The 72,089-nt window shown below is 41.4% G+C and overlaps 1 protein-coding gene across 1 annotated transcript; it reads left to right on the top strand.

Annotated features, from left to right (window-relative positions):
- Window positions 1-44,043: 44,043 nt before the first annotated feature.
- On the top strand, window positions 44,044-52,687 carry PPP1R17 (protein phosphatase 1 regulatory subunit 17). Its single transcript, XM_058819433.1, has 4 exons — window positions 44,044-44,125; window positions 47,536-47,688; window positions 49,085-49,246; window positions 52,608-52,687. The coding sequence occupies exons 1-4, from the start codon at window positions 44,044-44,046 to the stop codon at window positions 52,685-52,687; spliced, it is 477 nt and encodes a 158-aa protein (XP_058675416.1).
- The last annotated feature ends 19,402 nt before the right edge of the window (window positions 52,688-72,089 follow it).

Raw genomic sequence — 72,089 nt, 5'->3', positions numbered from 1 at the left:
TAACTACTGCTCTTTTTTTTTTTTTTCTGAACTGGGGAGGTCATAATGCTGAAGGTAGGCTTCTCTGCCCTGGGCAACATGTCCATCCCAAAAAAACTTTAATCCACAGTCTCATTTCCCTGGTCCTGAGATTCCAGGGCCTTGTATAAGGGCACATAGGGAGGTGAGCTAGGTCTGGAGGGGATTCACCTGCCACCCCAAGCAGAAACCCTTTTCCACTCCCCTCCATCTCCAAGGTCGCTTTCTTCTACCTGTGGTAAGAGGGTAGGGGATCCATTGCTCCTTTTGAAGTGAATGGTGGGTGCATTTTTCTACTTCGTCTCTGTAGCTCAGAACTGTGGTTTCATACTGACCGTATGGGAAGTTCAAGTCTTTACTCTGGGACTCTGGCACATTATTTCAGTGCACGTCTAATAAGTGTGCAGGTGCAAATTAGATGTCTAACTCAGATGAAGGTGACTACTTGATCTGAGTACAGGAAATCACAGTAACAAGCAGACAGGAACTGTGCTTAACATGGTTCTCCTACTACACGTTTCTTTTTTATAAGTTTCTATTATCTTACCATAAAAATTATAGAATCTGGACTTATGCTCAGAAGGGTTATTTGGTCCTGTAGTATTATCATTTAAAAATACATATACAGATGGGTTTTCAGAGTTCATTCAGCCTTTACCTACCTACCTGGTATGTTTTCTCAATGAAAGCCATTATAGCAGAGCACACATCACAGCTCCTTCCAGGGCAAAACCAGAGAGATACATGGAAGTCTTTCTGATGCCAAATATGACTACAGACATGGCCTGCAGACATTTCATCCACTGTTTTATGTCTCAGCTTGTACCTACAGTTCAGCCCAGATTACACTGTTACATGTTTTTTGTAGTTCTCTACCTAATGCATGAATGCAAACTGTATGGAAAATAATTGGCTGTTGTTGGAACAGATGCTTCACATTTACCTTAACAAAGGTGAAATTTGCCTGCATCCACCTGTTTTTTTTTTTCCAGGTCCACATATTAATTCTAACTTCACTTATGCTTGTATTAGAAGTTAGAGGGGCTTTCCCTATAGTTCATTCTTAATAACATTTGTTGACAGCTGCTTTGGTATCCTGCATGTCTCAGGAGAAAAACTGGCACCTTAGAACACTATGTAATGTGGTCTTTTAACTCTGAAAACTTTAAAGCCTGAAGGTCAGTTGTTATGATTGTCGGATGAAGTTGAGTATTTGAGAACTACAGCAGCAGAAACCTTTCAGCTTTTTGAAATTTTCCCTAGGCCTTTTCTTCTTCATTTTCATATATGGAAAGCTATAGACCAGACTGACACACTGGAAGAAACATCTGGCAATAGTGCAAAGGGTAATTGAAATACCTTTTAAAAAGGTTTAGAGAATCTGTCAAGCAATCTCCATAAGCTGAACCATGATGCTATTTGTGCATCATGGGAAACTGCAAGGGTGAGTTTTGAGACCACCTAGAAGACAGGCAATTCTCAACAATATCAACTTATAGTTGCTATCTACAAATAGATTGTGTGATTTTCCCTGATTGAAGTCCAAAATACATTTTAAAAACCTGTTAATGTATTGCCTTAATTTTGGTTGGGGGAGAGTTAATTTTCTCACATTTGAGAAAATTAACCCCATGAGAGGGGTGAAGCCTAGACAGTGTGGGCATGTCTAGGTTGTTTATTCCACACCACTCACATAATCTCTGGGAGGCATGGCTTCATGTGGAAGAAAAGGCCAACACACAGCAAAAGCATGGCTATTTATTTGCTTCCTTTTTATCCTGAAGCAAATAAAAGGTTGTAGTGTGGTCAGTGCAGTCCAGATGTAGTCCGGATAGTCCAGGCGAAGTAGAGCAGTCAGTGTGGCACAGAGGGTCCAGCCTGGGGGCTTGTTCATCATTATTTTTTGTTGTCTTGGGCTCAGGGGAAAGGAGGGAGTGGCTGCAGTAGTGTCTGCCATTTTCTCCTCTATCTCGGAAGGCTGCATATCGCCATTGGGCTGTGGCAATGTCCACCATTTTCTCCCTTATCTCGGGAAAATCTGCATAACCATTGAGCTACAGGTAACATTCTCTATTTTCTCCTTTGTCTCAGGAAATGCTGCATGACCATCAGGACTGCAGTACCATCTACCACTTTCTCCTTTGTGTCAGCAGATGGTAGCAGAACCAAGTAACTGGGGTCTCTGTTCCTCTGTTCTGGGATGTGGGCATTGGCAGCAAGTTTGGGGAGAGGACAGAAACTCTCAGTCCTTGGAGGTGACTCCTGTCAGGCATGAAGGAAAGGTATTCTCTTAAGGATGAGCTAACAGTGTGTCCAAGCAGGTGGAAGACCATGGAGAAAAGTATCCAGTACCTGAGAGAATTGGCTGTTGTGGAGGAAATCTGTAGGGAATCAAATAATGAGCAGTCCATTGTAGATCCAGATCAGGTCCAGCCTACACAATCCATGTGTCTGAAGATTGTATAGAGTGCACCATTGTCATATACTAAGCCATTGACATTGATGTCAATGAAAGAAGGAGAAGAAATATTGCTTCAGGTGATTACCTAATTTGGACAATATGAAAATCATCTCTCTTGCTCCCTATCAACCTGCATCTTGGCATTGAAAAGCCTGTACAAGAATGCAGACAGATTTGAAAGGCTCTAACAAGCTAGAGAGAAAATGTCCCATGCCCCTGTGAGTATAGACCAGAGTTTCTGCTGTCGGGAGCATGCAGCCCCTTGCTTGAGAGAGGGGTACACACCACAAGGTAACCTGCAGTTTTATCTGCATGGCCACAGAGAAGCCATAAGGAAGTGGGATGGAACACTCACCTCTGCCCTAGCAGCACAGGTATGTGAGCTGAGAGAAAGGGTAACCACCACAGGAAATTCTTCAAGGATAAATGCCACTCTATTTTCCAGTGGGCAAGTCCTTAGAATGGAAGGACTGAATGTTATTTCTGGTCCTCTTGAAGGGATCTCCAGCTCATATTTAGAAAAAATGAGCAATGAGTTCTCTGACAAGAACTACACGGGCCCTGTCTTCAGCCAGCTAGGAGAAAGGGACAATTAGATCTATTGGACTGTGTGCATCCAATGGCCTGGCACATCAGACCCACAAGAGTATAAGACTTTACTTGACACTGGCACATAATGTACCCTGGTGCCATCAAGATCTGCAGGGACACAATCTATTTCTGGGGTGATAGGGGGATCCTAACATCTAAGAGTACTGGAAGCTGTAGTGAGCCTGATCGGGAATGAATGCCAAAATCACCCCATTCTGATTAGCCCAGAGACCCCATGCATCTTGGCATAGATTACCTCAGGAGACAGTACTTCATGGACGCAAGTGGGTATCATTGCGATTTTGGGATAGCCGCTGTGGAGGCAGAGGAAATTAGACAACTGAATACCTTACCTGTTCTCTCAAAGGACCCTTCTGCTGTGGGAATGATGAAGGTTAAAGAACAGTAGGTACCAGTTACTACTACAGCAGTGCATCATCAGCAATACTGCCCCAGCCGGGACTCTGTGACCCTCATCCATGAGATGATTCATGAACTGGAGAGCCAGGGAGTGGTCAGCAAGACTCACTCACCCTTTAACAGCCCCATATGGCCAGTGTGTAAGTCCAGTGGAGACTGACAGTGGACTATCGGGGCCTGGCTGAAGTCACACCACCACTGGGTGCTGCTGTGAAAGACAGGCTGGAACTTCAGTATGAACTGGAGTAGAAGGCAGCAAAGAGGGGACACCATGAACATTGCTAATACATTTTTCTCCATTCCTTTAGCAGCAGAATGCAGGCCACAGTTTGCTTTCACAATGAAAAGGCATCTTGAACTGTCTCAGGGGTGGAAACACAGCCCCACTATCTGGGGTGGACTGATCTGTACTGTACTGGAAAAGGGTGGAGCTCTAGAACGCTTGCAACACATTGATAAGGTCATCACATGGGGCACTTTTTGCTGAAGAAGTTTTTGAAAAACAGGAGAAGATAATCCAAATCTTTCTGAAGACTGATTTTGCCATAAAGCAAAGTAAGGTCAAGGAACTTGCCCGGGAAATACTGCTTTTACCAATAAAATGGAAGATGGACATTGTTAGATTATGTTGCACACGGTCAGCAAAATAACAGATTTATCCCCCACCAACTTTCTAAGAAGGAAACATAAACTTTCCTTGGCACTTTCCCTTCTGTAGATTTTTGAAGGATGCATATCCAAATTACAGTCTGATTGTAAACCATTTCTATTAAGTGACCTGGAAGAGGAATGTCAAGCACAGTCCTGAAAAACAACAAAGTTTTTAACAAATTAAACAGGAAATTGTTCATGCAATTGCCCTTGGGCCAGTCAGGACAGAACAAAATGTGGAAAATGTGCTCTACACTGTAGTTGGGGAGAATGGTTCTTCCTGCAGTCTCTGGCAAAAAGGTATCCTAGGGGACTTGAGGATGAGCCCTGGGGAATACAAAGGCTCCAAAGCTTGCAACAACCCAATTGAAAAAGAGATACTGGTGGCTCATGAGGGAGTTTGAACTGCCTCATAAGGGATCAGCGCTGAAGCACAGCTTCTTCTGGCACCCCAACTGCCAGTGCTGGGCTGTAGATTCAAAGGGTAAGTCCCTTCCACATGTCATGCCAAGAGATGCTACATAGAACTAACTGAACCATGCTGATCAGCAGCCTTGCACAGGAAACTCCAGTTGTCCAGGGATATTGGAATTCATCATGAACTCGGCCAAAGGTGAAAATGTCAGACTATCATAATCATTGGAGGAGGGTCGGGTGACATATGCTGAGGCCTCACCATATAATCAGCAACCAGAAAGTGAAAAGCAACATGCACTCTTTATTGATGCCATATTGTAGAGATACATCAAAAATAGAAAGATGCAGTATGGAGTCCTATACAACAAGGCACAGAAGATATTGAGAACAAGATGATCAAGTAGGATGGCAGATCTGAAAGCCATACAGCTGGCTTTAGGTATCACTGAACGACAAAAATGGCCAGCTCTACCTCTACACTGGCTTGTGAATGCTCCTTGGATATGGCTAAACCAACAGAAAAAAGACCAACTGCCAGCAAAAAGGTAAACCCACCTGGGCTGCTGAATTGTGGCAAGACATCACTGCCTGGGTAGAAATGCTGATTGCCAAAGTATGTCATGTAGATGCACACATTTGCAAGTGCTGGGCTACCAAAGACCACAACAGCAGACGTGGATCAAGCTGCTAAGGTTAAAGTATCTCAGGTAGATCTGGACTGGCAACATAAGGGTGAATTATTTCTGACTGGGTGAACTCATGACACCCCTGGTCATTAGGGAAGAAATGCAATATTCAAATGGACTTGTGATTAAGAGATGGACTTCACCATGAATCCTATCTCTCAGGTTATCCATAATTGTGAAGTATGTGCTTCATTCAAGCAGGCCAAGTGGTGGTATGGTAGATGATGGCTGATATTTAAATATGGGTGTCTCAATGTCTCAGTTTGGAAAGACAAGTGTCAGGGAAGGAAGGCAAGAGCTTCCCTAAAATGGAAAATGTAAGCTCCCTCCCTCAGAATTGTTATAAATTTGAAATTAAGGGCGGGGGGCTCTCAGTCAAAGATAAGGGAGCAGGAATAACAGTTCTTTATTAGGGAAGAAAATAAAAATAAAATAAACAATGCAGTATATCAAAACAACACTGACAGAGTCAGAATACAACCTGATGCCCTGTGGGTCAGGGTGTTGGTAGCAGTCTAGTTGGAATTGTGGCTGCAGTCCTCCTGGAGTAGCAGGTATGGTTCTGTTGAAGCAGTGATCCTGTAGAAGGATGTAGTTTTCTTCTGAAGATCCAGTGGAAGAGGCAGCTGCTCCTCTCAGAATCCAGTGGAAAGGCTGCTCTGCTGTCCCAGAATCTCAGATGATATCCAGGTAGGAATGCTTGGCTCCTCCCTCTGGGTGGAGCATCTCACAATGGGATGCTGTAATTTTATCAGTTATGCAGTGACATTCAATGGCCCATTAACAGATGATATCTCCCCGGATGGAGGATGGGTTGTGGAAGAGACAAGGAAAATTGCCTACTTAACACAAGATAACTGTTACACCTCTAACAGATAGCAAATAGAATACACATTGCTTGGCAATCTAGGATGATGGGGAGGCCTGGCAGACTGCATGACACTCCTGCAAACTCACCAAGAAAGTGCTATATCCTCTGAATTATGGAAGCAATAAATGGGTGGCTGGAGATATACTCTCTGCCTCATGCCACTGCCCAGACCACCATCTCTGGCATAATCTTGCGCCCATGAGTCTTCCTCATATATGTGGACAGTTGACACACTTTTGAGCTGCCCTTTCCTTTCCTCTCTCCCAGTGCTTGCTTCTTTAGTGATACATATCTTTGGAAAATAACCAAGAAAATGGCTAGGGAAAGAAACATTCCCTTCTGGAAAAAAAAAACAGCAAACATATCTGTGTGTCTTAGGCTGCAAATTCAAGATGTAGCTGGGGGTGTGTATTCTGTTGCCATCTGTTACAGGTGGAGCAATTATCTTCTGTTAATTGGGCCACCTGTTAAAACCAGATGGGGCAGTTTCCTTTACCTCTTCCATGACCCATCCTTCCTTTGGGGAAATATCTTCTGTTAATGGACCGTTACATCTCACTGCATGACTGATAAAATTACATCATCCCATTGTGAGATGCTCTGCGCAGGGGAAGGAGCCAAGCATTCCTGTATGGATATAATCTGAGATTTGGAACACCACAGGCAGCCTTTTCCTACTGGATTCCCAGAGGAGCAGCTTTCTTTTCCACTGGATTCCCAGAGGAAGACCAGACCCATCTACACCACCACTGGATCTTCAGAGGAAAACTGCACACTTCTGCAGGATCACTGCTTCAACAAAACCACATTTCACATTTGTCACTCCAGGAGGGCTGCAGCCACCATTTAATTAGACTGCTACCAACACCCTGACTAACAGGGTGTCAGGCCATATTCTGATCCTATCAGTATTATTTTGTATTACTGCATTTTTATTTTTATTTTTCCTAATAAATAATTGTTATTCCTACTCCCATATCTTTGCCTGAGAGACTCTTAATTTCAAAATTATAATAAATCAGAGGGAGGGGTTTTCCGTGGAAATTTTCAATTTCAAGAGAAGCTCCTGCCTTCTTTAGCAGACATGTGTCTCTTCAAACCAGGACACTGCGTACCTTCAGTTTTGTTAGGCTGCTTCTTTTAGTATCTTATATACATGAGTTCAATCAGTTAATTTAGTAACTTATATACATCAGTTCAATGTTAAAATGGTTAACTGTCAACGGGGAGGTAAAGTATGCACTCAAATGAAGAGCTGAGACATGAGAATGAGTTTCAGTGAATCGGCTGAGTTAATAAGTAACTTACTGGTTTGCAGAAAATGTGAGGTTACATGATTTAGTGTAATCCTTCGAATAAAATAAAACTCATTTAGGTTATATTACTTATTGCTTATTCAAGACTGTGAACATTCAGATACATACCATAAGACAAAGTGCTGTAAATCAAAATGAATTGTGACTTCTCAGAACTTCAAGCTATTCTACTATGGTACAATAAGAAGCTTGCATAAAGTCCCAGTAAGATGAATTATTCCAATAAAAATGCCAATAGTAAAAAGTCATCACATATTTAATTTCTTTGTTCAGAAATGCTGAATATTCTCCAAAGTTCTGAAAGACTCAGGGTGTGATAGGGAAGAAAGCAAGGAAGGGAATCAGGAGTGACTTTTTATCCTGAAAAGAGTGGAAGGAGCAGCATCATCACCTGCTAGTTTTCAGGCACTTCCATTTTTCCTCTTCAATTTTCTCTTCACAAGAAAATGAAACTAAGCTGTTGTAGAAATTGGGGAAGAAAATTATTAAAGTTCTAGAAAGTGAAACTGGTGAATTTTAAGCTACTATCTCATTGAATATATAAATCTGTAATGTCTTTTATTTGAACAGTATATTAGAAAATATGCTCTTTGTTGATTATCTTGCAGTTTCCAGAAGATAGCGGAGTCAGTGCTTAAGCAGGACTGTGAAGCCCTTTCTCATTTATTCATACTATTTTATCACCCTTCTAATGGGGGATAATGGGATATTTCTTTTCTAGTCTGTGGACAGGAAACGTGTGAGGAACAGATTTGCTCTGTACTACTATCCAAAATCTGTTCTTCACACCCAAGTCACTGTGCAATAAATGAATGAATTTACAGAATATTAGTCATTATACAGAGATTACACCCATGTCTACTTTGTATTGCAGGTGATGTAGTATCTATAACTTTTACTGGGAGAAATTTTTCAGGTTACATCTGATGTCTTAAGGAGCTAGAACAGAGGCTAGATAGAGTTAAGGGGAATAAAGAGGGTATGTATTGAAGAGCCTTCATAGGCCACACCCTGGCAGTACTGGAGCCACGCTTGTGGCTCTGCCTGTATGACTCCAAGATGGAAGAAAAAGAGGGCTTGGTCACAAGATCTCACATTTTATAAGTTTTGGTTCATTAGCATATTGGAGCTAATTGTCCAGTTACAGCCTCAGCCCATGAAGTCCCATCCTTCTTGCTTTTCTGTCTTCAGTCCACTGTTGTTTATACTCTTGGGCCTGAGATCTGGATTGGCTGTCCTTGGGTCCCTGGCTAGAGAAGGAATTGTTGTGTCTACCTATTCTGTGAAGAGAGCTTACTATCTCCTTATATGAAACCCCAACCCATACACCAAAGCAGCACAGAATTGAAAAAAAAAAATTATGTTAAATGTAGAAAAGCAAGGACAACTAGAACAACGGTCTGTGTATTAAACACTTGTCTAGAATAACTCCCTAAGCTACAGAAAAGTTTATCTAGCAAGATATTAGGAAGTTTTAAGCTTAATAATGGAGCTCTGTGCATTGTGTTTTGAGGCTTACAAGCAGGTATTATATTTGAAATAAGCAAGCACTGTTTTAACCAAAGGTATGTGTGCTTATAGTGGTTGGATAGAACTACTGTCCATATGCTTTTGCTTTGTGTGATTGGTCAAAAAACTTTTAATGTAAGTTGTAACATTAAGTTCTTGGTCTGCTGCCTGGGATGTGAGCTGGTAGCATCTTCCCATTGTCATAACCATGTAATGAGACTGATGCTGAAAAATGCAGCAGCTCAAGGCACGTTCCTAGCAGTCCCGTCCTGTTCATGATTTGTACATACACCCCCTGTTAGGATGGAAACAAGGCTGTTCCCATGCTAACAGTCTTGCTTTCTTCCTTGTTATGTATAAACCCATATTTTATCAATTTCTTCTTCTGTTGGCTCAGTCATTTGTCCTGCAGACCAGCTGCTAAGCCCATCCATACTTCCCAAACCTGCCTACACAGTGCCATTTGCATGGTACTTTCCAGACTTATGTTAGCCTTGAGGAACTACACAAAAACTTGTCTGTGGCCCATTGACTTATTTCTGGTGACCTGAAGGACAGAAGCTCTTCAAGTTCATTTGGGCACATTTTTTTTGATGGTTGTATTTTGATGCTCAGTTTTAGCAATAGGTAGAAATAATTTTACTGGGTGAGCACTGCTTACTTGCAGCCAATATACTCCCATCTAAGAGCAAGAAAACTTTCTGAGGATCAAGATTAAAAATTTGTTGTGGGTGACAAATGGGCAGTTAGTCTGAGTGTTGGCTCACCATCCCTGACGATATTTAAAAGTTGTGTAGATGTGTCACTTAGGGACATTGTTTTGCAGTGGAATTTTCAGTGCTAGGTTAATGGTCGGACCTGATGTTCTTCAAGGCCTTTTGCAAACTGAATAATTCTACAATTCTGTGATTAAGAGCACCAGTTGTGCTGCACATGGAAAGCACTCTTAGGAGACCTCACGTCCACTGCAGTGTAGAACACCCTATCAGATTATTGCTGGTCTCTAATTAGCCTTTTGTGGTGCAAACTCATTACTGTTTATCCCAGGATCATACACATCAAGATTGTGCCAGGGATAGCAGTTGCATTGAAATGGAGATTGAAAATGAGAATTTTAAATGCATGGGTAGCATCTTTTGCCCTCTAGCTGAAACCGATATCCTAGTAGGGTGGATTTCATCATCTTTCAGGCCTTGTTCGGTCTGAGGGATACATTCAAAAACACAAACATTAAGAGATCATCAAAGGACATGATGGCAGGAATCCAAAGAGAATGGGAATTTCTGTGCTTTGCAAACATGTCCATTTTTTTCTATCAGTTAGAATGGCCAGCAGTGAAATGTAGGTTTCTGTATGTGTTTCCATGGCTTACAAGAGGCCAAAAAGTGCTACGACGGGAACATGTTGAACACCATCTTGCACTCCGAGCAGTTTCAGCTTGATAGGGAAACATGCTTTCAGAAAGAAGATGGTACTGTCTCCAGAATAACTTGTGTGATACTGTTTGCATTACTACCCTGAACAAGGTATGAAAAGCCTTTAGAAAAAAAGTCTTCGATGTTTCTAGGAGCTCAGACACTGCTGGACACCAGTTAAAGGAATTATTTAAATGTCACTAGAGGGCTACCATTTTATTAGTCCTGTGCTATAAAGTCATAAATAGAAAGTCTGTCTATACCTTTTCCTGTCTGTTCTTGCTCATTCATCTCCCCTTGTTCAAGAAATTCCTGGGGCAGATGTAAATGACACATTATATTAGATACCTTCTTACAATGAAGAGTAATTGTGATATTTATAGCATAGATCTTCTGAGCTATTACAGATGTCTGTTCTTGATCAGACCAACTGCTGTGTTGCAATACTTGCATGTATCTCTGTTGTGATAAGTGTATGCCCTTGGCTAGATAAATCCAATTCTACACTTCCAGCTGGTGATAGATGAGAAATTATCAACGTAATGTTTAGCAGAACCCATAATGAAAGATGCTTTTCTTTTTCATCGTTCTTATCCATCTTTCCTCTCTTCCTTCTTTCCCATTTTCTCATTTTAAAAACAGTTTTCAACTTCCAGTGGACAGAAATTTAACCTATCTTTAATCTGTAGTAACTCATCCTGCTCAAGTATGTCTGACAATAGTGCAGTAACATCAGAATTCATGGTGTCAGATCTTTGATCAAAGCCTTTTTCACCTTCAAGGGAAAAAAATGACATTCTCATTGGCCCTAATAGTGCCAGAACTTAAACCTACATGATTCAGGGTGACTGGAATGTGAGTGATGTACCCAGAGCAAACTTCCTTGAGGTGCCATCTAAATTTTCACAGCAGCTGCTCAGAGAAATCTTGTGAACATAAGAGGAGGACATATTCCATTCAGGATGTCAGCTTAAAATGCACTCAGCATGGGTGTGCTCAAATCAACATGGTAAAGTGGGATGCCTTCTTGGTTTTCTGTGTAGTGCATCCTTCATGAAATAGAAGTGATGAAATGCTCCTGTCAGCACTTCCAGGAGAAGCTGAACAAGATTGAACAGTGCCTGATAACAGCAGACACTGTTTTCTGGTGCTATGTCAGATGAAGAAAGGTAATGACAACCAAACACACTTACCTAAATCCAAAGATATCTTTGTGTTACTGCATGACTTCTGGTCAGTGAGGTACAGCTGTGGATGTCCCACAGGCAGAGGTGAAATGTTTTGTGATGTGACTTTTGCTCAGAGAAAATTTCAGCTTCTCTCCACATCGTTCAAGGCACTTAAAACATGAGCATTTTGAAAGGGAAGACTGCTACATAAATTTGGGCTAGATTTTTAAACAAAAATACTATGTTCTAATACCATTAAGAAACAGATATCTGTCAGCTGGAGTTTGGTGTTCCAGGCCAATTGTGGTTTTAGGCCATGTAATTAGTGCTCATGATCAATCCAGTGACAAGGCAGGAAAATTTAAACTAGCTCTTCATGGATTCAGCACAAGTTCACAGTGATTACCAAGAAGCCTCAAGTTTATAAAAAGTTACTAGGGGTTTCCAACCTGGAATTGCCTAAAAGTAGGGCATTTATACAGTCTTTGTGCTTGTGATAAATCAAAAGTGATAAACCTGCCCTTACTCAGAATCACAATATCACATACTCACAGACTCACAGAATCACAGAATGGACTATGTTGAAAAAGACCTTTGAGATCAAGTCCAACCTGTGCCTAACACTTTCTCAGCCACTAAACCATGGCACTGAGTGCCATGCCCATTCTTTTTTTTAAACACGTCCAAGGACAGTGACTCCACCACCTCCTTGGGAATTCCAAAGCCCAATCACTCTTTTAGGGAAGAATTTTTTCTTGAAGTCTAACCTAGACTTCCCCTGGTGCAGCTTACAATTGTATCTTCTTGTTCTCTCAGTGGTTGTCCGGGAGAAGAGACCAACACCCACCTACCTATTTCCTCCTTTGAGAAAGCTGTAGAGGGAAAAGGTCTTCCCCGAGCCTCCCTTTTTCCAGGCTAAACAACCCCAGCTCCCTCAGCTGTTCTTCGTAGGGCTTGTGTTCCAGACTCTTCACCATCCTTGCTGATCTCCTCTGGATGCCTTCGAGCATCTCAACATCCTTCCTAAATTGCAGGGCCCAGACCGGGACACAGCACTCAAAGTGTGGCCTCACCAGTGCTGAGTACAGCGGAAGAATTATTTACTTGGTCCTGCTGGCCACACTATTCCTGATACAGGCCAGGATGCCATTGGCCTTCTTGGCCACATAGGCATACTACTGGCTCATGTTCAGTCAGCTGTAAACCAGTATCCCCAGGTTCCTTTCTGTGTGGCCACTGTCCAGCCTCTCTGTCCTCAGCCTGTAGCACTGCAGGGGGTTGTTGTGGCCAAAGAGCAGGACTCGACACTTGTTAAATTTCATGTTGTTTGGCTCGGCTCATCTATCCAGCCTGTCCACATCCTTTTGCAGTGCCCTTCCACCCTCCAACAGATCGATTCATGCTCCCAGCTTGGTCTCATCTGCAAATTTACTGATGGTAGACTCAATCCCCTCATCCAGATCATCAATGAAGATATTAAATAGGACTTGGCCCAGCACTGACGCCTGGTGGACACCACTGGTGACTGGCTGCCAAAAGGATATGGCACCATTCACCACCACTCTCTGGGCTTGGCCATCCAGCCAGTTCTTAACCCAGCAGAGTGCACCTGTCTAAACCATGGGCTTCCAGCTTTTCCAGAAGTATGCTGTGGGAGGCAGTGTTGAAGGCTTTGCTGAAGTTCAGGTAGACAACACCTACAGCCTTTCCCACATCCACCAGGCTGGTCAGCTGGTCATAAAAAACGATCAGGTTTGTCAAGCATGACCTGCCCCTCCTAAACCCTTGCTGGCTGGATCTGATCCTCTGGCCATCATGTAGGTGCTATGTGACGGCACATGGGATGATCTGTTCCATAATCTTGTCTGGCACTGACGTCAGGCTGACTGGCCTGTAGTTTCCCAGATCCTCCTTCTAGCCCTTCTTGTGGATGGGTATCACCCTGGCAAGCTTCCAGTCATCTGTGACCTCCCCACTCAGCCAGGACTGATGGTAAATGATGGAGAGAGGCTTCAGAAGCTCATCTGACTGCTCCCTAATCACCCTAGGATAGATGCCATCTGGTCCCATAGATTTATGAGCATCTAAGTGGCTCAGCAGGTCTCTGCATCCTTCTGGATTGCAGGGTGGCTGTTCTGCTCCCATACACCACCTATCAGCCCAGGAGGCCAGTTCTCCTGAGGGAAACCTGTCTTTCTGTCGAAAATTGAGGCAGATAAACTGTTTGGTACCTCTTCCTTTTCCTCATCTTTAGTTACTAAATTCTCTCCTGCATCTAAGAGAATTTAGGTTGTCCTTATCCTTCCTTTTGCTATTAATATATTTATAAAAATATTTTTTATTATCCTTCACAGAAGTGGCCAGATTGAGTTCTAACTGGGCTTTTGTCTCTCTAATTTTTTTCCTACATGACGTAGCAAATCCTTAAGCACACCCTCGTTTTTGTCTTAGTTCCTTCAAAAGTTCCTTGCCCATTCAGGCCAGTCATTTTCCTCAGCAGCTCATCTTTTGGTACATAGGAACAGTTTGTTCCTGTACCTTTGTCCAGGTTTAGAGCAAATTTGGGGAAGAATCCCCCAAAGGAGCTCCAGTGGGAAAAGCAGATCCAATCGGCCCCTCCCCCCAACTGGTCCGGGAGGAAAAAAATACCTCCTTGGAGAAAGGTGGAAAAAAACTGTTTATTAAACAATAAAAACCAAAACAATATCAAACAACGAGACCCCTTGCCACTCTAAAAGAGATGACAAACTGAGAAAACCCCGTCCCCGGGTTGCAGCTGAGCTCACTCAGTCTCTGATCAGTCCCTCCGGTGCTGGAATTGTTGCAGGCCAGGCCCAGCCTGGTGGGCCACAGCTGCAGCTGCCAGTGCTCCTCTGGGTGTTCAGTCCAGAGCAGTTTCAAGAGGTCCAAAGAAAAGGAAAAAAGAAACAGTCCAGGGAACTTCTTTGCCTCAGCTAGCTAACACTAACTAAAAGCAAAAGAAGAGCTCTGTCCTGCTGTCTGTCCATCCACAGACAACACAGTCAGGACCAAGTAAGTGGAGGAGTGAGTACAGTGTCTGAAAACAAACTGTGTGCTTCTTCTCTCCCCCCCCCCCCCCACTTCACTCTCTGGAACACTCTTAAAGGTACAAAACTTATTATTCAACATAAAGAGAATGAGACGACTGGGGATAAAAGCATCATATAGTCAACCCAGGACAACCTTCAATATTTCTTTTGAAGCATGCCCATTCTTCCTGGACTCCTTTGTTTTTAAGGGCTGCTTCACAAGGAACTCTCTGGATAAGTCTCTTGAATAGGCCAAAGCCTGCCCTCAGGAAGTCCATTGTGGAAATTTTATTGGTGCCCCTCCTTGTTTCACCAAATATTGAAGACTCAATAATTTCATGATCACTGTGCCCCAGATGGGCTCCAACCACCACACATTTCCCACCACTCCATCTCTGTTTGCAAATAGCAGGTCTAGCATACTCAAAATGGCTCTGCAACTGTATTTTAAATTTTGCCACTGAGATAATCAAGCAAATGAGAATCAAGCAGACAAGGACTCTTATTCATTATTTTGTAAGGCATCCTGTCATCATTAATAAAAACAAGACTGTTGCAGCTTCCAGAGGGCTCAGCTGCTGAAGGGGTGCTGGGTGTGGCCCTTTGTGACACAGGGCCCTTGATGATGCAGGACATGGTGGTGCCCAGAGACCATTGTGACATCAGAGAGACGCACCATGACTGAGGGGTGCAGAGCCCTGGGGTGCCCAGTCCCGTGAGAGCTACTCTCATAGAAGGAAGCAGCTCCCGGGATCTGTCTCTGCTACAGGACCTCCCTGTAGAGCGAGAAGAGAACAAGACAAACCTCAACTCCTTCCAGTCACCCAGCCCCCTGCCCAGCTGGGGGCAAGACCAGGCCCTCAGTGGGCACTTGGTGGAGGCAGTGGGTGCCTCAGCCTGGCCACAGCCAGACACTGAGGAGGAGGAGAGACCCTTCACGGAAGAGAAGAAACCTGACATGGCTGACAAGTGGGGAGATGGGGCCCGAGAGCTTCGTTGTTGAAGTGAGGGGGAGAACGACCATCCTATAATGCATCAAACTCCAAATCTATTGATCGATCAGTCACTTTAAATAACAGTGTTAATTAACTTCATGCATATTCCAAAATCCAGGTTTACAATAGGCTAACAGAGAAAACTCTAACCACTCCTTTTGTTTTACAATACCGTTGATTGTTTACACAAAATAAAACCAGTGTTCCCACTGTGATATGAACGGTTCCCAAAACTTCCACATCTGTTCCCAGGGTGCCATCTTTTCCCAGAGAGGATGTTACATTTGTTATGGGAAGACTGCCTGAGAACCTTATTGTTTATACAATGATGCCTGAGAGAGACTAATTGTTTATAGAAGTCAGGCTGGGAACTGCTTCACAGCTACCTGTTACTTTTCTCTCAATTGCATGGCTTCATGGCCTTTTTCTTTAAGCCATGCTTGAACTAAACTCCCGACACTTCGTCTGAGGGAAGACATGAGAAGCTGTGAATTCTACCCGTTGGTACCAGCAATGACAGCAAAGGAAGCGGCTGTGAGGGTGCTGTGGGGAGATGGGGCACAGCAACAACCCTACCAGGTGACTGACCCAGAGCTGACCCAGCAAGGGGAAGGAAGATGAACAGCCAGGAGAAGCAGGCACATTCTCCTGCCCCCAGTGAAGAGGTGCCATCAGCAGGGACACAGAGCCCAGTCTCTGCTCCAGACAGCCCCTGCTGCCCCCCCAGCCCCTCACGCAGCCCACTGGGAGCCCAAACCCCCAGTGAGCAGCTGGAAGAGGCAGAGTAGGGGTCACTGCTGGCCGAGGAGGAGAATGAGGAGGGGAGCTCAGACTAGGAATACTATAGCCAGACTGAGCTTTCCAAAGAGTGCCAAGGTGAGGCCGAGCCAGAGCCGTCCCAAGGAGAGTTCAGCAGCTCCCAAGACCTCTCCAACTGGGATGACTGCAGTGAACCAGAGCTCAGAGAACTCCAAGACTCCATGGAGGAAGACAGCAGCAGCACAGACCTCCCACAGGACTGCTGTGAACATCTAAGCATCTTCAGCTTCAGGCCCACTCCCTTGCTGTGGGAGGAGGAGGACAACGCCAACTGGGATGAAGTCAGCGTCCTCGAGCTGTATGAAGGAAAAGGCAGGGCCCAAAGGCTACCAGATCCTGCAGCAGATGAGCTACCTGTCCCTCAGGAGGTCTGGGTTGAGAGGCAGGCACCGCAGTTCCTGTATGCCTCGTTTCCCTCCCTGTACAGCGAAGCCTCTGTGGGCCAGCCGGGGCCCGAGGCAGGGCCACAGAGCCGTCGTGGCACCCCTGCTCCGCAGCCAGGAGTGCAGGCCCGCAGGCAGCAGCCGCCTGCCCCGAGCAAACGGCCCAGCCGCCCGAGGCGGGTGCTGCGGGCACTGCGGGCGCTGCGGGCGCTGCTCTGCTGGCCCTGCCTGGCATGGTAGCTGCAGGAGCGACGCCCATGGCCCTACCCGGCCCACGCTGGCTGATGGCGGCTGCTCCCTGCGCGGGGCCCTGGGGAGCCACACGGGCGGCCTCGGCCTGGACACGGCCCCGCAGCCTCAGCTGCCCCGGCTGCCCTTGATCATCTCCCCAGCAGCCACAGTCACTGCTGTGACCAGCCCCAAACAACACCCATGGGACACAACTGGTGCCAGAGCACTCAGCAGTGAATCCACATAGTCAGCAAGGTGGGAAGAGACCCTGACGCTCACCCAGTGCCAGGGCTTTGGCTCATACCATTCTTCCAAAACAAGTTAAAGTTCCGTTTAAGAAATAGTTCTAAAATCCATAATTTATTTACCTTTTGGGCAATCATTTGGATATGATGACAATCTTAATGACAACTCAAAATAATTGATTAAATAATAATACATCTGATTGAGTATCACAATTACTCTAGCTAGCTAAAATGCAACTTAGCTTGCAAGCTCATATCTTGGAGGAGTGGGGAAGCTACATTACTTGTGAAAAGTATTAATTAACATTAAGCAGTTTGCAAATTTGAAATCTGAAGCAAACTGACCTTGTGACACTGTAGGACCTCTGACAAAAACATAAAACAAAAAAAAGGGAAAGAAATTGAAGGATTTCAATAAAATTATGCTTTCTTAGCCATTTTACATCTACAAAACTAAAGCAGGTAGAACCATTGGCTCTTTCTACAGAACGGATGAGGCTTCACAAAGGTCCACGCAATATATATCAGACCAGATATGGAAAAGCATGACACATAGCATTACAGCAGTGTTCTTGTCCTTGCTCTCTGGTGCTCTTTCAGTATCTTTTACCTCTACTAGCTCCTGAAGAAAGCACCTGAAATCCTTTAACTCTATTAAAGAGACAGTTTAGCATTTTCTTTGTTCTGGTTAAGGTATCAGGAGCGCAAGGGCAACTGCAGCCTCAGCAAAGCAGGAGGGAGGAAAGTCAGGAGACAGGAAGGGGGAGGTAAATAAAAAAAAAAATATTCCCTAATGAAGATAGAAAATTCAAAACCTAATGATTGCTTTTACCTACCCTTGTTCAGTAGCTATTTGTGTCACTTCTTTTGTCATTGTCTTTTGCCTCCAAAACCCCATCAAGTTTTCTTTGATGCCCTCATAAATCTTTAAACCCTGGAGCTAAAAGAGGCTGCTTTGTGCACGAGGTTCAGTGTTGATTTTGCTAAAGAGTATAAAGTATAAAATCTAGTCAGATAATAAAGAAATTATTCTAAGGTACCCTGCCAAAAGCTCCCATTAGTTGTTGTATCAGGCATCAATTAAATCAACCCTTGAGAGCATCACGTGAATGAACATCAAAACCTCTCTGGCATCAAGTGCCTTTTTGTCAATGCTGTCATGACATTCCAAGAAAAATACTATCTTGGGAATTCAACCCCTTCCAACTTCAAGTCCAAAGATGATTTGACACAGGTTTAGAAGAAGGCAGGGTTCAGGAGAGGGGATGTGACAGCCAAAAAATTGTGGGCACAAGCTGCTTTAAACATAACTTTGACCACCTGCTAGATGTGCAGTCCAGCCCTACTCAACCTGGACATACAGTCCCCCCCTCTTTCATCCCAGTTCATGGTGATGCATTGCCCCAGGTCAGGCCCAGGGGTTCCCCTATGCTGGAATTTGTATTTAAAAAAAAACAAAAAATCTCAAATCTCGGCCTCAAGCAATACAAATAAACTGGTTCTGAGCTGCTAGGTATGAATTGCTTTCTGCTCTAGGGCTGTCTTGGTCCTTCCCCTCTCTCTACTACAGATGGCTGATGCAGATGGAATAGATCAAAGTCCAGCAAGGGGTCATCTCCTGGCACCAAAGAGTCTGCAGCCCCGACCAAGAACCAACATCTTGGTATGGAGAGCAGATATGGGAAGAGATAAAAGAAAAAGAAATATAATTGACCAAAGGCACTGTCCTTTACAACTATAAAAGTCACACAAGTTAACACAGAACTAGAAATCTCATACACACTCTGGAAATGTGTGGGGCAGCTTCTGCCCAAAGCATGGATGCATCTTTGTGGTTACTTTTCTAGAAATTGAGAGCAGAGGATTTTGATATGTGCTCCATCAGCAATTGAATAGTAAGATATATTGAATCCTAATCTATACTATTTCTTCACTAGCTGTAGTTCTTTTTGTTTTATTCCGGTATAATAAATAGTCTGCTTAAAATCTTACATCTGTTAATCTTGTGTCTATTAAATAAATAATTCATTTTGTAATTGACCTAGTTTGCCATCATTAAAGAACTTGTGAATGAGAGTGGGTTTTGAGGTGCTGGCCACCTCAATAAAGATATTGCCTGTTGCTGGAGGCCTGGGCAAAAAATAGGGGCTTATCTAAGCTCCCGTCTCCATTTGTAACACCTGGTGACAAGAACCCCTCATCTTATTCCAGGCTGTACGTGTTTTTTTCTGTGATCAGGGTCTTTTTCTTTGCCTTGGGGGGACCCTTATCCCTGGCACAGCTTATTCTCTCCTAATATGTTCCTAGAGTGCCTGGCACAATAGGGACCTAGTATCAGTTGGGACCTTTACTTTCTGCTGTGGTAATAATTTCATGAGCAGACTTCCATTAAGATCCACTGCTACTTAAGAAACAGCTGCACTGTCACGTTATAAGGCTGTTGACTGTTTTAACTCTCTGCTACAGAAACCAGGTTTTAGTCTTCCCTGTAAAAAAAATATTGGTAAAAGAGGCTAAAGCCTGAACAAAGGTGATTTGGCTATTAATTGAGAAAATTCAGAATCACAACCTCTCAGACTGCCAGGAATTAAAGCACAGTTAAACAACCGTTAATCACACCTCTCTAGAGAGGTGCATTTGAATTCATCCATCTTCATTTCATTGTTTTTCATTGTCTGTCAGTGGACAAAGTACTCTCTTAACTAGCCCAGATCACAGCTAGTAAGAGGGACGCAGGTGTAGTCCATTGGGGCTATTTAACATTAATAGGGGAAACAAGTAACAAAACACAGGCAGTACCATGGCAAGTAACATGGCAAGTAACAAAACACAGGCAGCCTTTTCCTGATTTCTTTCTCTCCCACCCCTTAAAATACAAAAGTCTATAAGGGCAGTCACAGAAATAGTGAGAAGGCAAGATCAAAAGTTGGAAGCTAAGTTGTCCGTTCTATCCCCCCACTCCCACGCCCTTATCCTAAGGGAGTGTGAGGGCTCTCTGGTACCTCACCTGAAGACTTGCCACAGATTTCCCTTGAATGTCACTGTTAGTCTCTGGCATCGTCACCTGCTAAAGGCTTCTGCTAATGCAGACAGCTAAAACATTCCAGTTCCTCTGTATTCTCTGATAACCCAGCTGCCTCCAGGAATGACTGCAGTCTATATTTATCAGATGGATTTTAGATAATGCAAGAATCTGTCAAGGCTGCTAGAAATCATGAAAAGAAGCAGAGTGATAGTCCCAGGTGGTGAAGAAAGCTGTGGTGCTCACCCCAATGTTAATGGTACACTACCACTTTCATTACTCTGTACACATTTTTTGGGAAATTACTTTAGGTCAGTTCCCAGTCTGTGAAGGTATAGTAAAGTTCACCTTCCCCAACAAGGACAGTTTCTCTTACAACAAGTCAAGCCACTATAAATCTATGGTGAAACAAGGGCTCTGTGTGTTGGGGGGTGGGTGTGAAAGTCTATAGTCAAGTATTGTCTTACTGGTAAATTAGCTTTTCAAGTGTTGCCTGGACTTTACAGAGCTTTCTCTAAGATACTGGCAGAGAAAGAAATTAGGGAGAGTAGTAAATAGTTATAATCACTTGGGGGAAAAAATGAAAATCCTAATTGTTTGAAAGCTTGAGTCAATTGTATTAGTGACACCTTGGTAATGTTCTGCATAAAGGCTTCACTGTCCTTAATTTTTCATCTACAAGGAATAGCAGTAATGATCTCATTACCTCAGGAGAGCTATTCCAGATTTATGGTTTCTCTAACCAGAACAAAGTATGTTGGAAGCACAGTAGCCTGGATTCCTCACATCCTTGTCCCATTTAACAAACAGAGAAGTGGAAGCAAGGGCAACTGAGTTATCCTAAACCAGGCCAGACAAATGTGACAACCACCCTTCTCAGAACTGGGTTTTGGGCTGAGCTAATCCACAGAGAAGTGAGAGGGGTTTTTTTCTTTTTTTTTTTTTGTGTGTCTGTGTGTGTGTCTGTGTGTGTGTCTGTGTGTGTGTAGCGGAGAGTGGAGGGTAGCTGAAGTGAGATATCCGGGGAAACTTGGAGCAGCTAGTGCCAAAGAAATTTCATTCTGGGAGCCTTTTGATGTCATGAGGTGGTGGTGTCCAGCTGCTGCCTGATGTGCCTATCCTGGCACTGGTTAGCAATTACTGTCAAAGCATGTAGCAGCTGGGCTGACTAGCATCCAGAGAGGAGGTGAAGTAAAGGACTTTTGAGCAGCATAGTGGAATCGTTGTATCTGTTGATGGGACAGAGGAATCTGAAAACAAAGGGTAGACATGGGAAGAAAAGCAGAAAGAGAACAACAGTTGAGCAGGTGTAATGGACATAAGAAGCCTGAAACTCAACAACAGTTCTTCTTCTATGTGTAGATTAATCAGATTAAAGGTAGCCTAAAGATATCCATCCATTGAGTTCCTTCAATGAAATACTTAACCTGTGTAGAACTTGCTCAGAAATCCAGTAAAACAAACTCACTTGTTCATCTTTCCAAGGACATTTATGAGCATGTCAGGATCACAGATGAGCAAAGGGGTTAAGGCCACAGTCAGATTAAGTGAAAGCTCAAAAGAACAGTCATTTTAAGGCTATCCTAAGCCTTGATAGAGCATCCAGTGATTAAGACCATAAGAAAGGAGTTACAGGGCCAGCCCACCTGTGACAAGACAACGAGAAACCAGGAGATGTTTGTCTCTGACAAGAGAAACTAGGAAATGTGGTGGGTTTTGGGGGGAAGGAGCCTGATTAGTTTCTTTGCAGGCTGCTGTCCTCATGTTGTTCCCAGCAGATACAACGGTTGGATAAGGAAAAACTGGGTGTTTCTACCTGTCTCATTTAGTATCTCTTGATGTTACAGAATCACAGGAAGACAGGTTGAGTAGGAAATCTTGAGTCAGTTGGTAAAGTGAGCTTCAGCAGCAGCAGTCACTACAATAAACTCTGGGGGCTGAGCACTAAAATGGGCTGAGTAGAGGTCTCCCAGAGTCAGGAAAATGTGAACAAAAGCTAAGGTACCCACAGGAACTCATAGCACTCAAGAGCAAGACTTGAACCTTGGATGGGGGTTGCCAGAAGCAACTATGACAGATCTAAACATCCTGGGAGTGTGAGTGAGAAGGGTGAGAAGGTGTGGTAGTTTGTGAGGAATGGTTCCTCTCCTAAAGAAGGTCAACATCGTTGCAGAACCAGAAAGCAATGTTTAAGAGCCACAATTAATATTGAGTGGAATAAGTAGTCTGAGTTCTGAATGTTATGGCTATGACATGCTATGGAGCTTGTTCCCTGGTGGCTGTTCAAGTTGCTGCACAAGTGATGTTGGAGGCTTACCCCTAAACAGTAAATGTAGCTCTGCAGCTCTCTGGTTGTAAACAGTGTTTGTTGCTTGTCTGGGAAGCTGGGACCAAGAGTCTTCTGCTCTGCAGAAAGTGTGTCTGTGTTGAGGAGCCATATCACCAGATCAAGAAGTTACATGAGGAAGTTAGTATGTTGCATAATTTTTATGAAAATGAGAGACAGTATATTTTCAGAGACTTCTTTACATTGGAGATGTAGGTGAGTTCCGCACTATCTCAAAAGAAGTCAATAGGAGGGAAGGCTGGCTAGAATGCTGCCATTCTCCAATCTCACTGCATGCAAGGAGAAATGCTCCTATTTCTCCTGAAGATTTGCCATTAACAAACAGGTTTAGTACTCTCCAAGCTGAGAAGGATCCGGGTAAGACTTCTTTCTTCTCAATGGTGCCAAGCAATAGGTCAGAAATTGACACTCAGAAGTTTTCTCCTGAATGTAGTGAAGAATTTTTTTACTGTGCAGATGACCATACACTGGAACAGACTGCCAAGAGAGGATGTGGAGTCTCCCTCTCTGGAGATACTCAAGAACTGTCTGGATGCAATTCTGTGCAATGTGCTCTGCTTGAGCAGGGAGATTGGACCAGCTGACTGTACAGATGGTCCCTTCCAACCTTACCCATTTTGTGATTTTGAGCTAATCCAACATCTCACTCAAGAGAGGGACTAGCTTTCTTTCTCCTAATATGTCTGTACCTTTTTGCATTGTCTTCCCATAAACTTGCACTGCTTCCTATGGAAAGTAAGTCCCAAAATTTGCTAGCTGGTATGTGAACTTTTTTTAAAATCCATTTTAAAATGATGCCCTGCTTCTAATGAATATTCTCTAACTCTGGAACAGCAGGATTTCATTAAAAAGTGGTATGCATTTATTTCTCCATCACTTTCCAGATTCTGCAAACCTGAGGAGTCTAACATCTCCAAACTGAAGAGTCTCTATTGTCACTGGAAATGTTATGCAAAACATACAGTTTCTTCTTATCAAAATACAAAAAAAAAAATACATGGAGGAAGGAGGAAACATATAGTTGACAAAAATAGGGATTTAGAATGAAGACAAGACGTAGAGAGAGAAGAACAGTGACAAACAGAGAGGATTGGGGAGGAAATAAAGGAAAGAGGAACTTGGAGTCAGACACACAGGTGTCTGCAAATGTGAAAAACAGGAAGTCTGTGTCCTTTTTCTTGAAGCCACACTTCTGTGCCAGAATGGCTATTGGGAGTGAGAATCCTGTCTGTCTTGGGAATTTACAAAGAAGACAGAGAAGGTCACACATGATACTTACCCACCTGATGCATCTCCTGGACAGAAGGCACCTATCTGTAGTGGGGAAAATCTGGGGATGGATATCAGAAAAATATCTGGTTGGAAAGAGTTTGCAGATTCCTTTTAGGACTGGCAGATAGATAAGTGATTTTCCCCATGTGCTGTATGACTGTATAGACAATTTTCTGTTACTATTTTCCCCTTAGTTTATAGTTTTACTTCTTTACTTCCCCTATGGGAACTCTACTGTGTTGTTCTGGTAGAGCTTTTGGGGATATTTTGTTGGTTGGGTTGGTTTTTTTTAATTATAGACTCTCACATTCAGTAATTTTGTTTTTTAACATAGTCAACTTGTCAGGTAAATCTTTACGTTCAACAAAAGATCAGGGAATCTTGGTGGGACTATTTATGCAAGAGGATGTCTTGGTCTTCTGCTGGGCAAAAGTGAGCTAGTACTCTGAGGCAGAAACAAATTCAATACAACAGCTCAGAATGAATTAGACATGTCACTGCTAATCCCTAGATAAGCAAGATGGAAGTAAATGTGTCAAAACAATAAAATACCTATTAAAATATCTGTAAAGATAAACACTCATCCATAGTTAGCACTGCTAGGTGATGGAATGTTGTCAGTGAACCATGAAGTGTCATGCAATGCAATAAATAAATGCGTTGAGGATTTACGTCAGATTTGCTGGGGATTTTCACACTTGGAAAGAAATAAATAAGGAAAGCAAATCTGGAAGAAAAATAGAATTAAAAATTATTTCTTTTAAAATCCTAACTTTAATTTGGGTTTTTTAGTAACTTATACTTTTCTTCTCTGGATCCACAGGGGGAAAGTGACAATTCAGCAAGGTGTTCATGAACTGTGTGAAACAGTTAATAAAGACCTTTAGAGGAAAAAAATAATTACTCTCTTTAGAATGTATGTGGAAAGAAGATAAAGTCTGAGATGAAGAGAGGACGAATCTAAAAAGTCTAAGACAGCTGGAGAGTGTCAGAAGCTCTGTAAAACACTAGGATTCTCAGGCTTTCTAATCCTATTCTACTGATAGTTTATCAGCTAATAATACATAAATGAAATACTGGGTAATAATGTTTTCATAATGTTTTCTAGTATAATGCTTTCCAGAAGGGAAAGAAGAATCTATATATATAAGCTCTTTTGTAAGGGTGCGCTGTGACAGTTGTGAGAGAGATCTGCTGCAGACCAGGGCAGCTGAAGGCAGATGGTGGTTGGGACCATAAGCCTGGCTTTGCCTGACTTCTGAATGATATGCTTGGCACCAACAACAGCTCAAAATCACAGAATGGGACTCATTGGAAGAGATCACCAGAGCAGTCATCAGGTCCAACCTCCCTGCTCAGGCTGGGTCATCCTAGAGCACATTGACAGGATTGCATCCAGACAGTTCTTGAGTATCTCCAGAGAGGGAGACTCCACATCCTCTCGGCAATCTGTTTCAGTGATTGGCCATCTGCACAGTAAAAAAGTTCTCCCTCATATTGAGGTAGAACTTCTCGTGCATCAGTTTTTGACTTTTGCCTCTGGTCTTATTGTTTGGCGCCACTGAGAGGCTCCGTCCTCCTGACACCCTCTTTTCCAATACTTATATACATTGATGAAGTCCCTTCTCACTCATCTTCTCAAGGTAGAAGAGTCCCAGACCTTTGTTGCCCTCCACTGAATCTGCTCCAGGAACTCCATGTCACTCTTGTCCTGAGCAGCCCAGAACTGGACACAGCACCAGAGATGTGATCTCACGATGGCAGAGTAGAGGGTCAGGATCACCTCCCTCCACCTGCTGGCAATTTTTCTCCTAATGCACCCAAGGATACCATTGGCCTTCTTGGCCACTGGTATGGGCTCGCTGTTAGCTTATGGACAGCTTGTTGTTCAACAGGACCCACAGGTCCTTCTCTGCAGAGATGCTTTCCAGTGGTTTGGCCTCCAGCCTGTACTGGTGCAGGACTCTGCATTTGTCTTTGTTGAACTTCAGACAGTTCTTCTCTGCCCTTCTCTCCAACCTGTTAAATCCTTCTGAATGTCAGCACAACATTCTTGGGTATTGACCACTCCTCCCAGCTTTGAGTCATGAGTGAACTTGCTGAGGAGGTATCTGCTCCTCCCCACAAGTCACTGATGAACAAGTTAAACAATACTGGACCCAATATTGACCCCTGGGAGACACCACCAGTGACAAGCCTCCAGCTAGAACCTCTTCTGTTGATTTTGTCCCTCTGTCATGTAGCATTCGGCCAGCTCTCAATCCACCTTGCTATCCGCCTATCCAGTCCACACTTCTTGAGTTTGCATATGAGGACATTGTGAGAGGCAGTGTGAGAAGCTTTGTTAAAGCTGAGGTAGACAATGGACACTGCTCTCCCTTCATCCATCCAGGTGGTTGTCTCATCATAGAAGGCCATCAGGTTGGTCAAGCATGATTTGTCCTTAGTGAATCCATGCTGACTACTCCTGACCCTCTTCTTTTGTCATCTATGTGGTTAGAAATGGCCTCCAAAATAAGGCACTCCATCACCTTTCCAGCAATTGAGTTAAGCTGACTGGCTGGTATTTCCCTGGGTCCTCTTTGTCCTTTTTGAAGACTGAGGTGACATTTACTCTCTTCCAGAGCTTGTTTTATGCAATTCTTCCCAGAAGATCCTCGAAGAGTTTAAAGTTAATGTAGGAACATATCTTGAAGTCCATGATCATAATTTTGCTTGCTGCATTGTTTCTTCCTTGCCTGCACTCCACAGTCTCATGGTTATTACTGCCAAGGCTGACCCCAGCCTTCACATCTGATAGAATCAATTAGGTTGGAAAAGATCTCTCAGATTGAGTCCAACCTATGATCAAACACCACCATGTCAACTAGATCATCTTTCCTTAAACACCTCCACCACATCCCTAGGCAACTCATACCAATATTCCATCATCCTTTCTGTGAAAAAAATTCTTCCTAATGTTCAACCCAAACCTCCCCTTGCACAGCTTAAAACTATGTTCTCTTGTCTTATTGCTGGTTGCCTGGGAGAAGAGGTCAAGCCCTACATGCCTACAATTTCCAACAATGCTTTCCCTGTTTGTTAGTATCAGGTCTAGCAGCACACCATTCCTTCTGTGGTTCTTCATTAGTTCTGTCAGGAAGTTCTGTCAGGAATGTCCTAGACTGTGTTTCTTCTCCAGCAGATGTAGGTCAGGTAAAGTTAACCCCAAAGATAATTAAATGAAAAAAAAAAAGGTGTTGAGGGGGAGGAGGTAGAAAATGTATGTCTGGTGATCTTTTATTTGCCTTATGGTTTTGAGCCTTGTTCTAGGTTTCTCTAATAAGCAGAAAATCTAGGAACTTAATTACTAGTGTCACTGTATCTTATTAGGAATATAAGTGGCATACAGGTTTATATGTTCTTGGGCATGAGGTCCATCCATCAAAGATTAGCCTCTCTCTCCTTGTATAGCTTACAAAATACCTGTTTGAGGTCCTCTGAAGCTGTTTCTTCCCAGCACTCATTAACAGAACATCAGTTTTTAGGGAAAGAAAAGATTTTTCTGCAATCTCCTATGAAATGTTCTAGATGTCTTACTTGCATCTTACTTGCATCTGCCTGTTCAAATCTGCCTGTAATGTTCAAAAGAAGGTTATGCATCTATTGGTGTTTGAAGGTATAAACTTGATATCTGATTAATTTTATATGGGCTCTTAATTTAATTCTAAAAGAAAAATTTAAAGGATAAATATTAACTACTTTCAATGTTACTTCATATTTGATATGCTGCAAGTAGTGCTTGTTTTAAGTAAGTGGAATCAGGTCTGCAGCAATTGATTTAGTTAAACAAGCAAATAGGGAATGAAATACACATGGCTATTTTCAAGGAGAGATACTATAAATGCTAATTATGCAGCTGGAATTCAATAACTAACAAAGCTATTCCCTCTTCCTAATTTTACAAGATGGAAGGAGTCCTCATGTTCTCAATCATGACATTGTTATTTATACCTTGCTAAGGTATAAAGAAGAGATGCCCATCACCAGGCCAACTATGACATAAATGCAGCCAGCTGAATTTTCATATCTGGGCCCTTATGAATCCTGTAGAGATTCAAGAAGAATGATGTAGCATTGCTTTCATACTTGCCATTAAGCCCAAAAGAGTCAGTGATTGTCTAAGTGAATGATTTTCAGAACTAATTAGCAAAAATAATCCTCCATTCCCCTTCTGGCTAAAATTAGGTCCTTTTACGTAAAGTAAGGGATGGCTAGTATCTTTCCAATGCTCATTCACCATGTAAGACTACTGTAAATTTTGTGTGTAATGAATAAAAAATACTCAGAAAAGAGAGAAATGGATTTTCAAATTTTTAAAAATGTCTGACTATTTATTTCTGGTCTTAGAGGGTCCTCATTAGCATTTATTTTAATCGATACTTATGCTCCCTGCAGAAGTACAGACAAGCTCAGTTTTACAACCAAAATAGTTTTGATGGCTTTTTCTACTATTGCTGGCAGAAGTCAACCTAGCTAAGTTAGAACAAGAAGCTACTTTCCAGTCTGTTTTGTGCATTGCTATGTGCAGGTCATAGCAACTAGTCATTTGTTATAACACAAGAGGCAATAAATGACTCAAGTCAGATGCGCGGAGTCAAATTCACCGCAGACAGCTTACCTCATGGTGTTGATTTCCCTGATCTCCCCATGCTGATTGAGGAAAGGGGTTGCCTGTACCAAATGGAGCAATGCCTGTGCTGCTTGAGGAGGGGGAACAAGTATTGCTGTTCAGAAAATTGTGGTCAGCCCTGCCTGCTTAGCATTTCACAAAGCCCGGCTCTGAGATACGTTGTAGATTGTTAGGGAAAAAAAAAAAAAAAAAAAAAAGAAAAAAAAGATGTGTCAAACTGAGAGAGACATTCTTTTTTTTTGGCTCCTAGGGGCCCCCAGAAATGGAGTTCCATCTCCATTCTATGCATACCATCTCTAGCAAATCCCAAACCAAGTCAGTACATATTTTACAGACAGGATTGTGGAGTGTTACTGGGTCTGGATGAATGCAAGCAGTCTAAATGGATGGAGCTGTTTCACTTTACATAAAAGAATTGAATATTAAATGGAACACACACTGGCATATGTCCGCCCTTCTTGCCTGCATCTTTCTAACACCATCTCCTCCTCTTCCTGCTGCTCTAATGGGGAAGCTGTAAAAATACTATTCCAGAGGAGGGCAGCAGAGGGAGCAGGGAAGAGAGTACGCGCTTCTCCTCCCTCTTGGCTTTACAGAAATGCACCTGAGCATTTATTTGGGGTTTTTAAGTGCATCTAAATGTTTAACAGAAAGGTTGGATTTACTTTCACTGGAGCACCTTCAGCAGGGACCCACATTGCTGCTTTCACAATATCTTTGGTCCTCCTTCCACATATATAAGAGCATTTGTGATAATGGCTGTAGAAAGTTGTCACCCTGCTATTAGTCTTCTGCAGGATCCTCATTGAGGTTTGCTTGTGGCTGGAAATTCCCAGTTTTTGGTTTTAACAGGCATCATACCTTTGATGGATAAGACTTTATGTAGTTAAAAGAGGGTTTAGTTCAACTTGTTACCAGATGTTAAATGGCCTACACCTGGTGAGCTAACATAATGCTTGTTCTCCAAAACTACAGGCCCATGGACACTGTACAATGCCCATTGAAGAAGAACTGGAAGTTCACCAGCCTCAGTGTCCTGCCAACTCAACCAGGTGGTCTGGAACATTGGGGTCTACCAGGGAGACCCCCAGAATAGAAAAATGCATGTGTAAAGGGGAGGGAAAATATGATGATTTTGGAAAAATTATTATCATACATATATATTTAGTCCAGGACAATCAATGAATATATATGCAAAATACAACATAGAAACTTTCATGTACCCAGTATGGGTAGGCTTTTGGGAGGAGCTATCCCCCTGTGCATCTGGCCGAATAAAGAATGCCTGCTTCTTAATGCTACATTGGTGTTAAGGAGTTATTTATTTTACCAAGTGTTTGGTAACAAACTTGCTTTCAAAAGCAATATGTTGAAAGATCTGTCTGCCTTTTCTTTCATGTTTTATATTAATTATCTTCTGGCCTTGGCAAAGAAAAATAAGTCATTTGCGATGTCACTGGACCATTAAAAAAAAGAGGCAGCTCTCATCTGTCTCTTCAAAACTTCCTAATGTCAGCAGATATTGTTCTGCTGTTTCATCATAGATTAGTTATTGAAATAACCTAGCCAAAGAACAAGCATTTAATTAAATAACAGGCAAAGAGTTACTTTATGGCTGGGTACTGCTTGAATTGAAGTCTTTATTAATGTAACAGAAATAGATACCAACAGCTGCATATCAGCTTTACAAACATGCCTCTCTATGACATTACCCTGGCATTGTTCTCTCTATATAAGCCAAATGGTCACTTTTCACTATGATACTACTTGAGGAAAGACATTTTTTCAATGTCTTCTGGGTCAGAATAGTACTGCTGAAATTGAAAATATCTGTGATTGCCTTTAGAGAATGAAAAGTTACCCAGTTTATCCTGGTGATGTCCAAACTCTGTGTGCACAACAAAAAAGGGATCACATTAACTGTTTAATCAAGCATGTTTTATGCGTATCATGGCAATGTTTCTTCTAACGACTGCGCCATTAGGAGCATCTTTCTGGTAAGGCACAAAATTTGCCTTTCTAAGCCAACTGTGAATTTAATTTCCTGAGGTCCAGACTCCATTGAAATCACTGTTCTGGAACAGTGTTCAGGTTTTTTGCTGTCTTAGGGAATTAACTTTGTGACATCTTGGCCCTATTAAACCAGCAGGAGTTTTGTCTTAAACTGCAGTAGATTTAGTATGTTGCACACTCTATAAAAATTGGAATGGAAACTATAGGAGCACAATCTTCTGTCTACACAAATACCACATGACGTAGAGCTTGTATGTCTTAAATGAATGAAATATGTTGTACTCAGGCTGGGCTCAAAGCTTGCTTGGGTGGGCTCAGTTCTAATGAAACTATAGAAATGAATGATAAAATGCTAAAGACTAACACAGCTTTTTGCTACTACAATTACAAGCTTGAAATGCAGGCAGTGAAATTAGGGGCATTTGAGACTTGCTTTCAAATTCTTCCCATGGAAGGGTTCTTCTTTCCCTTAGAAATAATTTGCCTTACCACTTAGTACCATTTCCTGTTATGGGACAGATGTTCTCAGACAGACGACACCATCCTGCTCTGAATAGCAGGCAGTGATCTGCTTAACAATCGGACCCAAGAAAGGACCACTAGCACACTTCCTTCCTCCTTCCCTCAATTTTGCTGTGTGGGCTGGAACATCAGTCTGAAAGTCTGGGATGTAGGATGAAGACAATGGCAAAAGCCCTGCATGTCTGCCACCACTGCAGTATCACCAGTGCTGTCCTCTGGACCAGCTAAGATTTCTCAGGATTCAGCACAGGTTGCAATATCCCCTTGTTTCCCCTCACTTCTTTGACAGCTTTCAGAGGAGCTATGCTCCTCAGAAATCAGGACTACATGATGACTGTCATGGCTCCAATTGGCCAGCCAGTTGACCAGGTGAGGATTAAGAGTAATCCCTGATGATACCCAGAATGATGTAACAAGGCCATGTAGAAGACTGCTCCCTTGAAATCTCATCCTCTATATTCTTGAGCCAGCAACAGTTAAACTATTACAGTTTTTCATCTACTACATTTTTCAGACCGTCTTTTTCTCAAGCTGTAAGGGAAAAACCAAATACTCAGGGAATGGAAAGGTATGCTCTTGTCTCTTCCTACAGAGGGGAAGTGCTGAAAAATGCAAAGATGTAGCTTACACCTTAACACTGACTGAGCAATGCTAAACAAATCAGCCATATATCCTTCTCAAGACCTGAGTCACCCGCAAACTGGAAGTTTGTCAGCACAGCAATGCAGTCTCATCACAAGACAGGGAAGTAACTACCAAAATGTTTGTGGTGCTGCTGTAATGTTAAGAACAGAGAGTGAGTAAGGATTTTTCAAGATGCTTGCAGTAAACTAGAAACTCAGGGAAGTTTGAGAGGAGGCAGTATTCACCTTCCCTGAGTTTCTTTGAAGACCCTCTTATGTGGATCGCTCTGCTCCTTGATTCTTTGTTTCATGTTCTGTGTTGATAGAGTTTTGGTGTGGTTTCAATCATGTCTAGTGTATTCGTCTTTCAATAAATTGTTTATTGGAAAACACATGCAAAAATATTCTTTGCCAGGGAAGTTCAGAGACTGTGTCAGACATCCACAACTCTTGCCATCTTTCTGCAAGGCACAAAAAGGCTGAGGGACAGCCTAAGTTCACCAATGAGTTTCTGTCTCTAATCTGAGAGATAGGCATATGTTGTAGGCACTGATGTTTCTCACATTCATATGTGCAATTTCCAGTCAGAGAAGTTGTTTTCTTTCCAGGTTCTCAGTCTAATGAAATAAAGCATACCATGTGGAAGGGGTTAAAAAGAAGAGTGAACACAGTGGTGTTTTAGAAGCTGTCTAATATTTTAAGCTCTAAGTGCAGGAGGACTTTGATGCTATTTAAAAAGATCCTTGGATGTAGAGTTGGAAGTTATGTAATGTTGACAAGCCCACAGGGTTTTAGCAGACAAACCCCTTTGTATCCATACACGGGAAGACACTTGTTCAGCACATAATTGACCAGAGCAAGAGCTAAGAGTGAGAAGCAGCAACTCCAGGAAAAGGAGCAATTCTACAGATCTAATGCCCCTGGAAAGAGAGGGAGAAACACTTCTCTAGGAGGTAAAGGCTAGCTTTAACTTCATCCCAGCTCTCACCTTGCTCCATGCTGCATAAGACTGATGGATATAAGGAGAAGCACAAATTACATGGATCAGAGGTCATCTGCTACTGCTTTGTTCTAAGTCTCCCTGGAACATAATTTTTTGTTACCATCTGCCATTTGCTGGATTTTACATCTGTCTTTCCCTAAAATTAGTTCTCCCAAAGCCCTCTGACATAAAGATTAATGAAAAATGTGCACTGGAGTCTTTACAAGCACCAAACTTGAAAATCTTTCTCCCTCATGAAAAGCCACATCTTTTTCTTTTCATCTTTTCTCCTGGGTTGCTTCTTCTGAAATAAGAAGGAAGACTTTGTTGTAAACTAGATTCATCAGAAAATGTTAATTTTTAGTCTAAATGTGAAGCACAGGTTAAAATATATTAATTTTCATGTCAGCTTTTTCTCCTTAGTGTGATAGTTTTTTCTCCTTGGCTTTGCACAGGGAATCTGGGCATGACCCTTATTCTTGACGTAGAAATTTCCTTTGCCACTCCAAATGGGGCTACTGTCTTCCAGACTTTTAGGTTTCCTTGGTAATGCCCCTAACCTTTTTAGGGGCAGCAGGAAGGACATTTCCATGATAGTCATCCATCAGGGTAGATACAAATCCCAGACTCCTCTGAGCCTTAGTGTTACAGCCTTAAAGGCTTTACTCAGAAGTAAAATAAACACAAATTATTTCCCTCTCGGACCTGGGACAAATATGCAGTTTTTCAGGATGTGGCAATGATTCTCATCAAGCCTTCTTTTTCAAAAATGTGACATATCTTTATGTTTGTGTCTGTGATAAATGCAACTTGTGTCCCTATATGGATATACAATTACATATAGGGGGAAATGTAGAAGTTTATAATAATAAGTCTGAAAAGTGAGGTGCACTGAGTGCAGGTTTTGATCTTCTGCACTTTTAACCTCCACTTAAAGGGAAACTGCCAAAGACAAGTGTTCACTGTACAGGAGGCAATCTGTTTGATTAAAAATCCAGCACAGCCCATTGACCTATTGATCAAACGGTTGCAGCTGCAAAGTAAATTATTTAATCAACTGTTTTATTTAATCAACTGGTTTTTTAGTCTGGTTTTTTAGTTTTATACATATGGCAGCATTTATAAAGGGACTAAATTAATAAATTGTTTCTTACAAGATACAATTCCCTGATTTTCCGTGTATACATTTACTTTGAGTGTGAACATGCATGCAGCAGTTTATGAGTTAGCATAAATCTGGAGCAAACTTTATGTACTGCTTTACACAGCACAGGCTGAATGTGGGTTTAAGCACTTCAGGAGAGTGTGAGCCCTGAGTTTTCTTACCTGAAGTGAGTATTATCTTGGATGTGACCACATGCTACTGCACAGAGAAGTAACTTCAGGCTGAATCACGAGGAGTTTTTGGATACCTAAGATCAGTTAAAGTAAAATAGCACTTCACTTTCACCTTATCAGCATCTCTTGTTTCATCTGAAAATAGTGCCAGGGTTGATAGTAAAATCTTACCTTAATGTAAACTTCATGTAACAAACTCCCACAGAGCCACAGTGTCTTGGATTGTACACAAGATTAGCAGTATACTATTTTGTAAGATTTTCATAGCCATGTGCAGTAGATATGGAACATACAGAGGTGACAACTATGTCATCTTTAAGGCCACAGGCCTTACTGGTACTGATAATAATGCTCACCTTTAACTCTTTAGAGACAAGTTTTTGTATGGGAAGGTACTGTGATGTGACTTACCTTGGATGTGACAACCTGTTCTTGGTTCTCTCCTTTCCAGTAGATTCATTCTAGCCTCTTCAGGTAGCATCAGATGCTCTGTTCCACACCCATGACCAATAACAAATGCACAGAAAGGTTATAGTTATATATACATACATGCATGTATATATGTACATATGTGCATGTGTGTATATGTGTGTGTGTGTGTGTGCGTATGTGTGCGCGTGTGTGTGTAATTTTTAGTTAGATCTTCTCCTACTTTCCTTTTGCATTGCTTATCTTCTAAAGCATTAGCCTGGAAACTTTTAGACATGTTCTTATCTTTAATTACATTAGTAGTTCTCCAATAGCTACTTTTCCCAAGATTGGGAACACTTGTGTACATGTGAAGAGGATTAAAGTGCAGATTTATTACAAACTCAGACTATTTTCCAAGTTGTGTTTGTGAAATAACTGAACAGAGAAGATTAGAAATATGGCAGGAGTCCCAACCCTCCTACAAGCAGGACAACAACTGTAGACATTTAAAAGACCACATCTGACAGTAAATCCTCCATCACACTGATAAAGCAACAGATATTCTGTAGAGACTGGGATAAATCTGCTGGTGCAGTTAAATGCCTCATGGCATTATGGTAGCTAACAAACCTAAAAGGTCACCAGGGTTGGATGTGCAATGTTGCTGAGATAGCTGATAGGCTGCTTTCCTTTTGACTAAACCTATATTGTAACATTCCCAAAGCAACCTTGGGATCTGGTGCCTAGAACAGGAAATTATTTTCTTATCCTCAGGGAATTCTTTAGTGCTATAAATGACTGGCTGACTTTTTCAATCAGGACAGTAAAAAGGCAATCTTCAGCTGAGTTTCAAATTATATTCCTGATTTGACCACTTTGTTTCATCCACCTCATTCTGATTTTCTGACTTCATAGGAAAATAAGAAATAATTGTATTTAAATAAAATACATTTCAGTGAAAATTAGGCAGTTTTTAATTTAAAATTCACTGCAACAGAGAGGTCTGGACAATGGTGGAGGTGGGCAACTCATAAAAAGCAAGGTTGGGCTTTGTGTGATTTGAGGAGCTTGGAGGTTTGGGGTTTTTTTTTGTTTTGTTTTGTTTTGCTTTTTTGTTTTTCTGGTGTTTTTTTGAATTTAGAAATATTATTCTTCACCAAAAAAATTCTTAGGAGCCTCTGCTCCATTTTTTTCAGGAATAATTTAAACATTTATGAACTTACTTTTAAAGATGGGCCACTGAGACACATCAGCGCAGATAACTTACACTTTGCAAGCAAATGAACATACCTGTCTCTCCCAGGCACTGATGAAGAAAGCTTACAGTTCTTTTAGGTTGTTCCTTTAGAGCATTTAACATCCTTGGCATTTTGTAGAACCACATATGATACTTAAAGGACCCATAGGCATAGCATAGTTTGCAGGGCTGGCAATTAGCAGTTTGCCTGTTTGGACTTTCTGTACAATATACTGTTTATGAAAGAAAGTATGCCATGCACATTTGAATTGCAGCCACTGAGTGGGGGGAAAAGAAGATAAGACAATGACAACTGTGAGCCACCACAGTTTTTATGGACAAAGGCATTTTTGTTGCAAATAATACTAAGAGAGGAGCAGTTCACAGTCCCACCACAGATTAGAGTATTTCTTCCAGAGCTTTTCCAATGTCAGGCATGTTTTTCTCTCAGCTGAAATAACAGTTCCATCCAAAGGCATGGGCTAAAATAGGAGAGACTGGCTCTGCTGGCAAACAACTGGCAGCCACGGAAGGCTCCCTGCCTGGCCCCATAAACACCATGCTTGTATAACCAGATATATATACAGTTGTGCCAGATATATATACAAAAAAAAATGCAGTCATCACTGAATCTCAGTGCTGGAGACAGTGTCCATCAGTTTCTGTGCTTATAGTACTGCTCTGGATGTGTGCCCTGCCTTCTTGCTCCACTTTTATTCTCAACCTTCCCCTGGGACCCTGACAGCATCAGCCTTACTCCCTGCCCTTGTGATTTTCTTGCAGCTCTAGACGCAGCAGCTGCAGCTCACCTTTTGGCTCTCTGTGCCAAAGCTTTCACATCCTCTCTTTCTTCTTTGAGAGCATCAGCATCTGTGACTCTTGGTCATCTGGCAGGAATGATGCCTCAGCCTTGAGGCACTGCTGGTCTCCCATGCATCTTGTTGCCTTTCCTTTGGCCCCTGCAGCTTGTGGAAGAGGACGGAAACAGGATTAGATTCTGCTGGTGGGGTAGGGAGTGGTGCTGCTGCTCCCTAGCCTCCAGGAGGACGCCCAAGTGCGGCCTTGCCACAGAGACAGCTTCCACTTGTTCGTAGATAAGACAGGCAAGAGCATCAGCTGCAGCCCCAATACTGGGCTGGAGAAAGATCCTCCAGTGAGCCCCAACGACAAACTGCACCCTCCCCTCACACCGCTCAGTAAGTACTTCAGCAATGTGTTTTCCTCCCAGCTGGTTGGCTTCTTGATTTCCTTTTTTTTTTTTTTTTTGAGGGAGTGTGTGGATTTGTTTGTTTTTTTGTTTGTTTGTTTGTTTGTTTTGGGTTTTTTTAGCAGCCACCATCAGCAAGCTGCCTTATCACCTCTGGGGATGAGCAGGAAAGCACAGGACCCCCAATGCATAGGGAATGGGCTGGGGATGGTCCTATGTGGGGAAAGTCCTACCAAGTCTGGGATTTGTGGATAGGGAAATGGGGAGGAGAGGGTTTTAAAGCAAACTAAAGCACTAACTGGTGGGACAGTTCACAACCAAATTTGTAAGTCAGCAAAGTGGGAGCTAGTATTAAGCACTTCTTATCTCACTACTAAGTCTGGCATGTGCAAGGGGTTAACTTGTACCTCAAGGAAAAAATTGGGGAAGACTGTATTTTTTATGATCTCCAAAGACAAAGACTTGTAACCAGAACTTGCGCAAATGTATCTTGCATTTTTTCAATCAAACAAATAAATGTTTTTATTTTACGAGTTTATTTTACAAGCTAGTAATGGGAATTAGTCTACCACCCAGCCATAATTTTTGAAATAGCACCCAGTAGCACACTGTCTGTGAGAAGAAACTGCTCCAAGACAATTCTGTGGTACTTCACCCATGCTAGTATTAGTAGCAAAAGTTTTGGACAGAGGGAGACATTCAGATCAGGCTTTCAAATATCAGTTTGCTAAGAAGATTTAAATATGCTTTATAAAAGTGAATAATCTGACAGGATGCCTGTGGAGAGCAGCCTAGTGCCCAAGTAACTGAAGAAGAAAGTTTGTGCATTAACATGAAGGTGTCTCCTGTATGTCGAAGGCATCACTCCAATAGAATAATGTTAAATATATAGTAAAACTTGTAATTAAAAGGTTTGGAGCAGCAACACTGAAAATTTCTACTTGTAGGACATTTATTTTCTCCTCTGACTTGTAATCTTGCTTTATTCAGATGATTTGCCAGGAAATCGTTGTAATGGGCTGAGATAGGATGGGGTACGGGTGAAGGTGCATACTTTCTGATAAAGGTACCAAGGCTGCCTGCTGAGTACAGATGGAAGAAGCCAAATGCAGCCAGATGTTGTAACATTCCCCATGTCCTGTTTCACATTATTTCTGAATAGGGCAGATGTGTGCAAGATGGCTTCATCCAATATGTTATTCATTCTTTCTGCATTTGTAAATGACTTCAAACAAATAAGGAGCCTACTCACATTATAGGGCCCTCCACAGGGGACATGCTACAGAAGGAATGACAGGTCTTGCTCTTTGCCTCCCACATAAGTTTAAGGTTGCAGGGATAAAGGAGCAGGTAAGGATGTTGGGAGCCCGTCTGTCCCTCCTTGCTTATGTGCTCATTTCAACCAGACAGAAAGGGGCAAACCAATTTAAAATGATATAATAATATAATCAACTCCCCCAGGAAACTGTAAGTGCATGTTTGGTGGGAGAGGAGGCACCAGTCTTAAAAAGTAAACCCTCATGCCAGAGCAGCTCTTTGGGCAGGGCAGCAAAATGTTGATTTTTGTCCAGTCTGGACTGTAACTGATGAAGTCCAGCCTCTGCCTCGTGTCTGCATTGGGCAGCAGCCTATGAGATACTCCCTATTTACTTTCATTTCCAGCTATTGAGTACATCAGCAGCAGCAAGGTCAGGCTCTGCCTATGAGAATGAGGACAAACAAGTGTGCACACTATACCACCCTAGGACCTTAGTTGCCTCTGTTTCTGCCTCTGCTTCCCTCTATTCTTCTTAGGAATTGCTCTGGCTTCAGAAGATAAATACATAGGGCCAAACAGGCTTCTGTGGCAATGTTATTACCAACTATCAAAATGAAGTTATTAAATTCAGATTGACTGCTGTCACCCAACAAGGATGCTCTCACAAGTACTTTTATTTATCTAGCATGCATGTCAACATGCCCATGGTTTGTTTAATAATTATGCATGCCCTGGAGATTAGCGCATTTTTCTTCAGGATATTGTCATTTGTAGAAACAAAACACTCTCCTGAACAAGAGTTCAAACAACACATACAATACCACATACACCACATGGTCTACTGAAATCTTCAGAGGCACAGGTTGTGGATACCTTATAAAGGGCAAGTTTGGAAATTCTAAGTATTCAATATACAAAGAAATAATGAGCCTTAATGTACAATGATAAGGAGTACTGACATTGATGCCCACATAACCCCTGTAAACTTTTATAAGAATTCCATATCACAACTTCATTTCTCCATCTTTTAGGTAAGAATGATCACCTATGGGTGACTCATTTGAGAACTGCATTGTCCCTTCAGATTACATACAACTATCCTTAGTACCTAATATCCACATAGTTGCATAGCCCCTACAACCCTTCAAACCCTAAGAGAAATGGAGATTTTCCCCCCAAGCCATTTCCATGCCTAATTCAAGATCAAATGAGAAATAAGCCCAGGTCTTCAGTTTTGTTCTCAAAGCTTTAGTTTTCTATCTTACAAGGTGAGTTTTTTCTCATGAGATTTCATTTTAAGTCAGTTTAAATGTCACATTATCAGATGGCCTTGAAAGACTTACATAATCTTATAAATATGTGGGAGTAGCTGTGCTGAGTATTCCCTAAACTCTAAGCTGATTACTTGTGGCACACATCTACATTAAACCAACTGTGTTTAAAATAGTTAACTAAAACAGGTATCTTTATCTGTATCTGGCAAAATATTTTTACCTATTTGAAGCCTGGAACTGGTTGCATTAGTGAATTTTGTTATGGAAATCAAAATTTTAAGCAAAGAAAGCAATCATATACTTGCAAATATTTTTGTGTTTTAGAACTATGTTAGTGAGTGATAAGATAGCTTTATTTGGACACTTTAATCAAGTGGGTACAACAACTGAGGATTTTGAAAAAAAATTAGTATGTGCTTTAACTTATCTAAAAATCCAAAAGTCTGATATCCAGAAAGTGAAAAATTCAGATATTTTTCATCTGAATCACCATATCTTACAAGGGTGTATGCCTAAGGGAGTCATGCTGTTATATGACAGTGATGCAGCATGAGATTTCATTAACATGAGGCTGAAGCAGCTTTTAGTAATACTTGGACTTTTCAGTCTGCCTTATCATTCATTGCCCTCTTCTGTCTGTAAGTAGAGCCAATCCAATCTCATGCCAAAAGTTTTAACAAGCAAAACTATGCAGGCAAAGATAGAACTTGCCTCAGCTTTAAGCAAAGCATTTCAGTTGTCCTTATCAGCTCTCTCTTTTCCAAGAAATAAGAGACTTGAGGTGACTCATTTAGGCACATATCTCCGAAGAAGGTGATACAGCCGAGCTGCACTGTACCAAAGTCTCTGGCTAAATGACAATTGAATCCTAAATCATATAGGAAAATCTATAGTATCTCAGGAAGTATCTTCTATTGTGTGTGAAGTAGCCCACCAATGTAACCATTCCAGATTCACAAAGGATGAATGTGGATCATTATGTCAAGAGACATAACAGGGCACAAGAAAAAAACACTTTACTTCATCACATGAATAGCATTTGCTACCAAGGTGACTGATGGCAGCAGAGAGTGCAAACCACACTAATGTGAAGGCTGCTAAGAAAAGTGTTGCACCTAATGCATGAAAATCTGAGAACATGCTTCAATTTGTAAAGCCATATTAATGGCTTCATACAGCCCCTATAGCAGGCTCCCTTACCACATAAAATGTTACTGGGGAATCTGTTTCCTTAGTGGCAGGCACTGATTTGAGTTGTTTGGGAAAGCACAATAACAATGGTCACGTGCAGCAACTTTCCTTTGAAGGAGAGCTCTGTGTGTAATCCATGATGACAGGATGTAACAGCGCTCACAGGTTCACACGTCAGACACAATGTATATACACCCAAGATACCAAAATCCATTATTTATTTTGGCAATTTTTATCTTTTTATTTTTTTGTCACATAGACCGTCACAAAGTGCAGTGCTTGCTTAGTAAGCAAGGCAATGCTGGCTTCAGGGCAGATTTACAAAAGAAAAGAAATGGAAGGGTAGTGTCATGAGTTAGCCTGCAAACCAGAATTTTAAAGCACTGAAGATGCCAAGCGCTTGGCATGTGTGACAGTGAAAATATAAACACAGACCTAAGAGATGTATTTTAGATAATATTTTCCAAACTACCATAATAAGAAAAAATAATGAAGCAATCCTATATTAAGTCTCTTTACAAAGCTTAAATTTTATTGGGTGAAATAATTCAATGAAACAACTTATTGAAATCTAACCTAATTTAACCATATTTTATAAGCTATTTCCACTAAATATAATTTACTACCAATCTTACATTCAAATTTTGCTATCTATCCCCAGCCTTTTCTGCCTCAAGACATGTTAAAAACAAAAATGTCCATAGTGTCTGAAATAATATCCCTGATTTCACTGAAAACCTTGTAAACAGAGTATTCTTCTGAAAATAACATTTTACCTACAGTCATAATATTTAGCCAGCATGCCCTAATCAAATCCAGTAAAATCAAATGACATCAAAAGAATAAAACACCCTCAAATCACAAAATGTAGTGCAAGCCTTCATAAGGACAGATAAGTTTTGTATTAAATAAAATGATGTCTGCTTTATTTTAAACCACAGCTATAGCTTACTTATACAGTGAATAAATCAAGCAACCATTCAAGGTGCTTTCAAAAATTTCTTTCTCTAGAGTCTTCCTAAGTGAGGAATTTTTCTGGTAGTGAAGGCAAATGAGCCTTCAGCCAGTATAACACTTTAGTACAGATGTGAGGCTGGACTGGGACATTTCTATAGTGAACATTTGAAGGTGAAATCCCTCATCAAGGCCTGATTCAGTAAGATCTTAATAATTTGTAGAATATTACAAATTAAATAGTGAAACATAAGGGAATTAATTCCATATATACAATATCAGTCAATGTTAACTTTTGATGTTGACATGAGTTGAGTCAAATTTGATGCTGCCAGCCAGTTGTGGCAGGACATCTATCCCACCCTCCTCTCTACCACGGACATTTGGTCTATAAAGAGATAACCTAAGGGCTGAAAGGCCCAGCAAGGTCATTCCTGGTACCAAAAGTACTCAGACCTCAGCTAAGAATCAGCATCTTAGTCTAGAGAGCAGATGTGGGAAGAGATTAAGGAAATATTTTTGACTGAAAGACTGTGTTTTACAAACTGTAAGAGACATATGAGTTATCACACAGGTAGAAACCTTCTACACACACACCCTGAAATTGTGGGAGATTTCTCCCTGGACTATGGACTCAAACCCGTAGTTACTTCCCTGAGGATTGAGGGAAAGGATCATGATGTGTGCCCCATCACCAAATGGATGGTAAGATACATTGAATCCAAATTATTTCTTTGCTAGCTGTAACATTAATAGGTACCTTTAACCTTGCTCTGTATATGTCTACTATTAGTCTTTTTTTTGGTCTTTATTCCTGTGTAGTATTACTTTGTTTTAAATCTTATGTCTGTTAGTTTTCTGTCTATTAAATAAATAATTCATTCTATAATGGACTGAATCAGCCTATATTAAAGAACTTGTGAATGAGAGTGAGCTTTGGGGTGCTGGCTACCTCAATAAAGTTATTGCCTGCTGTCAGAGGCCTGGGCAAAAGGCAAGGGCTTATCTAAACCAACACATAGAATCATAACAGCAGTGTTATTCTATTTATTTGTAAGTCACTGTCATTTAAGACATGTGTTCCATTCACTGAAGAACTACATCAGTGCAACCTTTTCCACCTTCTTTTGCAAATATTTTGTTCAAGGGTTAATTGTTCTTCACATAGATGCAAGTTTAGTCATGGAAATGAGATTAACTCCCTTACTGTTCTGTCTCTTGTCAGCAAACAACCAATGCAATTTACAAAGAAATAATAAGTAATTTCTTTCCCTCCAGCAAGATAAAACCAAACTCCCAGAGTTTAGTCTCCTATTTTCCCATCCTCCTTTTCACTGTTATTCTGCCACTGCCTCTTTTCTTACTTTTCTTTTTTATTTGCCTTGTCTTCTCTACCTCCCCTTCCTCTTTTTTTCCTCAATTACTTCTTTCATCTTCAATTCATAATGTCTCCAGTTTTTTTCTTTTCCTCATTGCCTTTCTTCTCCTTACAAGGAAGTCATACTCTGCTCTTATTCCCTGAAAATGGAGAAGGGAGGTTACGAATGAAAAACTACCCCAGTTGTTGCTAGATCACTTGGACTGCACCTTCAGGTTGAAGGTTGCTTCCCTTTAACATTGCCTTTGTCATTCTGATGAGTTTCTGCTAAGCAACAATAGAAATGATCAGCAGTGAAAAATGGTCTAATTTTCTTCTTTCTATGGTGGCATCTGTGGCAGCCCCAGGATCAAGTCTCAGCTTGCAAGGTGCTGAGGAAGCTCAGGTAGGAGGACGGGTGAGGATGCACTTCTACACCCACTGCAGCTATAAGTAAAGGGAGACGAAATAGCCCAAACAGCAATCCAGTGAGACTTACAGAGCATGGACACTTAAATAGCTACATGAAATGGGTTCCCATGGTCTTACCAAAGTGATGAGTAAGTTTACTTCATGATGGCTTTGGGATCTGTGAGCACTGGCCATCTTTCCGAGGCAGCACTTTACAGCTGATTTTTCTGGTATGTAAGGTATCTTAGTGAAGCTGGACTTAAAAGACCAAGTCAACAGAATTAATGATTTAAGTTAGTTCATATAATAAATAGGAAATATGATCCTTAGTTTACTGTTAAGAACAAGTGGAGAAGAAAACCAAAACAAAACATCCTCTTCCTTAGCATTTACTTTGTGTATGAGATAGCACTTTCTATGTGCTCAAAAAAAAAGTATGTTTTTCTGTGGAGTCAATCTATGCTAGTGTGGGTTGCTTATAGCAAGGTAGGTGGAGAAACAGATTACTGTGTGTATAACCAAGACAGTGAATCGCAGCATGTATGAGTAAAAAATCAGGTCAGCAGACTGCTGGAAGACAAGAACTCTTCATCAATTGTTAGGTAACACCAATATGTTTGTTTTATGTCATGCTGCTGAATTTCTTTAATTTTTTTTTCATTAATGTGGTGTAGTATCTTCATAGGAGGAGAAAACGCTGCTTCAATGATGTCAACAGAATGTGTTCAGCCACTTGATATCCCAGGTGACAGACTGGACAAGCAAGATTCACAGTGTAACCATTTAGGTAAGTGTTGTTTGATGATGTCATTGCTCTAATGAGGGTATTGTCTTCACATAATAAAGTCCAGTGATACAACTAACCTTCCAGGAAAACACATAGATTACACCTTCTGCTGACACTTCTAGTGCCAGATGGAAAGACAAAGAGCACTTTTTCTGCATATAAATATCAGATGAATCTCTAGAGTGAAGTTAATTAAAGAGGAGAAAGGAAAAAGAGTCATTGATTTTTCCCTGGTAGAGCAGTTTCTTCATTTATATCACAGCAAATGGAAAGTTAGGATATAGCTGAACTTTCCCTAAATATATCTTCCATGTGCAATTGAGTAAAAGATTTCAAGCATTCAATTTGCCATCACTGAGACAGCTTTCTAAAAATGTTTTCTGTGTTGGGAAGTTTTTTTCTTTTCACAAATGGAATGGGACTGCTGGGAAACATTCCCTGAGCTTTTATTGCAGCCTCATTACATGATTAAGACAATAGAAAGATGGCAAAAGCTCTGCCAGCAATGTACTGCCAGCAACAGCCCAAGACATCTTTGTTACAGAGCATTTAAAATACTTCCTAGCCAATAGTGTATTGCTAAAGCTTACAGACAATTGTTTTAGCCAATTACTAAAAGTACATGTACACCTGCTTCACACAATGCTTACTTGTCTCCTTTCTATTGACAATACACCATACACCATTATTAAGCTTAAAACTGTCTACTATCTTGGTAAGCATAATTTTCTGTAGTCTTAAGGTCTATCTTAGCCAAGCCTAAAACTCAAGCTATTGTTTCATGTCCTTGCTTGCTATACCATTGTAACTTTTTCTACCTTCAGACTTTGCAGCTGTAGCTAGTTCTAAGTTTCTCTGCTCTTTCTCCTTCTCAGGCCTGCTTTTTCAGCTTTGTGAAAATCATCTTTCCTTCACTCTTTCCCACAGTTTTCTCCTTCCTCATCAGTTTCCTTTCTTAAAGCTACTTCTTACAGCTTTCACAATGAGCATACTAGGATTGTCTTTGCTCTGTCACACTCCAGAATACTAGATTTCATGCTTGATAGATAAACTTTTTGCTTATTCATGGTCTTTGCCTCTGCTTCTAGTGCTATGATTTCACTCTTATCTCACAAAATTGTCCTGAAGATTTAGCAACCCAGAAAGAAAAATCTGTTTGCTTGTTGTTACCTTTATGACAACAATAATGAAACACAAATGCAATTTCACTTCCTTGTAAAAAAAAAAGTCTCACCACGGGTTTCATAAATTTTGTTTATTAGTACTGCAAGGAAGGTATCCTAGTTCTGTCTCTGCTACATGGCATTTCTAGCCACAGACACTGTTTCTACAACTGCTAGTATACCATAGTTGGTCCATAAAATTGCTTATTTAAATATATACAGAATGAGTTTCTTTATACTGTTGGAAAACAGAGGCAATGGGAGGGTAAATGATCTCATTAGGACTATGAAGAAAGCCTGTGAAGGTCAGAAAAAAGCCCCACATCTCCAGGGACTTAACCCAGAGGCCATCCTTCCCACATCTACCTGCAGGCTCACAGATATAACAGCTGCCTTAAATAGTGTGAAAGAGCCTGCAATGAACTTGTGCTTGCATGAAAGTCTGCAGCCAGGGGCTGGGTAACCATGTGAGGAGCCCAGCTGAAGGCAAACAAGCTGCTTTTAAGAATTCAAAACAGTGGTTTCTGTGATGATACTAATGACAGGTTCACAAATGAGTGGTTAAAATGCTTAAAGAATCGTTGTCAAGGTTATTGGCAAAAAGCAGGGTTTAATACGAATTCATGAGAATGCAGCTTTAACAGAGTTAAGTGGCAAAGTTCATTCTATTGCTTACTATGTAGACAAAGCATACATAAGTAAATTGGATTAGAAGCAACTTGGAATGATTTACATGAAGACTGGGGATGCAAGAGGGTAAGGGTGCAGGGGATATGGATGTAAGAAAAGGGTGCAAAAGCACTTAATCATTGACTAATTTTATATTTGAAAAAATAATTAAATGGGATTTGCTACAATTATAACAGTGAGTTAATTATATACTCAAAATAACAACATTCATACCATGATCTATTCACTTGCATGAACACATGAAAAAAGATGTATACATCTATATTAACAAGTGTAAAGGTATCTATCAAAAATTCCTGTCAGGCTCAGTGCAGTAATCATATCAAATCCCTTAGTGTTTCTCAACCAGCCTGGGCTGCACCTCAAGGAGATTGTATGTGTGGGGATGGTATCTGCCTAGACCTTTTTATCAGCAACAGTCTTTCAAGTATTGCAAACTTGAGGGTTTGCAAGCTCCAAGAGGGATCCTACTTAGAGGCCCACTGTGTTCAAGGAGAGCTCAAACAGCTCTCCTTGCTGCTACACTGCTGTTTGTAGCATTATAAGATGATTTTTCCAAAAACTTCCAGTAAAAATAGTACTATTACACTCAGGCTATGATTAATTTTTTCAAAAAGTCTCATAACAATGGTATCATTTCCATTGGGTAAATGACTTACCAAAGCTAATAAGAATGACTGATTATCCTTTGTTCCTTACTTTGGTCGGACTGCTCATGTTCCTGGTATGGTCAGAATAGTTCCTACCTTTACCATACAAGAGCACCCAGGATGGTCATAGATGCTTCAGCGCCCAACTGGCACAGTTAAGGGGCGCCTCACCACTCAGCTGATTACACTAAGGCTTATCAGAAGCTGCTGAGATTGTAGAGCAGGCCTAAAGAGAAGTTGAGGGAGAAGGATGTACTACCACAACAAGCTATCTTCTGTATTTTCAGCTTGCCTGAGCACCCAGAAATACAGACCCTTGCAGAAAAAGTCATGTTGACCTTCTGGGTGATCTGAGTAAAGGATTGTTTTAAAGGAAAACCAAAAATCCAGTGTCATGTTATGTAAATAAAAAGCAAATACCAATTGCTCATTAGCTCTGGAAATAAAGGTAACTCTTGAAAGGAACAATACACTGACTGGCTCATTTTACAAATAGACCGACCCTATATATGTATAAAAGACCCTATATATGTATAAAACTTTACTTCACAGAACTGGCCTTGTAACTCTTGAAGATACAATCCACACAGTTACCACTGGATGAAACAGGGGTGGCTATAGAACCTCTGCACACAATGATGCAGCCTCTCCTCTGACATGTAAGCACACAAGCTGCCCACAACTCTCTCTGTTTTATGGGTACTGCCAACAACACAGAAGGACTTCCTGAGTCACTTGACTTCCATGTAGTATGGCACAGAGCCCTCTTTTGTTTGCTTTCTAAATATTTAAGAGATTTTTCTTCCTGGGCATTTGAATTAAAGCACTATTATCAAAGTTATTCTTTCCACCATCTGTTTTTTTATGTCCCCTAAGTTTTAATTTCCATTATATTTTTTCCCTGCAGAAGATCTTTCAGAGCAGCTGATTAAGAGCTGTGACCTCAAAAATAAACCAAGAAAAGGTAAAATTCTCACAGCCTCTCAGAAGACTGAACAGGAGCAAAAGAAGCCAAAGAGAAAAGATACACCTGCTTTGCATACTCCACCACCTCTAACATGTGAGCAGTAAATCTCTTGACTTTGAAATCCCAATTCATGTCTGGGGACTGGAGAGGGATGAAAGTCCATGGAACGTTCAAACAGTTATGTCCCCTTGGATGCAAACAGGAGCACAGCTTCCTGCATGTGCACCTGGGAAGGCAGGGGAACAAAAAAGTCTGTCTTTCTCAAAAATATTCCATGTTAGTTGAAGGGTTTGGTCTCACTTCTGGGAATACCAAGGTGGATAGGTTTATGCTCTGAAAAACCTGCTTCTGTGGATCTCATAGACTTGCTGATAAATAATGTTACATTACTGCGTGATACTATGTCTATGCATTGACAGCTGCTGAGCCATACTAGATGTCCCAATTGGATATGGTCCAAAATCAAAAAAAGGATCCAGTCCAGCCTTTGCACTTTCCCATGAAACTTGCATCCAGTGCCCAGCAGGAGGCTGGGGCTGACGCTTGGAGTAGACCAGTCAAGCACACAAGCCACCTGCAGGATGGTTCTCCCAGAAATCACAGGGATCATGCGTTTATGGGGACTCTGGCAAAGGGTAGGTGTTTCAGGAAGCCAGAAAACATCACAGCAATGAAAGGGCTTCTTGTGGAATGCTCCCTACTGTGGCACAAATACAGATATTTGAGACCCAAATGCCACCAACCTGGAGAAGGGAAGAATAAGCAGGAGAATTCTACTGAAACCTAATGATCCAAAACCAGCAGTGGGAATAAATCTTTGTCACTCTCAGCTAACAAGCAGTTTTATAATTTCCATCAAGAGAGCTGTGCTCTTACATTATTGAATTCTTCTTCCCATGCTGCACATACATGGAGGAGTTAGCCAGTAACTACTTGTGTGCTTCTCTGTATATCTGCAACAATTCACCAAGTCAAAAATAAGCACTGGGATTTTCCAGTATTTGTAATCCAGATATTTGATTCTGTTCAGTTTTCACATGTACCTTCCATCAGCAATTCTCTCTTAGGAAGAGCAGCTCAGAGGCTGGAGAGCTGTGTTTACTTCCTGCAATTGTCATATCATAAAGAAAACATTTTTTCACTAGCCTCTTCTGTGTGGTCATATTGCTCCCAACTAACCTCTTGAACGTCTGTGTGATTAAGTTACTGTGGTAAGATGTCTAAAGTTCTGGAATAGGAGATTACACTCATCTGTCCCATGATTTTTAGTGCATTATGCATAATCAGAAGCCAGCTGGCCTGATAGCATCATTTTCTAGAGCCTGTGGGAAATAATTAATTTGAAAGAAATGTAGGGTAGGTACATCATGCAGCAGATCATGCAGTTGTGCCACTCTATGTCAGAGTAGTCTTTGGGAAAGCTACACAGGTGGAAATTTCTTCAATGTAAACAGGCTAAAGTAGCATTTTCTTTATTGCTTGCTTACAGGCATAGTTTCAGACTCATCTGAAAATCTGCTGAAAAGGTATGGTATCCCAGAGAAGTCACAGAGAGAGAGAGTGTCTCCAGTCTCTCAAATCACTGGACGGGAGCAGAAAAAGCCCAGAAGAAAAGATACACCTGCAATACACATCCCACCTTTGATAATAGGTAAGAAACTTAGGTAAAGACCCTCCTAGGAGGCAGCAAAAAGTGGCTAGTGTCAGAGATATACTTAGAAGGCTGAAAGGAGGTTGCCCTCTGCTCAGTAGAGTAGCAGTTCTTGAACTGGACCTATTTGGTATAAGTATATAATAATAATGGGGTGAAAATGAAAAGTCTAATACATATCTGTCGACGGAAGGAGACCCAGACATCCGTTTGATCATCACAGGCCCAATTTTATTGATCAGTACGGCGGGTTAAATACAGTTAATAATGAGCTTCATACATATTGCAAAAGTTGAGCTCAGGATTGGTCAGTTACATATCAGCACCTACGCCTACTTCTGCATTCCTATGGTTCTACTTTTGATACTTTTCACATATTCTCAGGATATATTCAGGACTAATCTCTACTCCCTCTCCTCATGTTGCAGCAAGGTCACTGCTGACCTTTCCTTTTAGCTTGCTGACTGCTGACTTTTCTCCTTCAGCTTAACCAGCGGCATTATTTCAGTATGGCCTTTCTCAGCTAACCAATTATTAATAATACTCTCCACACATATTCCATGTTCAAGCTCCAAGGATAGAAAGAACAGGTAGAAAGAATAGGCATTTGGTGACTTGATTGTCTCTTGCAAACTGCAATTCTACTTTTCTGAAAACCCAACTACTGCCCTGCTTTTCAAACCTAAGCACATAGAAATTTTTAGGTCACCGGCACTAAAATGCCTCCAACAACCTGGAGCAAAGCTGTACTGATTAATCCCCTCCTTCATTTGGCAGTCCCTGACAGGCACTGATGTAGCCAAGTGGTGATGAATTTCTCATTATCAGCACCTTAAAGATAATTCTGTGTATCAGGAATGACGTACAGTAGACACCATGTTACTTGCCAATGGGGAAAGTTGGGAAGGGAAGGGAAGGGAAGGGAAGGGAAGGGAAGGGAAGGGAAGGGAAGGGAAGGGAAGGGAAGGGAAGGGAAGGGAAGGGAAGGGAAGGGAAGGGAAGGGAAGGGAAGGGAAGGGAAGGGAAGGGAAGGGAAGGGAAGGGAAGGGAAGGGAAGGGAAGGGAAGGGAAGGGAAGGGAAGGGAAGGGAAGGGAAGGGAAGGGAAGGGAAGGGAAGGGAAGGGAAGGGAAGGGAAGGGAAGGGAAGGGAAGGGAAGGGAAGGGAAGGGAAGGGAAGGGAAGGGAAGGGAAGGGAAGGGAAGGGAAGGGAAGGGAAACTTTACCATGGATCATTTGGAAAAAGCTAACCTGCTTTTTGGGTAAACTCAGGAGGCAGAGCTCAGGAACATACACTAAATAAAGCTGCATCATGCTTTATGAACAAATTCCCTCTCTTATTTAAATTAAGAAGTGATGAAGGAAAAGTATATTTATGTAATTCTGATTACCTAGTTATAGCATACAAACCAGCTTTTTTAGAGCAGATTCTAGAGACAGCTTAAGTGTATGGCCCAAACAGAGGTCCCCAGCTGTAAGAGGAACCCATATTAGTAGTGTGTCTGATGCTTACCACGATAAATAGCAATGAATCACTTTGCTAACTGATGAACTCCAGAGGTTCCCAGTAGAGTTCAGGATTCAAAGCTCAGAGGGATGCAGTCCAGAGATGCATGTTATAAATTTTCCATGGACCACCAGCAATTTCAAGGACAAATCAGCATTTTAATGCAAAACAATAGAAAGAGAATACAAACAGGAAGTCAAAATGGTAGTGATTTGTGTAACACTGGGAAAACTTTTTTTTTTCTTTGATATGATGCCTCTGATCACTTGTGAAGAAAATGTGTTTTACTGGATGCAGTTTGGAAGTTCTGGGTTTCAAAGAGTGAGAAGCATGTTTGATTTGCTAAACATTTGTAAGTTAGTCTTTCTCTGTTTGCTGTTTTAAAAAGTCACTTAGCCTCCCTACCTCTGTTTCCCTAGCTGTGTGTATTATGAAATGCAACTCATCCTGCAGATCTATTTTAAGGATTATTAGATTGTTCTGTTAATATCTGCCAAGGAATCTGGCTAAAGAAAACAGAGGGTAAATATACAATGTCACCATAATTTCCCAACAGAACTTGCAAGTAATTGCAATTTTTAGGTACACTCTAGAACCGCAATGGCTCACAGAAACATGAGTGTTTCTGTTAGAAAGCTAAAAACTAGACAGAAAAAGTTGTCTTAAATCATTTATTCGTCAGGTGCCACCTAGATGTAAGCCATACCTCTTGGGCTACAAATCAGAGAAACAAGATAGCACATGTCTACAGACTGCCTAGGGACAATGCCTGCAGCTGAGCTGGAGAGGGAAGAGGTGAATAGTTAAACTTCCATTCTTCTTACCCAGATGTTTTCAATGGGGGTGTGGTATTTTTCTAAAGGAGCTGCCTTAACTGGTTTTCTAAGCTATGAGAAAGAATGAGGATTTGAAACTAAGTTTACAAGTTATCTCTCATTTGATTAGGAAACCTCAGTGACATTTCAGGAACTGTATTCCCATATTTACACATGCATTTACATTCTAGCTCAAACCCACAGGGCTAAAGACCATTAATTTAGCTAATGAACTATATAATGCTAAGTGGGGATGGCAACAGAGTGTTCCAGAGTTGACTACAGGCTTGGATCAGATTCAAGCCATTTATTGTCAAGTGATATGGAAAAAATGACCATTAGAAATTTGCCTATATTTTGTCTTCTGGTCTAATTCCTTCAGAAAGACAAGGTGTTGGCTGACTGAAGGAGAACTTGCTACTGGAGACGTCTCCTCATGACTCATTTGTATGGATGTGGCATAACATTAACTGTGCCACTTCAGTAGAAGTTTGAAGGCTGAATACATTTAGAAGCCTAACCCTTGTAGAGGAGATTTCAGATAACTAACTTAGTAGGCCCCTTTCTTTAACTGCATTTCCCAATTGGATTGGATGCTCTCGAGGTGTAAAACTGATTCTGCTTCTCATCTGGACCACATGCCACCTAGTAGATACATTAATTTTCCTAATTTTACACAGTACATTTGACTGGCTTTTATTTGTGACAGAAAATCTCTCAGACCACCCAGAAGGGAGAGGGACTGTCCTAGGAGTGCTGGTCAAAACAAAGAGGTATAACACATCTGCCATTTTCGCTGCATTTACAAAAAAGTATTTGTGTGGACAGCTGTTAATTTTTTTTTGCTAAAAATGCAGTGATTCAACTCTAGTTCAGTAAGTATTAAGGGACTGAAATGCCAAAAAGAAATGAGGAGTAATTCGTGTGATGACATTAAAATGAAGAAATAAGAGAAAAGTGAAAAATTCTCTTTTGCCACCTTTTTTTTATTTGGTTTTTTGTTTGTTTGTTTGTTTGTTTGTTGTGTTCTTCTCTTTTTAAGGCACTAAGCTATTTACAGAAGAAGAACAAACAGTGATTATGGAAGATGAAGAAAAGGATGGAGACACTATCCACAGTTAGATTACAATGATATTTCAATAATACAATGTAAATAATCATGGGTCATTCAAAGTGGCAGCACATTAAAAAAGATCTTTCACCTTTATAAATAATTTTCTCAGTTGTACACTTGAATTTAAACTACCACCAAGTGCTTATCTGCTAATCTGCATCTCATAATTCCCAGCAAGCATTATTGGACATGAATAGCAGAAATTTCAGTTACACAGGGTTTGAAGGATTCTGTCGGTTTACTAGAAGGGGCTTCCTAGCATTTTTGTCAAGAAGGAGTCCACCTCAGATCAGATCTAGTTTTGTGCAGTGCGGTACTCACACAGTACCCAGCACTAGAAGTGGTAATGCAGAGTAGTAAAACATCAGCTAGTGATTCAAATTGCTTTTTTTGTCTGACACTTGACCTAATTTGTTCAGCTTTCATTTCCTGGAATAACACTGACCACAGTGAAAATTCCCAAGTGCAGACTTGATGGGATAGATGAAGAAGGTGAGAGGGCCAGGATTCAATTCTAGAGTCTCTGAAATGCAAAGCAAATATTTCCTCTGCCTGTATCTGCTCATGACTTGTGTCTGTAAAGAGGGAAAGATAAATTTACTTTAGAATTAAAATTACACCTAAGGGCTCTCAGTGTTGACAGATACATCAAACAGGATGGAGAGCAGAGATCTCAGAGGAGAAACACTAGGGAAGTGCAATGCCTGCTGGTAATTGTCTCCACTGGATTGCTGAAAGATAAAATTGTGGGATAGTTGATGCTTTTGCTCCAAATAATTTATTTTCACATCTGCTTTTTAAATTGAATCCTAGGTAATCAGTTAGGAGAGGTTTTAAAGATTCAAAATCACAGCAGGAAGGTAAAAATTGAGTAAAAGGAATAATGTTACTTAATGGCATATGCTTACTGCAAGGTAGAAGAGCATCATGTGACTTTTTAAATAGTTTACCTCAATGATTCAAACAAGAATTGCTTTCACAGCTAGCTACAGCATTTGTAGAGAGATGGGTATTGGTAGAATATTTTACCAAAAACAAAAGATAGAACAGGACACTGTGTGCTTATCTTAATAACTCTGGGATAGATGGAGTAGCACTGCCAGCTGAACCGTTAGGGAAGTAAGCAGAGAGGTTGAAGATTATCTAGCCTGGCAGACTGAATTTAGTTATCTTTTTAAGTCGCTTATACAGACAGCTGAGGACCATACTAGTTTGGACTCCATTTGCCACTGTAACTGACAACATCTTTCATGAGAATGCAGTCCATTCACAAATATATGTGAATGTATACTCTCAAGATGTAATCAATGAGCTTACAATAAATAATTGCATATTAAATTGCACAAGAGGTCCACTATATGATTAATGGGATACCTCTTACTTAGAAAGTGTACTTGTTTTTATCCTATTAATCTAACAGTGAGATAAGACAATACTTAAAATATAAACAATCAATAGTTCAAGTAACAACATTAATATAAGATCCACAGTAAAGTGTGGAAACAGATGTGCATGCCAGCCCTCTCCCTTGGAGAGGTATCCCTTGAATGGGTTATGGTAAGATAAGATCCTCTCAAAGTCTCATGGATTGAGAAATCCTCCTTGGTCATGGTGAGTTCCCAGCATGCTTTGGAACCCATGTAGATTTGTTGGGACTGATTGGTTTTTCCCTCATTGTACCACCCCTGCTTTTCCCCAGAAAAAACCCCAGTTTCTGCCCTGTTCAGGAGAGAGCTGCTGTTGCTGGCATCCTTTGCAGGGGGCTGTAATAAAGGCTACCTCTGTGGAACAACCACATGGCTCTCCTGTCTCTTTGTCTCTGTGTTGGCCAGGGTACGCCTCACAAGGCAGAGCTGAAATCACTGCTAAGAGCTGAGCTGAGCTAGCTGCCCCTTGTTGAGGTTACCCAGCAGCTGAAGGACTTCCTAAGGCTCCTAGAAAGTTGTCTTTTGCAGGACCTCTCTCTGAGAAGGTTGTGGCATCCAGGTCGAGCCATCAGACCCCCGACCAACTGCCTCTACATTAAAGTATGTCACAACAAGTACATGACAAGAAATATATGTGACTCAGGTTCACCTTTACCAGTGAAGTTGGTGAATATTTTCAGTGCATGTGTAGTGAATTGACCTTGGCTAGATGCCAGATGCCCACCAGGTTGCTCTATCACTCCCCTTTACAGCAGGACAGTGGAGAGAAAATAACATGCAAAACAACTAGTAAGTTGAGATAAGGCAGTTTACAAAAGCAAAGAACCAAAAAAAAGAAAAGTTTACACATGCATAAGCAAAAGGGAAAACAATTAATATCTACTTCCCATCAGCAAGCAATATTCTGCCATTTCCCAGAAAGCAGGATTTCAGCACACACTTCTGGAATGGTTGCTCCAGAAGGCAAAAGTGGTAACATAACAAACGTCCCCCACTCCTCCTCTCTCCCATAGCTTTTGTATCAGAGCTGATGTCATATGGTATGGAATATCCCTTTGGTTTATTTGGGTCAGCTATTTTGGCATAGCTGTGTTCCCTACCAGGACACTGTTAGAGACAGTGCCAATGCTGTGCCAGTGCTGCTCCGCAGTAGCAAAACGACTGGTGTGTCACCAGTACCTTTCCGGCTACCAATGCAAAGCACAGCACTGTGAGGGCTGCTGTGGGAAAATGAACTCTATTTCTGTCAGTCCCAATACAATTTCCACCCCTTATTCCATACCATTTGCGTCCTACTCAGATCCCACATAATTTATATATCTTCCAATTCTTCCATTATGTTTGTCATTACTGGAATCTCTTTCTACCCACACTTACAACTTAAACTACATCCTTCAACCATCTCTATACCCAATATACACTTTCACTAACTACTACCCCTGTCCTTTCACAGATTGATATTACTTTCCCTTTTCATGGGCTTCCTCCATTTTTCCAGATCCGTGACTTGGGCTCCATTCAATCAGGATGGGTAGTCAAGACAGGATAAGAAGCATACTTTATCATCGGTCACCAAGACCAGCCTGGCTTGAGTCATCATTGCATCTTCCTTGCCCTTCACAAAATTAATTCTTCATCAGTTCAATTAATTCCTGCTACTTTACTTCCTGCAACACATAATTTATGCCACAGATTATTTTCCCCACAAGGCTAAATTTCCTTGAGTCACAAAGCAGGTCTCCCAACTCTTCCACACTACCTACCAAATATACCCTGGTCCCTGGGCAAAAACAATCCCACAAATGGGTTTGCTTTTTCCCATGGAAGGAGAAATCCACACCAACTTCCCCAGCCACCTCTCCATGTGTAGGGATGGGACCTTATCTCCTCCCACAGTATGGAAGGGTTTTGTTTGGGCAGGAGCAGGTGGCCAGCAGATCCGCTGTTGTTAACCAGCTTAAGCTTCTGCTAAATTTGCATCCTAATGCAAATTTATGCCCTTTTACCTTAACATCATTAACATAGTCTTCAGCAGTCCTTCTCTCAGTCTTTCCAGAGGCTTGTGAGTGATAAAGGATGTGATATATCCTCTCAATGCCATGTTTCTTTGCTCAAGAGTTTCCAAGATTATTTGGAAAATGAGTCCCATTGTCTGATTTTATTCTCTGAGGTACTATGTCACAACAAAATGTGTTTTTAAAGGCTAAGATAGTGTTTTGAGCAGTGACATGGTTTATAGTTTATGTTTCCAGCCAGCTAGTTGTGGCCTCTACCATGGTGAGTACATAGCTCTTGCCTTGGCATGTTTGTGGCAGTGGTCCAGTGTAGTCAATCTGCCAAGCTTCACCATACTGGAAACCCAGCTACCACCCTCAATTCCAAGGAGATTTTACTGCTTAGCTTGCTTGATTGCAGCACATATTTCACATTTGTGAGTACCCTATGTGACAGCTTCCATAGTCAGGTCCACCCCTTGATCACAAGCCCACCTATATATTGCATCCCTTCCTAAATATCCTGATGCTTCATGGGCTCATTGGGCTATAAATAGCTCAGTCTTTCTCTCCCAGTCTAGGTCCAACTGAGCAATTCCAGTTTTGGCAGCCTTACTGTGGTGGGTTCAGTGCTGGCTAAATGTCCAGGTACCCCCTAGAATGATTCACTCAATTCCTCCTGTGAGATAGGATTAGAAGGAAGGCAAAGCAGGCTCAAAACTTTAAAAGGGTATAAAGAAAATTTTATTAACAGCAACTAAAAGAAAGAATAACAAGAATCAGAATAAAACCTTTAGAACACTCCTCCTCCCCTCACATCCTCTTTTCTTTCCCCCTAACAACATACAGAAACAATTCAGTCAGTTTATCACCTCTAGAATATTCTTTCATCAGTTCACTTGGGGAGAGGAGTCTCTCTTGTCATGCTATGGAGACTTCCCTACAAGAAAACTGTTCTCTCATGGCTTTTAATTTTCATGAATAACAGCTGCCCAGGAATCTGCAATTGTGAAGCCCCTCCCAGCTCTTGCAGCCTTCCCACAGCAGTGCTCATGGGCCATGTCAGCTTACAGGGTACTATTCTAAGGACAAACTGCTCAAGAGCAAAGGTTCTCTTTATTAATCTCTTTCCAGAGATTAATAAAGAGAACCTTTAATTAATTAATTATTGATTTAATTAATTTATTTTTATTAATCTCTAATCTGTTCCCAGAGATCATCTTCATCTCTGGGAACAGAGGTCTTTGTCTTCTTCTTCTTCTTTCCCTGGGGTAAAGGGTCCTTATCACTCCTCTGTCTGTTAAAACTTCTCATGGGATCACAGCTACTTCAATATCTGCCACCTTTAGCACAGATGCCTTTGCTCATAACTTCAATTTGAACACTTCATCCCCTGTACTTTTCAATGAGTTACAGGGAAAAAGAGTCTGATGTATCAATTATATCTACTCCATAGCCTGACAAGAGGATTTCAGCCCAGGACTGAGGCATCTCCTCAATCCCTCCCATCTGAGACGTGGCTTCTTACTGACCTTCTTGTCTAATGTTGTTCTCTCTGTATCTTCACTCTTTCCTTTTCTGTCACTTGAGAGAGATAATTGATGTTTGAAAGTTTCATCCATGCACTAAAAAGAGTTAATGTCTCGCTCGGGGCCTGCGGATGGTTGCGTGACCCAAGCCAGGCGGTGGGTGGCTGAAGCAGGTGCAATGATGGATTTCAGGCTGCACTGGGGGGCTGTGTCAGGATCTCAGGCAGCCCGGCCAGAATGGCAGCAGCTGCTCTGGTCACACGGCTGCCTCTGGCCCCTGCTTTGTTAAATTTCAACTGTAGGCTGATGGCCTCCTCTCCCCCTGCCCAGTGGTAGGGAGAAGCCTCAATGGTGGCAGAATCACGGCTGAGCCAGCCTGGCCTGGGGCTTAGCAGAACCAGCTTGGGCTGCTCCCAGGGCCTGGCGGACCCAGTATGGCCCAGCAGCAGAGCTGGCCCAACCCAGCAACTGCGGGCAGGGCTCAGTGACAGCCTGTGCCATGGCTTGTCTTGGCTTGGCTTGCCTTGCCTTGCCTTGCCTTGCCTTGGGTGTCCCTTTACCCCCTCCCCATCCCAATGGCCAGGCTGCACGGGCCCAGCACAGGCCAGCATAACTGGGAAGGGGAAGAAAATGCAGGAAAGCAGGAAGTAAAGAAAGCTTCCTGGGGGTTTGCTTGTCTTAAAATGTGAATGTCACAGAGGTGTATCTAACTTTTAATTGGCTTATAAACATGCCTGTTCTCAAAGCTAGCCAGCAATTGGTGTTGCTACATACAGAGGAAGCTCTCAGTAGCTCTCCTCAGAAAAATTCACTTCCATGGGTGGCTCAAATGAAAAACCAGCACACTTATTTATTAATTCATTATTTTGATATTCTTCAGTGGTATGACTTTTGGGCATGTGAGCATCTACATGACATCCTTTAAGAGTTATGTTTTCTACACATGCAGCAATGTCCTGCCACAATGCAGCAGCCCAGATGGGTTTACCCCTGCATCATCAATTGGTCTTCTTCCACTGATGCAGCTACCCTTATATAGGGCATTAGCCACCATCCAGAAGTGAGTAAAGAGATAGAGTACAGGCCACTTTTCTTGTTCACCAATCTCAAGGGCTTAGTAGGATGGCTTTCACTTCTGCAAATTGGCTCAACTCACCTTCCCCTCCAGCAGCATCAATGACTCCTTGTGTGGGACTCTAGACAGCGGCTTTCCACCTCTGATGATTTCCTATCACACAGCAGGATCCATCAGTAAACAGGGCATAGACTCTTTCGTTTTCTCTCTTTCTTTTGTTTTATGGTGGTGTTTCTTGGGCACTAGTCATCACTCAGGCAATACTCAAAAATCTCTGCCTTCTGGCCAGTCCATAATCTCTTCCAGTGTTCCAGGGAAACTGGCTTTTCCCATTCAGGCTCGTTGTGCAATCAGTGATACCAACTGACTCCATGTAGTACTGGTTATATTATATGTCGAAGGGGTATTTTCTTTGAACATCCAACACAGCATGGGTAATCACAGTGCCAAAAGGAGACATATTTATGTTCCAAAAACTTCTGAGGTGGTTCAAAACTCCTCAGAGGCTGCTAATATTTCTTTTTCCATCAGAGTATAGTCAGCTTCTGATGATCTATAAACTTGGCTCTAAAACCTTGACCTTGGGTTTCTCCTGATGTTCTTTGGCAGAGGCTCCAGAGGAGACCATGCTTCCTAGCTGCAGAGTAGAGTGCATTTCACATGGCTGATCCTGTCCAAACAGGTCCAAGAGCTACCACACAAGCTATTTCCAGTCTGATCTGCTCAAAGGCCTGTTGATGCTTAAGGACCCACTCAACTTGGTTCTTCCAGGTCACTTGATAGAGGGGGCTAACAAGTTGACTATAACCTGGAATGTGCGTTCTCCATAACCCCACAAGGCCTAGACAAAGATTTCCTCCTTGTTAGCTGGTGGAGACATAGTTGCTATATTGTTAGCTATATCCAAAGGCACATGATGGCATCCATCCTACCATTTTGTTCCCAAGAGCTGGATCTCCTGTGCAGTTCCCTTTACTTTGTTTTATGGTAACAGCTTTCAGAAGGATTTGGATTATTTTCTTTCCTTTTTCAAAAACTTCTTCTACTGTATTGCCCCACACAATGACATTATCAAGACATTGCAGGTGTTCTGGAGCTCCAGTGCAGTCTGCATCAATCCATGGCAAACAATTGGGTAGTATTTCTACCCTGGGGGCAGTTGATTCCAGGTGTACTGGACACCTCTCCAAGTGAAAGCAAACTGTTATCTTCATTCTGCTGCCAGAGAAATTGAGAAAAATGCATTAGCAATATCAGTTGTGCCATACGATCTGGCTTTCTTTGACTCCAGGTCATACTGAAGTTCCAATATGTCCAGTATGTCAGCACTCAGGCAGTGTGACTTAATTCAGGCCATGATAGTCTACTATCAGCCTCCATTCCCAATTAGACTTTTGCACTGGCCATGTGCTAAAGGATGAGTGTGTCCTGCTGATCACTCCTTGGCTCTCCAGTAGACAAATTAGTTCATGGATACGAGTTAAAGAATTTCTGTTGGTGCAATATTGCCTCTGGTGCACTGTCCTGGTAGCAATTGACACTTGCTGGTCTTCAACTTGACGCAATCCAACAATGAAGGGCTCCTATAGGAGGTCAGGCATTGTGGATAACTGTTTGATCTTCTCTGCATTCACTGTAGCTACACTAAAAAGGCCATCAATACTCCTTGGGATCCTTGAAGTACCCTCTCCTCAGGCAGTCGATGCCAAGGATACAAGGGGCCTCTGGGCCAGTCACAATGGAGGGCTTTTCCCACTTGCCGCCTGTTAAACTTACCTCAGTCTCAAATACAGAGAGCTCCTGGTGTTCCCCCACCACTTCAAAGATTCATATGGGTTCTGCACTCCTGTGCCTTGATGGCATCAGTGTGTACTAAAGCTTTAGACTTCTGTGTATCTGATGTGCCAGGCCATTGAATCCACATAGTCTGGCCATCACTTTCCTCTTCTTGGCCAAAGGCAGGGACCTTCTATTTCTGTTCCTGGTCAGAGTATTCAATATCTGACCTTTGCAATGCCAGATCAGAAGGTCTCTCTTAAGGGCTAAAGGAAACTATTTTAGTTTTTTTATGTCTGGGAGATTGCTGATTGCCTTCTTGTCTCTCTGCAGCAACTACACTGACAGTCTTCTTGGGTGACTTCTTCTGGCTCTCTTCCCTCTCAGTCCATGGACACAAGCTTCTAGCTTAAAGATTCACCATCCCACTTCCTTATGTCCTTCCCCAGTCATGAAGAAAGAACCAGTTATCTATCTGGCCTCCACCTGGGGCTTCCCTTCTCTCTGAGCGAGGCAGGACAGCACTGATCTCTTGGGCTGCCCCTAAAAGCCGGGCTGCTGGTTCAGAGGTATGCAAAAGTATGCAGAGTTTCTGCTGCATTTCAGACCAGGAGAATTCAATTTCTACAGCTGATGAATGCATTTTCAGGTAATAATATGATATGAAGCTGATGGAATATGATGCAGAGGCTCTTTGAACCACCTTCCTCCACACGGCCATTGTGCAAGGGACAACCTCTGGATCTTAAGGGATCTTATCCTTTTTTAGATTTCTATAGATGACTTCCAGCACTGCTAATTCTCTCAGATACTGTATAACTTCAACTGTAGTGGTCCACTTTCTTGGGGAGTTTATTCCCAAGAACTAGATCTCTTGTGCAGTTCCCTTCACTTTGTTTTATGGCAAGACCAACTTTCAGAAGGATTTGGATTTTTTTATTCTTTCCCTTTTCAAAAACTTCTTCTGCTGTATTGCCCCACACAATTATATCATCAAGACATTGCAGGTGTTCTGGAGCTCTACCCTGTTCCATAGCAAATAGTGAGGCTTCCATAAATGATCTTTAAAGATCTTCCTTAAATTAATATCTTGTCCTCACACTTGAGAGGAGCTGTCTACAGAGGCTGCAAATTGCTCTTTCTTTTCCAATTCTTCTTTCAACTTCCTGATCTCTAACAAGGGATCCCAGCTGTTGGACTTCATGTCCTTCTAACTGCTGACTGTTGGCTCCATTATCCCAGCATCGAAGAAATGTGCTCATCTGGCTGGTGACTGTAGTCTTTTCACAAGTCTCAAAGTTCTGATGAGGTCAGAATAACTTGGGTTTCCTTTTTGATTTGCCTCACTCCTTTAAATTTCTGTGTTGAAGGACATACTGTTGAAGGACATACTGTTGAAGGACCTGCTTCTTCCATCTGGCCCCTCCTCTCCTATTTCTTCTTCTTCTTCTTCTTCTTTTTCCTCTTCTTCTTCCTCCCTTACTAATCAATGGTACGGGCCTGTTACTCACATTGTCAATTTTTTTTTTTTTCACTGCTGGGGTAATTACTTTAGTTACTGTGGTTTGAGTCCCTGTCTCAGTTATGGTGTCCTCAAATGCAGTTTGGGTTCCTGCCACAACTACAGTCCTCTGAGAACACAGAACTGTGGTTCAGTAGGCACAGGCCAGGCCCCAGTGCAGGGTGAGAAGCTGCTAGTGTTCATTGGTGTAGGCAAGACACTTTTCTATCAGTTGATGAGCCAGCTTGTCAGGGTTGATCACCTGTTCAGTTGTAAAGCGCCAGTAATGGCAGGTGATAATTACCCTAGAAATAGGCCCAAAACCTTCCATGCACTCTGCCACCCAGAAACTGAATGCCTCAGGGCAGATTTCATTATCTCCTCACAAAATTTATTTTCTGTTACATCAGGATGGCACCAGATTTCATAAACTCCATAGTTAACCAGCAGTATTAGTTGATATTATTAACAGTATAAAATAGCTTACATAAGGATGAGCAAAGACTCTGGAAGACTGCATTATAAAAGCATTCAAATCAGTCTCGGGCAGGGAGAAGGAGGTATATTACTTCATCCTCCACAGAAGATAGCTCCCCCAGCATAACAAGGTCATCAGTGTAAAGGAAAAGCACACAGCCGCTGTTTGTATTAACATGTTCTCGAAACTCAAAAGAGAGATAAGCAATGCAGCTGACAAACTCCATGTCCCATAAATAAGCTTTCTACTTGATAAATGCTATTTATAAATATGTATATTTATATATTACTGATTTTGACTCACAGCACACATTGGATGCCAAAAAGACTGTAGTGGGATGACCTTAGCCACTTCTGAGAAGCAGGGTTTCAGCATACACTTCTGGAACAGTTGCTTCAGAAGGCAAAAGGGGTAACATAACAAATATAACCCATTCCCTCTCTCTCTCATAGCTTTTATATCTGAGATGATGTCATATGGTAAGGAATATCCCTTTGGTTTATTTGGGTCAGCTATTTTGGCATAGCTGTGTCCCCTACCAGGATCTTGCTCACTTGAGAGTGCTCACAGCAGCACTGTTCACTCTCATGCCTCCCATCAGTTCCTTGAACAGTGCTGCTCCACAGTAGCAAAAACACTGGTGTGTTACCAGTACTGTCTGGCTACCAATGCAAAGCACAGCACTGTGAGGGCTGCTAAGGCAAAAAGAACTTTATCTCTGCCAGACCCAATACACCACAACAAGCAAGTGAAGTGTGGAGTCGTGAAAACATTCAAATTAACATCACCAATGGATTACCCATGAAATCGACATGTTTAGACATGAAGGAGCTTAACAATACAAAACAGGAACACAAATATAATGTGACTGACTTTACTGCTCTGAAAAGGATTTGTTTCCAAACCTGCAAAATGCTGACACAATTTATGGGAAATAATAAATAAAAATAATAATAAAAAAGAGCCTCTTTTAAGCCTAGCACTGTATATTGCTTGGTGAAGAGGAGTTACAGTCTGAGTGACATCTCTAATGGCACAGCAGCCTAATTTATCATCCCTGTATTGATGAAATTGAAGCCCAGACAGGAGAATGCTGCTTCTTCCTTTAAAAATGGCATATTCACAGCCTGCCAATTCAGCATTTTCTCTTTTTTTCTCCACCCAGGATCAACATGAGCAATTAAAAGTAATTTTTCACTTGATCAATTAAGTAAATAGGAGATTTTTAATATTCGTAGCAAGGAGTTGTAAGGATCTGAGAGTAAAAATAATGCCTCAAAAAGCGCTTCATCATTATCATTATCTCTTTGAATACCTGAATACTATGAGCATCCTACCTTGAGGTCCATAAAAAGGAAGGCAAAACTTGTGCAAAACTAGGGAGGAGGAAGAAAATTACAGAAACTCTGGCCTTCGCCTTCTCACCCCCCCGCCCCCGCCTCCACTGCTGCCATCCAAGGTTTTTCACAGCTGGAAAAAGAACCTAAAGCCTCCAAAAGCTGAGATGCCACCAAGCCTTGGATGCCTCCAGCCTGGGAAAAACAGTAACCTATGCAACACACACAACTTGTGAAAACCCTCTTCTGCTCCTGCATCCTCCGATGTGAGCAACAAGAGTGGACCAAAGTCAGCTGCAGGGACCACATGCTGCATCTACTTTTCAGAAGGTAAGTGACTGCATTCCATCTAAGCTGCTAACCTACAATTCTGGAAAAGCAGATAAGTAGCAGAGACAAAAAAAAACGGGGCAAAAACTGCTTTGCCCACCACCCCCCTCAGTGGAAAGGTAACAAGTGTGGTTGGTAAACTCTCCTATGCTTGTAAAGTAATCTTAGCTTTTTTCCAACTTTTCTCTACTTCCCCCTTTCTCTCTCTTTGCCTCTTTTACAGTTAAGAAAGTGAAAATATCAAAATATTTTGGTACCAACATGTAAATTCTTTGGTGCTTTAGTTATGTTTTGGGGAATATTTGAACCTGAAATGGTTTCCACAGCTCACAGGGGTGAATGCTCCTCCATAATTAAGTAGACTGTAGCATTTAATAACAAGGCACAAAACCCTTAAAACTCGAGTGTTAATTCCAGAAAATCAATAAATTGCTAATTTTTATGATTGATCATTTTGTGTTAGAGAAACAAAGCAAGATATCCTTATAAGTCTTTTTCTTTTCTTTTCTTTTCTTTTCTTTTCTTTTCTTTTCTTTTCTTTTCTTTTCTTTTCTTTTCTTTTCTTTTCTTTTCTTTTCTTTAGTAAAGTGCTTTGTAAAACATTGTAGCTGTTTGCTTTTTGATGACATTAATGCAAGGTGCCCATCAAAAGTGAGTGTATTACTATGTTTAAGTGTTTAAAATAAGGTGCTCCTGAGGCATAAGGAGTGGGACATTGAAAAATAATTTAAACAAGGTGCCCCTCAGGAATGATCACCCCTGTGTGTGTGTTTTTTATGAAATGTATACAAAGTGTCTTTCTAGGGTGAAGGATTTAAATTTGAAAATTATCTGTAATTATACAAGGTACCCTCTGGAAACAATCACTTAATCTCTGTTATGCAACTTTGTAAAATATTATTCCAGAGATAAAGGGTTAATTTAGAAATTGCACAAGGTACCCTCCAGAAAAATCTACCACATTTTTGTGGTAACATGAAACATAATGCACAAGCTCTGGTCAATTTATTGGATGAATTTGGTGCCAAACTGTCTCCTCCGGGAATGGGCACAAAATTATATGGTGTAATATCCAAGAAATTTTTGAGCTAATCTCTACCCTGCATGCAGGTGCAAAAGTAAAAAAAAAAAAAAAAAAAGGAAAATCTATTGTTTGTTCTGTCTTAGGTGCTATTGTCTTAGCTGCAGTTGAACACAATGAATGTCAACAAAAAGCTGATATGGAAATTATTGCATCATTACAAGATTTGGTTAAAGTGTCACAACTGCAACTACAAGAAGATGAGACTAACACCTGTCTCCTCCAGGAGGAAATAAGAAATCAGAAAGCTACCGCCCATGTTCTCCTCCAGGAGGAAATAAGAAATCAGAAAGCTACCACCCATGTGCTTCGAGAGGAGCTGCATGTGAGATTAGCCAGTGAAACAAAAAGGGAGGTAGAGCTGAAGCTCTACCAAAACACATATCCCCTCTCTGACTTAGAATCTTTGCATAATCAATCAGTCTCACTTTGTCCCTTAAATAAGGTAGAACACATGGGTTTGGATGATGATACACCTTAACATAACTGTGGAGGCCCGTGAGCCCATTGGGAAAAGGGCCCTGGCAATACCCGGGAGGAATACACCATAGGCTCCAGACATGCCCCTAGGTTAGGGTGAGACAGAAGGCTTTCCCCATGGTGCACTGCAGTACTATGCTAATTTACCCCAGTTCTGCATTTCCCATTGGCCCATTGGCCATCTCTACTTCTTTTACTCCTATATGGTCTTGTTCTAGAATATTCCCCACTCCCTGTTTCCCCATTGGTTAATGTAAACCTGCCTGTCTACCCTGGCACTCCCTATTGGCTCCTGCCCTTTGTACTGCACCTATGCGCTCAGTCGATTGGCCCTGATGCTTTCCTCCACCTCCTCTTTTGCATATTTATACCCTGGGCCCTCCACAGTCCATTGTCTTCTGTTCCTGGATGCGTTCAGTGCCGGACCCTAACAAACCCTCGCTGGAACCCCATACAGATCTTTCTGTGTCTCATCTGCCTGCTAGCTGTGGTGTGCTTGAGTGCTTTAGTGCGTGATTGTTGTGTGCCTGCCCAAACGTTCTCCCTCCAAGGATGCTTGCGGGGAGGGTAGTGGCAGTGACCACCTTGCCTCTCTGATTCATATAATCATGCAAGAAATCCCATGTATGGCTACTGAGTTGGTTAAATTAGAAAAGGAAACCCCTAAAGAATCTGAGACTGAGTGGAGAGTCTCTCTTTCTTGGAGGGACCAAATTCTATCAGAAAAAGAGTGAAGGGTTCTGGGGGGGAAAGACCCTGATCTCTTACCCAAAAAGCAGGTTTTTGGGTTGGTGGATTCAACCCCCTGCAGAGAGGACATTCCCCTGGCTATAGTAGGAAACATTAATCAGATTGTAAAAAGCACAAAAAGGCTGCTTGTTTACAAATGATGCATGATAGAGAGTTAACATGCATGAATCCCCTATGATGATGACTGTGGATCCTGAAATAATGATACCTCTCATGAGAGGCTGCCCTAAAGCATGGGCATCCAGCTAAAAGGACAAGTAGAAAGGCTCATGAAAGGGGAAAGAGCTGTAGCCACCTTGGAGGAAGCTATTACTCCCAACCATAACTGAGAGAAAATTTGGACCTGGGGTAGGTGGCACAAGAATATTTTATTATGGAAGAAAATATGACCCAATACCTTCAAGTAAAATTGATTTTAAATCAATTCAGCACACTGAGTGCAAAACAACTGTAAGACTCCAAAAGGCCATGTCCTTCCCTGGGCAAGGAGGATGAGCTAATGCAGGGGAAGAACACAAGGAAAAAGAAATACCAGGTGGAATATGGGCTTACAAAAAGGATCCCAAAAACCCTAATGAATGACAAACCCACTGATAAATTAGAGGTATTAATTATATTGGTCATCTAATCCAAACACCACCACCATCACCAACACCATCTTAATTGCTAATTAAGAAACCACCCTTTGGCAAACAAATCTCCATAACACATTCTACATGTTCACAATACCAGGTATAGCAAATTAAAATAAAAATTGTTTCTCATTCTTTTCTCTGATCTTCTCACAGCCTTCCCCAGGACGATGCCTGGGAAAGTTATGTTTCTCTCAGTGGCTAGAGAGCTGCTGCCACAGTCCTGTGGGGAAGAAATGACACAGACAGAAAATATATTTGGAAAGACAATCTAATTTTGTGCATATACATATATATATATATATATATATATATATATGGATACAATATATGCAGTATACAGCCTATTTGAGTAAAACATTTTAGGGTGTTCTACAAGGAAAATATAGTTGTTAGAAAATTCCTAGAGAAAAATCACATTTCCTAAGCAGGAGGCTTTAAAGTGCATTCCTTTAGCATTGTGTTTAGGCAGTGACCCAGCCCTGCTGCTGGAGTCTCAAACTCCAGTGGTGGTTAAGATCAACATCACAAACATGAAGCAGAGTATAAAGGATGAAGGTAACTGAAACATGGTAACATCAGAGTACTTGAGCAGTGAATATGACTAGCAAAATATTATAAAAAGGTGTGAATCTTGAGGGGAGTGCACCTGAAATTGAACTGGTCCTCTCTTAAGAGAGTGAAGGGCATCGCTAGCACTGGGAAAATACCTTGGCTGTTTTCATGTGACAATCAGCCTTGATTTTAACGTGACTGTAAAGCACTAGTGGTACCTAGTGGTGACAGCTGGTGCAGTTTTAATGTTGAACATGATTACAAACTTGTAGTGTATAATAATGCTAATTAACAGTGAGCAAATTTTTAGAAATAGAAATAATAGAATTGGTAGTTGTCAGGGATACTTCTAACTTAAAGAGTGTTCAGACAGGTTTCTATACAACAAATTTTGCTTCACAAACTTTGACAATCCTTGGAGGAGCCAACAATGGTTTTCTCCATTTTTCCAAGGTCCTGATCCAAACAATGTCAAAGCTACTGAGTTTTCATGGATTAAAAGATAATTGCAACATATGATCTTAAATTGGTTAAATAACTAGATAACAATGGGGAGAAAAATCAAAATCCATAAATAAATTTAAAAGTGTGATGAAATGGTCAGGATTCATAGTAAAGAAGGATTGTTGCTTCTGCTATTCAATGTGCTTCTCCAGAAGATACGATGTGGAAAAGTTGTGGGTGGAAGAAGAAAGTAAGTAGGGAATAGAAATGAAGAAAAAGTGAAGAAGTAGAAAAGATGAACAAGCAGCAGCTTACTTAAGTGTAGTTGGCAAATCCACCAATTCAGGGTTGGTTAGTGCAGAAAGATGCATATAGAGAGAGGCAACACTAACTCCACATGTCCACGTGTGTACTTGGGCTAAACATTAATTAGGATTTTTTACAGAAAACTCTACAGAAACTACTGTTCAGTCCTGAAGGAGGTTCAAAAATGAACGTACAACTTTAAAATCTATTCAGAAAAGCATAGAAGGTAGAACAGAAAATGTAATTACATTATTTTAAATATTTCTGGTATACTTGCAATTTGAGCAGTATGCAGTGCTTGTTCTCTCCTTTCAAAATGAGATTAAAACCAACAAGGATAAAGAGAAGAACAGCAAGAAAAATGAACAGTAGACTAGGTTTGCCTGTGATGAAAGTAAAAAGGACTGCAAAGGGACAGTTGAAGTAGTATCTAAATCACCGGGGCTTTGGGAAAGAGGCTTAAGAAACAATTGTTTCCCTCTTGGGAAACAATTTGCCACTGTTTCTCAAAGTGCAAAATCTGGGGGTGAGAGGAACTTTTTCACAAGGGACATGTTCAACTGTGAAACTCAGGCCCATGGGACACTGTGTGCTGAAAGAATGCATGGGATCAAATCGAACTTAATTAGTGTCATAAAAGACAATCAGTATTATTTAACATTCAACAGAATTTGAGCAAAGAACAATTTTAATGTTGTGCTATATGTTCCTTTTCTAGTGAGTGAAGACAGAGGACCCTTTGTAATCCAGCCTCCTAACTGCATCCTCCTGAATACCTATCACACTGAGAGGAGGACATTTATTCTCAGTACTGTTAGGAAAGAAAAAAATTTCCCACACAGTCTGAAATAGGAATAGTTTTAACTGTGGTAGGCAGAAGGTCACATTGAGAACACCATAAGGAAAGCAACAATCTAGGAAAGCATTGACTTAATTTGATAGGAGGTAAGTCACATACAATTACTTTGTGTATGTAATTCTTTTAAGGTAACAGACCAATATTTTAGTACTAAGTGAGCATATGCTGCAATAATAAGGCTATTGAAGTAATTTCTAACAAAATGTCCATTATATCGTATAGTTAAATCATAGACTCGGTTTTAGTTAAATTGCTGCTGCTGTCAATGCAGTGTAGCCTGTGCAATGATTCCACAATGTTCTCTGTCTGCCATTCCAGAAGAAGGCCTCTTTACCTTTTCTGCTATTTCCTCTTCCAACTCTGGGGAATATGTTGAATTTTCTTCATTCTTCCCTTTGTGTCAAACACCTTACCTCTCACTGGATTTTCCTCCAATTTCTTCTGTAAAACAGGGAAATACTCTCCTGGGTTGTGAGTAGGCCTCCTGAGGTAATGCAGTTGAGGTTTGATGGCTGGTGGTGACAAAGGAAGAACAATGATGGTTACTGTGCCTAGATTTCACTCACTTGTGGAGAAGAAATGGATTCCTCAGAAGCTGTGTCCATCCCATAGCCCGTCTGTGCAAAAGAGTGCTTCTCAGCCTAAGAGCCAGGATTCTTTTGGGTTAATGGGCAGTTACAGACAGTGAGGAAAAAGTTCACAGAAAAAAAAAAAAAGTTTAAAAATATAAATCTTAAATATAGATGTAAAACTCTAAAATGAAACATAGGCAACTCCAAAATTGAAAGTAGGGCAATTAAGCACTAAGAATACTGAATCTTGAAATCATGCCCTTATTCTTACATCTCAGCAGACTACATCAGCACAGGAAAGAACATTCTTGTGGTTAGAAAACAACAGTTTAGACAGTAGATGAAATTGCCAAAACTAAATGAAGAAGCAACTTTATACTTACATATCTACATATATACAGCAAAACACTTCACTATTTTCAAAATGTTGTTGGTCAAGGTAATTTTAAGGCAAGAAATCTGATTTGAGATAATGTTTCTCAGAATTCTTGAATAGGTGGATTTGAGGCATTTTGTCTGATTTTCCAATAAATTACAGGCCATTGTGAAAGTTGGAAGTGGTCTACATAATAATCTGACCATTCTCAACTTCTTGACTCTGTTTATTTGAACCTGCATCTTGCTTTCTTACCTGTTTACATAGATAGACTAAAAAATTAACCATGACCATGATCAAAATATTTTAATCTTATGCTTATTTATTATTTGCAAAATGACCAATTGAATAATTAGTGTGACAAGGATTTAAAAATAAATTTTCATTGCTCTTAGCAGGAATCCTGAGAAGCAAAAAATATTCCACTGTGGGAGCTAGCTAACATCACTAATTCAAATGCTACAACAGTCACACTCCATCTTGCTAAACTCCTCAAGAGATTAATCATACCCTAAAATGTATTCGGGAACAAAAAGTTATGGATTTTCTAAACTTTAGAAATGTGTGTCCAGATTTCTGCATAATCATAATCCTTCCTGTTCTCAACTAGATTCATTTCACATTCATTAAAATTCAATAGGTTGGTTGTGATTCTCAGGACCTTCATGCATGGAGTGATGCAAGTATTTTTTTCTTTTATTTTTTTTCCCTTTTAATTTAGGGAAAATAATTATTTTTTAAGATCATGTCTAAAATCAAGGCAATGAAAGAATAGTTACACCAGTAACATCATGCAGATTGTGTGCTAGACACTAACTCAGCAAGGAGGCTGAGTGCATGAGCTGCTCTGCTTGCTCTGACCAGTGAGATGTGCAACCCAGTATTTTATATTTGAAACCTCAGATTTGGCTAGGATAGCATGCACATAGTATTTCCTCTTAACCCTTCCTTCATACAACTCTTTCTTTGCTTCTTGGACAGATGCCAATGCATATAAACACCTGGGCCTATGTCTACATTACACCTTGATTTGCACACCAGATGAAAGAAAAAATGTCATAGCTGATGCTTAGTAGACAACTGCACATAAAAAACAAACCTAGTCTGCTAATAAAAATCATCTTTCTCCCTTTTGCAGCCTTTGTCAAGAAAGGAGGTTTTCTGCTGTAATTATCAGAAAGATCTGCAGTACAGAGGAGCAGGAGTACCAAGCCTATGTTTCATTAGAGTGATTAAAGAAATGGTCTAAACCTAGAGAGACCCAGTCTCCCAGGAGTGTTAAGAAAATCTGTGGTTATACAAAATTCACTTTCATCCAATGAGACACCTCAACGAAAGTTCAAAGATAGCTAGCTCTTGGTCAGTTAATATGACCACTAGAGAGGTCTCCTCTGTGGAACCAGGAGCAGAAGCTATGAGATTTGGGATGCAGAGATGTCACCAGTGTTCCAAGTCCTTTGCAGCACCCACTGCTGCCAGGCATGGGAAGAATTCTTCCCCCAACAAGGGACTGTGGCCCCTGAGATAGCTCCAGTCTGAGGGAGAATAGGGTTTGGACATCTCCTGGGAGCTTTGACCAACCTGTGGGATGAAGTGGAAGTGGATTTTTCTCTCATGTGCAGGGAATAATAAACCTCTAATGCTGAGGTCAGAAAGCAATTTTCCCCCTGAGCAGATTTGCACTCATCCCTGGGGGATGAGTGCAAATTTTTGCCTTTCTCTGCAGTATCAAATCTGACCACTGGTCAGCCTCCTCCAGTCCCTTTTGGCCAGGTTGCTGCCTGCTGCTCACGCACCATGAAGATAGACTGTTGTGCCCCACATTCATTCTTCTTTTGTCTTCTTCCTTTGTGTGATTGTTACTGAAACTAATTATTCATGTTCTCTTTAGAAAATAGGGTTTTCTAG

The sequence above is a fragment of the Ammospiza caudacuta genome, chromosome 1 (genome assembly GCF_027887145.1).
Source record: "Ammospiza caudacuta isolate bAmmCau1 chromosome 1, bAmmCau1.pri, whole genome shotgun sequence".
NCBI classification, from domain to species: domain Eukaryota; kingdom Metazoa; phylum Chordata; class Aves; order Passeriformes; family Passerellidae; genus Ammospiza; species Ammospiza caudacuta.
Note: the sequence above shows the minus strand (reverse complement) of the source record. Positions and strands in the feature narration are given on the sequence as shown.

Excerpts from the sequence above, each read along its gene's own strand:
- PPP1R17 (XM_058819433.1), top strand. The coding sequence starts at position 44,044 with ATGATGTCAACAGAATGTGTTCAGCCACTTGATATCCCAGGTGACAGA. Across the intron at positions 44,126-47,535 it reads TTCACAGTGTAACCATTTAG|AAGATCTTTCAGAGCAGCTG; the intron begins GTAAGTGTTGTT and ends TTTTCCCTGCAG. Across the intron at positions 49,247-52,607 it reads CATCCCACCTTTGATAATAG|GCACTAAGCTATTTACAGAA; the intron begins GTAAGAAACTTA and ends TCTCTTTTTAAG.